The 54301-nt window shown below is 57.9% G+C and overlaps 1 protein-coding gene across 1 annotated transcript; it reads left to right on the top strand.

The window, feature by feature from the left end:
* The first annotated feature begins 10304 nt into the window (after window positions 1-10304).
* On the top strand, window positions 10305-25159 carry NGFR (nerve growth factor receptor). Its single transcript, XM_075443482.1, has 6 exons — window positions 10305-10426; window positions 14166-14307; window positions 18652-19011; window positions 20716-20959; window positions 21895-22055; window positions 22132-25159. Exons 1-6 carry the CDS (start codon window positions 10385-10387, stop codon window positions 22431-22433), a joined length of 1251 nt encoding a protein of 416 aa, XP_075299597.1. The 5' UTR covers window positions 10305-10384; the 3' UTR covers window positions 22434-25159.
* The last annotated feature ends 29142 nt before the right edge of the window (window positions 25160-54301 follow it).

Genomic DNA, 54301 nt, shown 5'->3' with positions numbered 1-54301 from the left:
GTGGATGCTCTGCGTGCGGCAGCGCTGGGTTGGCAGGAGTCAGCGCGGGCAGCCCAGCAGCTCCCACCCGAAATGGGGGAGCGGGGCAGCCCCCCACCCCGCTCTCAACCCGCTCCTGCAGATGCTCTGGGCTTTGTTGCGAGGGCCGGCGGCTGGCTGATTTGCATAGGGAATGAAGGCAGCAATTAGTTTACCTCATTATCTCAGCAGACTGGGAAATTAGCTCCCTTCTGATTCAATCACAGTTGCTGGGAAGAGGCTCCGGGGACACGGGGGGGAGCGGCCACCGTGCTGAGCACCCGCTCCAGAGCCACGCCGAGCTCAGCATAAGGGGGACAAGAGCCACCGTCCCAGTCCACCCAGCCTCACACCAGCACACCGCGCTCACCCGCTGCAGCTCAGCCTATGACACAGACCCTCCTCATCTCCAGACTCATTTTCTGCCAGATCGCTTATAGATGAAGGGCAGAAAGCCTCCAGCATCCGTTCTGCTTGTGAACAAAGCCAGACCTGGCCCCAGTTTGGCATTTCCCCAGGGATGACAGCTCCTGCTTCACACTCCTGCCCCAGGGGGGTTCCCCAGGAGAGAGCAGATGCATTTGCCCACATCTTTCACCCCCAGCCCACTCCCTCCCTCGGAATGGAGTAGTAGTTCTCCTTGAAGATTTATTCCCCACAGGAATATTAATGAGCCTGGAAGGAGCAGAGAAGCCCCTCTCCCCATTACACTCCCGCACGCTTCACCTTGATGAGCGCTTCACTGCCGGGTGCTGATCGGAGCCGCTCTCCTGCGAGGAGATGGATGGAAATGCATTTCTCCCGACCACATCGCTGCTGGTTAATGTGTCCAGCCGAGCCCCAGGAAGGACCCACCACAGCTCTGAGACTCCAACCTTCACCACTTTCAGAAGGGTAGAGCAGGGAGCTTGAGAGTTTTCTAGAAAGCTACAACAGGAACAACATCCTGCTAACACTGGGAAGTTTCGGGTTTATATCAGGTGCAATGCCTTTGCCCTCCCAGCATCATCTCCTGTCTCCAATCTGCCTTAAAGTCCTTAATTCGATCCATCTGGGCTCAAAGCCTGCAAGGCTTCCCATCTCCGGGCTTGCCTAACCATTGCTGGGGTCACCAGCTCTGGTTGTGCAGGTGCCCAGCATCCTCCACACTGGGGGATTTTGGAGAAATGGGAGATTTGGGGGAAAATGTAAGGGGAGGGGTCTCTATGTGGTGACACAAAATCTTAAACCCAAGGTCATCCCCAAACCAGCCTCCTGGGGATGTCGGGGGAGAAGTGGAAGGAGGGGTTTGGGGTCTGGCCATCCGACATCTCGTAGGCTGCTGTGGGGGGTCATGGCTCTGCTGGCCCCCCAAACTGGCTTCCCCATGGCTCTCCAGGCAGAACCACCCCTTGGTTTCCCACCTCTCCTCGCAGTCCTGTGATGGCACCCAATCTCCAGCCCCCCGCCATTCTCCCTGGGAGGTTTCCTGCCCCGCTTTTGTGCACAGATGCGCAGAGGAGGAGATGAAAAGGAGAGGATGCTGCAGCCGGGCGCTGGAAGCAGTTGCCATAGGGACAGTATCTCTGAGTGGCAGCCCGGGCTTCATTTGCAATCCCGGCCTCCTCTCCTTCCTTTTTCTCCCTTTCCGTATCTTTGCCAGGAGCCCGATTGGGGAGGTCTGCCAGGGCCAAACCCCCTCTTCACCAGGGGAGCATCGGGTGGGTGTGGGAGGAAAGTGCTGGATGCCGGAGAGCATCGTGCCCGCCGTGCTGGATGGCTGGGGTCTGCGGGGGCGAGCATGGACCCGAGCGGAGAGGAGGAAAATGCAGGCAGACGGCTCCCCAAAAGCCCTATCCCTTGATGAAAGTGAAGGTTTGGGCTGCATCGACCCCCCCTTGCCCCGCGGGGTGGGAGAACATCCCCTGACCCGGCCCAGGCAAGGGAATCCCAAAGCCAGCCTAGAACCCAGGGGAAAGGCGCGGGCAGGACCTTTTGCCCTCTCTAAAGGTGACGGGAAAGGGCCATCCATCAGGGAGACGGGACTGCAGGAACCACACGGAGATCTGCGGAATGGGGCCGTCGGGGGTCACTCGAGACCCCACCCCCACCCCCCCCGTTAGCTGACATCATCGGCAGCATCATTATCCCGGGAAAATGAAGGTGGCTCTCTGGATCTCTTTGTTTCCCCCTAAATGCTCTAAAATGTTTTGCATTTTAATCAAAAGCAGAGAAGATGGGAGCCCCTTGGTGCTGTGGGTACCTCGCTCTCTCCTTCCACTCTCACAGGCTCTGGGATTTTAGGTGTGTAAAAGGAGAAAATGGGATTATATTTGAGCTCCCTCTACTTAGGGTTGCCCCGAATCCAGGAGAGCAGGGCACCGTCTGACGCCGAAGGGCTTTAGCTGCCGGGATGGGCAGTCACTGCGAGGACAGGTCCGAGTGTGTTGGGAAACTGTAACGTGGTTGAGTTTATTACCCCGTTTATTACACGGCTTTGAGGAAATCTTGGAGAAGAGGCTTCATTCGGCCCTGGGGGCAGGGACTCACCATTTCCCTTTTCCAAGCAGGGAAGGGGGGCTGGGTTGGGCTGGGCTAGATGGTTTGGGGGGCACCGGGGTCTCCGTGGGGATGGCATGGAGGAAGGTGTGGGAAGGGCATTTCATTTCATTCACTCCGGCCCCACTCAGCAGCAGATGAAGATTTCACCAGTCACTTCAGCAAGAGCAAAACCAAACGGGGGACTGGGAGGATCCCTGGGGAGAAGAAAAATAAATGGGGCTGGAGCGTTGCAGCTGTTCTGCACATCCCCAGCGGATTACAGCCATCAGGCCGGCTCACCCTGACGCTGCCAGAGCTGCTCTTCCCTGGACCAGCCTTGCAGAAACCTCGTCACGCTCCAGGAAGGGGCTCAGACCCCCCTGCCCAGCCCCTGCCCCTTTCTTCCTGACCCAAACCAGCCACCCCCACCACCTTTTCTCGCTGCCAGAAAGGTCTGGAGGGGGGAAATGAAGGTGATTTACGGACCGGTGACCTTTAGGGCCAGTGCCCCAGGGAGGCAGGATGAGTGATGGGCAGCGGGGCAGTCACAGCGATGGATCTTGCTGTCGGAAGAGGGCTGGAACGGGGCCGAGCTGCAGGGAGCAGCCGGTGCAAACGTGCAGGTGGCCATGGCGAGACGGTGGCCAATGCGTGTGGGAATCTGCTAGCAGAGGTTTTGGGGAGCAAAGAGGGGAATCTCGTCCCTCAGCAGGAGCCTCGGCTGCTTCCTGGCAGGCAGGAGCAGGCAGCAGCAGGGGCAAAGCTTTGCTGCCTGGATGGGCTCTGGGTTTGCTGAGATTTGGCCGGGGAGCAGAGCGGACACCCTGTGGATGGTCATCTACCTCCGGAAAAGCTGAGCAACCTCCCAAGGCTGTGTTGGTCGCCGGGATGGCTGGATGTCCCCATCCTCATGGCAACCTGCCGCTGTGCCTGTACAGAGCCTGGAAACAGCCATGGGACCGGCAGGGCAGAAAACACCCAGCTCTGCAAACTGACATTTCCATTTTCACCAATTAATAGAAAGACCCCCAGTGTCTTTAAGCACTTGGCGAAGAAACAGGTTATCTTTCCAGGTAGCCGTGAGAGGCAGGGGTCAGCCTCCCTGCTTTACACACGGGGAAACTGAGGCACGGCAGAGTTAGCAGGTGAGATTTCTAACACAACCACTAATATCGTCCCTGCTTGGTATGGGCCAGACACTGGGAGAAGGGAAGAGGGAGGAAAAATCCCCCTGGACCTCATGTGGGCTATGCGCACTCTGAAAACCAGTTGGAAAAGCATCCCATAACAGACTAATCATTGAAGCAATTCAAAACAAAGTCTGCTTCCAAAATGAAAATAAAACTAGCAAAAAGCCCAGACATGAGTCGAGGGAAAAAAATACCCCCCCCCGCTAGTCCCTCTTCAGCCCGTATCGCCTGCCTTGCTCCGTCCTTATCGATGCCACAACAAATTTGACATTCATTTCCTCCTAACAGCAGAATTCTTGATCCATCAGCAACAAAACTGAATCAATCAGTTCCCAAAAGCCGGGCTGGTGAGAAGAAAGCCAGCCCTGCCCCTGGCATGTGGAATCAATCAATACCTTAAGCAGCAAAATATTGATAATGTAGCTGCCGCGGACATATTTATGTCCTTTATTATATAGGTCATGAGGAGCGATTTTCTCCCCCCTGCCTGGCCCTGCCAGTGTTATTTTAAATTGTACAAAATCTTGCTACTTTCTCAGGGAGGGAAACCACGGTCTATTTTTAATGTCTCAGGATTTTGCCGCGGCTCCATCCCGAGGAGGGATTGAGTTTCCCGGACATGGCTGGTCTCCGCTTGCCGGAGATTCCTTCGGTCAGTCCTTATAAGGAACCAGAGATTCATCTCAGCCGCTACCATGAATCCCCCCTGCTGCAGTCAGGGTGATGGATCACCCTGGAAAGACAGTTAAAGAAAGAAAAAAGGAAAGGGAGGGAGGCTGGGAGCCATCAGGCTGGGGATTAGCAAGAGAAAAAGGGAGGGGGGCATGGAGAGAGGCATTGGAAGAAATTACAGGCATGGAAATCACGGAGTGTAATCGAAACCAGATTGGGACACTTTGATAGTCATGGAAATGGGGTGATTTTTTGGTGAGTTTGGGGAAAGCTGGATTCTTCCTACCCCAGAGCTGTTCTTCTGGGGGGCTTTGAGTCTTCACCCCAGGCAGGTGCCCAGCAGTGATTTCAGGCCATGTCCATGCCTCGAGGGTATCTGGAGGCCAAACCCAAGCAAAATCTCTGCTTGGAAGCCCTTAAACAGCACTGGGGTTGCCCCATGGCCCCAATCCACGCAGCACCTGGCCACGTGCCCCACGTGTCCCTGAGCCCTTCAGCCAGCCCCACTGCCCTGCACATCCCCAGCACTGCGGATTCATCCTTCCCTGATCCACTGGCACCACTGACACCAGTGGGCTGTGTCCGTCCCGGTATGTACTGGGGCCGTGGTTTGGTACTGGCTCAGCCGGCACTGGAATGGTGTCATCTCCCTCCCCGAGCCAGGAGGTCAACGTCTGAACCGCCTGGTTTCGATGCCGTGGTCCAGCCGAGACCCATCCCCGTGGGAATAACTCCCTGCAGGGCATGGACGCCAAGCTTTCTGAGCACTCCCTGTATTTCACAGGCTGCATGCGAAGCAGAGCGCAAATAGGATGAGCAGGCACAAGGCTCGAGTGAGGGAAAAGGGGGAGGTATTAACGGCGATCCCTCCCTGACTCTCTAAATCAAGAGAGCAGTTTTCCCCTGAATGGTAAAACTCAGCCGTGGGCGTACGAGCCCAGAGCCGCCCGGTGTTTACTACGCTTCAGGCAGGGAAGGTGCTCGGCAGTTTTTAAATTGTAGTTCGAGATGGAGCTGATCTTCCCACCCCTCCATCACGGAGAACAAACGGGCGATTTCGGAGCTGGCAGAGGCACCGAGCGGAGAACGGGAGAGAAGAGCTTGCCCGTGCGCCTGCTGCATGAGAGCCAGCCTTGGCCTCCATCCTTAAAAGCTTTTAAGCACCTAAATCCCATCGATCGCGAGGAGAACCAGAGGCCCAAGGACCGCGGGGCCCTCGGCTTCCTGCTCTCCAGACGTGGGCTTGGCTCTTGCCAAGTGACCCAAGGCGCAACTTTCTCAGCAAAACTGGCTTAGAGAGTTCAAACAAAACGATTTTTTTCTCCTCTTCTATCTTTTTCCATTGAAAAAAATATAATGAGTTTTCTAAAAGGTGCCTTGCTGCCACAAATTCCTCTCTACCCAGCAGAGACTGTCAGTCGAGGAAAGCTTCAATGGCTCCTGGCGGAGTGAAGCCCCTCACTGAAATCAGCAGCTATAACCCCACAGCCTGATTTCCACCCCAAATTTTCTCCCTTTCCCCCTCCAAAGGGACTTTTCCCAGAACAGGGTGGGCACTGGAGGGTCCCTCTCACCTTGCCCCAGAGCAGCCGGGCTCTGCCGCGCGCCAGGACCCATCCCCTGCTCCGAGAATGGTCCCAGCCCACGGCTGCAGGGGCTCTTTCGCTCCTGCCGGGCTTTTCCTTGCAGCTCTTTATTAATGTTCTCAGCCCTGGCCGTGAACAGCCGGGATGATATTTTCCCAAGGTGTATTATTTATTCATCGTTATTTATAACTTACCATTACTGTGTTACTGTCTTTGTCGGGAAAGTAATTACCTATGCTTTTTAGTAAAATCAATAAAAAGTTTGAAGGCAGGAGCTCTCACCGAGTGTTTAACTTGCGCCGTTGCTGGGGGCTCTGATGAGTCCTGGCGGGTGGTAGGAGAGGGGGAAAGCGTCGCCCGCGTTTGCTCGGACACCTCCGGCCTTTGGAAGCAGCTGGGGGAAGACCTGGACGAGCCTGAAGAAAGATAACGATGGGGAGAAACGCTCGCTCCAAGGAGGCTGCGCGCTCTGGCCTTGAGAGAGACTTAATGCAGTATTTCACCAAGCTGTAATTGGGCTTTTGCTAATTAAACCTTCCCATTTCAGGGGAGAAGAGGCACGCGGGCACACAGCTGTCTCTCTCCCCGGCAGCAATGCTGCCCAGTGCCGGTGACCAAGCAGGCGGGAGCCCCACTCTGCCCCTCTGGCAGGGAACCCCCCCGTGCCTGACCCCCCCAGCCCGAAGGGATCTCGGGAGAAAACCAGAAGCCCTTTTTCTGATTACAACCAGGCAGCCTGCAGCCAAATCACCCCTCGACCTGCCCTCAGCGAGGCAAACCCAGCGCCGTGCCAGCCTCTGCGGCATTGTCACAGAATCACAGAATGGTAGGGGTTGGAAGGGACCTCTGTGGGTCACCCAGTCCAACCCTTCTGCTGAAGAAGGGTCACCCAGAGCAGGCTGCACAGGACCTTGTTCAGGTGGGTCTTGAATATCTCCAGAGAAGGAGACTCCACAGCCTCCTTGGGCAGCCTGGGCCAGGGCTCCGTCACCCTCAGAGGGAAGAAGCTCTTCCTCATCTTCAGCTGGAGCTTCCTCTGCTTCAGTTTGTGCCCGTTGCCCCTTGTCCTGTCGCTGGGCACCACTGAAAAGAGTCTGGCCCCATCCTCCTGACACCCACCCTGCAGATATTTATAAACATTTATTAGGTCCACTCGCAGCCTTCTCTTCTCCAGGCTGAACAAGCCCAGCTCCCTCAGCCTCTCCTCGTAGGAGTCCCCTCCTCATCCTCGTAGTCCTCCGCTGGACTCTCTCCAGCAGCTCCTCATCTTTCTTGAAATGGGGAGCCCAGAACTGGACATAGCACTGCAGATGGGGCCTCACTAGGGCAGTGTAGAGGGGGAGGAGAACTTCCCTCCACCTGCTGCCCACACTCCTCTTGATGCACCCCAGGATCCCACTGGTCTTCTTGGCAGCCAGGGCATGCTGCTGGCTCATGGTTGACCTGTTGTCCACCAGGACACCCAGGACACCCTGTCGTGACAGAGTGGGATCGGCAGCATCACTGAGACCAAATTTTGGGCACCCCTCCTGTAGCCACAAGCCACCCTGGGAGCGTGACCGGCCACACTCTGGCACGCGGAGCCGACTGCGGGTGGGTGTAGCTTTTGGTTGACCTTAGGGGTTGCGATACGGCAGAGCGCGCTGTCTTCCACCGGCAGCCTAAAGGATGCTCCACCAGCAAATAAACCCCTGGAGCCTTTGGTTTTAATTCTGAGAGGCGACAGCAGACTTTTAAGAGGCTCTTTGTCATCTCGTGGAGCCAGGAAAGGGCCGCAACCTTTTTGGGACAGCAAAAAAAAACAAAAGAAAAGCACGCGGGGGATTTAATGAAAAGTGAGTCCTTCCACCAAAGGAGCCGTGGAGGGTTGGGATGGGAGCAGAAGTTTTCACTTACCTTCGCTGGCTGCCGGCCCAGCCTCGCGCAGATGCAGCGCAGCTGAGCGGCCGTCTGTCCGCTGGGCTCGGCTTTACATCCCCGGTACCGGGTTTTTCCCGGGTGACTCCCGCATCCGGCTGTCGCGCAGTGCCCGTGCTGGGGTGGTGGCAGGGAGGGAGGCTCGGGGACCGCTTGCCCAGAGCCCTGTGTCCCCGGCAAGTGCATCCCGCGGTGGGAAGCCACAGTCCCAAACCCTGTGGGGTGGGAGGGTTTCTCAAAGGGGCCAAGGAAAGCAGCTGGGTTTGCCCCTCGCCGCGGCGGAGCGGCAAAGGCAAATTAATTGCGGGAGAGCCGGGCTGCTCCCCGCGCCGTGCCCAGCCCTGCCATCTGTCCGCAGGCGGCTCTGCCCCGTTCCTGTTCATCAGTGAGTTAAAAAGAGAGCGGGATGCTTGACTTTTCGCTCCCCTCCCTGCCCATCCGATCCACGGGTGGGCATCCCACGGCCCCAGAGCATCCCGCCCCGTCCCCACCTGGCCCCGGCACGGGTTTCTGGCCGGCAAACCCATCGCCATGTGGTTCGCACATGTGTTCCCTCATCTCCGTGCCGGAGAACAAACGGCAGCTTTGGCTTTGGTTTAATCTCATTGAAAGGCAAGACTGCGAATGAGGAGCTTTCCCTGAAGCCTTCCCGGCTGCCCGGCGGAGCAGCGTGAGCCGGCTGGGAGCAGCCGACCTCGTGTCCCTCGGGAGGTCAATAATTCCGTTTTTGAGAGGAAATCCAGCTGAGCTGGGGGAAGATGTGACCCAAGGGAGGAGCCCACGGGGCCGTCGGGAGCGGCGTGGCTCAAATGGCCACGGTGGTGGCAAAGCCTGGACCAAGCATCACTACAGGGAGCCCCAAAAGCACCTGCGGAGCCCGGAGGGGTGAGGAAACCCCTAGCATTGGCAGGACACGAGGCCAAATCCAGTGCGCGGGGGACAAAGACGGAGAGGGAAGGCTTCTCTCCTCCGTCCCAGCCACAGGAGCCATGCCAGGAGCCAGCGACAGCGTGTCTGGGCCCTTTCCAGCTACCCTCCCTTACCAACGCCACCAGAAAAGCGGCTTCTTTTTTCCAGTGAGTCCCACAAAGAGCATTTCTGGTGCTGACACACCAAGGCAGGGGCCTTGCCAGGCCGGGGGAAAGGCCGTGACATTTCCAGTCTCAATCACCGTGGGGTCTGGGCTGGGCAGCACGCCAGGCAGAGTCATCCTGCGAGAAGCTGGAAGCACCAGGGCGGAGGAGAGCGGCGCGCAGGGAGCTTTTTAGGAACTGAAGGACGTCAATAGTGAAGGAGCTACTGGAGAGAGCCCAGTGGAGGGCTACGAGAATGAGGAGGGGACCGGAACATCTCTCCTACGAGGAGAGGCTGAGGGAGCTGGACTTGTTCAGCCTGGAGAGGAGAAGGCTGAGAGGGGACCTTCGAAATGCCTCTAAATATCTGCAGGGTGGGGGTCAGGAGGATGGGGCCAGACTTTTTCCAGTGGTGCCCAGTGACAGGACAAGGGGCAACGGGCACAAACTGAAGCAGAGGAAGCTCCAGCTGAACCCGAGGAAGAACTTCTTCCCTCTGAGGGTGACAGAGCCCTGGCCCAGGCTGCCCAGGGAGGCTGTGGAGTCTCCTTCTCTGGAGATATTCCAGCCCCGCCTGGACGCAGTGCTGTGCAGCCTGCTCTGGGTGACCCTGCTTCGGCAGGGGGTTGGACCAGATGACCTACAGAGGTCCCTGCCAACCCCTGCCATGCTGGGATTCCGTAATATGGATTTGGGACTTTTTACTGCCAAGGGTGGATTTACTCAGAGGAGTGGGCAGCTTCGGACCCCGCAGCATCACCTGGGTGCTCCCCGCTGGGGGCTTCTCCGTGACACTCAGACGGCTGTGAGAGACCTTGGGGTCTGGGTCCTGGGGGCATCACCAACCCAGGCACCCACGGGATGTTGTCCCCTGGTCACCCCATCCCAGCCATGGCCGCTGTCCATCCCGGAGCCTCTCACCGGGGCTGCGATATCGCTAACAAACCCATCACGCGGACGGTGAGGGCTGGAGCGAGGTGTGCGGGGACAGACGGATGGGTGGACACGGGCGTTTGAGGGGATGGAGAGAGGTGGTGGATGGATGGATGGATGGATGGATGGATGGATAGATAGCAGAGGAGGGTGCACAGAGATGGATGGATGGGCGTGAATAATTGAGGGGCTGGAGAAAGCCGGCTGGACAGAGACCAAGCACACCCCAAAAGAACTTCGTGGGAGGGCGGGGGGGGGGGCCGGGGGGGCCTGGGCTTTGTGTGCCGGGGGAGGAGGGTGCTGGCTCGACCGCTCGCTGTGATGCTCCGGGGGCGGAGAGGAGGAGGAGGAGGAGGAGGAGGGACTTGCAGCCCTTTTCTGGCTGCCGCCGAGGCGGCGGGCGGCAGAGGGAGGGCAGCCCGGCCGCGCACCGGCTCTCGGGGGGGGGTCACCGGCCCCGCCGCCCCCGCGAACCATGGCCGGGCTCCTGCCGCTGCTGCTGCTCCTGCTGCCGGCGGTGAGTGCGGGGGGAGCGGGGCTGCGGCATCCCGGGGGGAGCGGGGGGGAAGCGTCGGGTGTCCCCGCGGCACCAGGCGGGGGTGGGATGGAGGGTCCCGGGATGGAGGGTCCCGGAGGCACCACACAGGGGTATCTGGGGGGTCCCGGGGGTACCAGGCTGGCAGACGCGGAGCATCCCACGTGTACCGGGATGGAGAGCCCTGAGGGTACGGGGCGGGGAGGTCCCCGGTGTACCAGTCAGGCAGACGCGGGGGTCCCCGGGGTGCGGGGCTGGAGGAGGGGAGCCGGGTGGGGGGCCCCGGCGGGGCCAGGCAGAGCACTTCTAGGGGCAAAGGGAGGGGGTCCGGGGAGGTGGGTGGTGAGAGGGGACCCACAGGGCTGGCTTGTGCAGCCCGGCTGATCCCGCTGCACCGAGCTGTCATCCCTTTTACCCGGGGTAAGAAGAATGACAGTGCCCTCACTCAGTAGGTGGGGGGGGGAGAAGCCACCCACACCCCAGTGCCCTCATCTCCTGCCCCCCCCATCCCCAGAACCTCCCTTAGACCTTCCCAGCTCCAAACTCGCTGTCCGGAGTGAAGGGCGAGACCCTCTTCCCGGCCGCGCGAGCCCCGGACGGGCACAGCCGCGGCGTGTGCCGGAGACAAAACTCCAGGGCATGGGCGGCCAGGAGCGAGCGAGATGCCCGGAGCAGGGCAGCCGGGTGGGCACACAGGGCTGGACCCACCTACCTGGGGCAGAAACGGGGCTTTTGCTGGGGGAGGATTTGACGGTGGTCCCCGAGGTTTCGTTAGGCAGCGGACACCTTCAGGGCAGGATATTAAAGCCGGTGCTTTAGCGGTTTCGTGCAGAGGTTGAGCAGGAGAGCGGTGTTTGTGGCTCGGTGCCGGAGGGTCTCCTTCCCCCCCTGTCCCCGTGGTGCCAGGCGTGGGATCAGGCTGACCAAGCTCCCCGGGGATGCTTGCAGTGGCAGGAAAGGCAAGAGCTGTCCCAGCCGTATGGATTCAAATGATTTCACTCCAGGGAATTATCCGCTTTTGGGCAGCCCCCCACCTGCTGCAGCGGGGCCAGGCTTCGGGGTCCCCCGAATCTCCGCAGCCGCCTGCCTGGGTCGGGGCTGAGCCCAGTCGGGGCACCCGCAGCCGTGGGGCTGGATCTGCCCCCCAGGATGGCACCTGCAGAGCTGGCAGGTCCAAAAGTGCACCCCAGCTGTGGCTGCAGCCCCGGGGCCACCCCAAACCCTGGGCACCCCGTGTTTGTTGCTCTTTACCTGTGCTGCGTGGCCGGTAGCTCCAGGTGGGAAGAGGCAGAGCCCTCCCGGTCCCGCTGTGCCTAGAGTTGGCCAGACTTGCAGACCTCAAACGTGGCTTTCTCTGCTGCCCAGAGTTTGGGGATCGCTTGGAGCCAGGGGTTTGGCTTTTCCCAGACAGGGTACTTCGCCAAGAAAGGCAGAGCCTGTCTGTCAGGCTCGCGGGAGGTTCGGATCCGGGCTTGCCACTGGGCCCGTCTCCAGCTGTAGCATCCCCTCCCTTCCCCGCGCCGGTGCAAGGCGACTGCCTGTGCCAGGGCTCGGGAGCTAATGGTGCCGTGCCGAACTCCCGCTTCACCCAGCTTCCTCCGAGGCTGTCTCCTCAGCTAGCAGAATCTGCTAAGACACAAAATCCCACTGACACGACTCAGAAAGCAATTAAAAGCTTACAGAGGTGTTGCTCGCACCTTCTGTCCGTGCCCCCCTCCTTGGTCCAGCTGTCAAGATGCTTTATAGTGTTAATACCTGTGGCTTTGTCGACAGGAGTTGTGTTAATAACGTGCACATTTCAGCGGGCTAATGCAGACCATGTGCCCCTCTTGTAAGTGTGTTAATCTTTATGGGGGTTTCAGTGCTCGAGACAGGGATCTGAAAGGGAAATGCAGGCAGAGCGGGGGGTGCAGCACCTGGGACTGGAAGTTGCATTTTCTACAGCATTTAGGAGCGCGGAGCGGGGAGACCTGGCAGGGGGAGGCATCGGCCACTCCCGGCAGCCCTATGGGGAGAGGACATGTGGCCAGAGGGGGTCCCCGGGGTCAGCTGCTGGGGATCTGGGGGTCACACGGAGGAAGTGGCACGGCGGGGTCCCTTCCCCATGGGCTCACAGAGCCGCTCGCAGCTGCCTGCGGCGTGGGAGAGCTGGCTGCTGCCGGCCCCAGCTGCGCTGCCCCAGCCTTCCCACTATTATTTATAGCCAGGCACGTTCGGCTGCTCCCCCAACCCCGCTCACAGCTGCCGCTGCCCCAGCCATGGGGAGGTGGAAGGGGGGCAACCCCCTGCCCAAACAGGGGAAACACACTGCAAGGGATGGGGGAGTGGGGTCAGTTCCAGCCAGGTTTGCTGCAAAGCCCCCTGAGCAGGATCAGTCCCCTAGCAGAGGCATGCAGCCAGCTCGCTGCAAAACAAGCCCCTTCCTCACCCCAAAACCCATTTCCCAGCTGTGATTTGGGGGTGCTGGGAAGCCCCCACCACCATCACGCCAAGCTCTGCTGCCCGTGCAGCTGGGACCCAGCGCCGGAGCGGGCTGCCAGCCCAGGCTGGCGAAGCAGCGCCAGGGAGGAGAGCACATGCTTTCAAGCGCAGGGTAATTGGAGCACTTTGTCATTCAGATGCCTATAATTGGCGCTCCATTGTCTCAGCCGGGCCGGATGCTGCCGGATGATGCACAGCGAGTTCATAACGCCGAGTTCATAACGCCGCATTGTGCGAGGAGGCGGCCAACGGGCTGACGAGGCATCCAGATGCACGGGGAGGGGGAGCTTCTCCAAGCCATAGCTGAGTTTCTTCCCCCCCCCAAAAAAAAAATCAGGCTTAGTCGGATGGCAAAGGGATGGTCCAGCCCTGGAACACGCCTGCGTGTGAGCAGAGGGAGCAAAAGGAGCCCTGGCAGAGCGCAGATCAGCGCCAGCACCTCACAGCCCTGCACCTGGGCAGAGATGCTCTCCTGCACCGCATGGCCCCGGCCAAGAGGTGTTTTGGGGAGCAGCCATCCCCGGCCAAGAGGTGTTTTGGGGAACAGCCGTCCCGCCAACGCACCCTGCTCCCCAGGCTGCGACGAGCACGTGGAGGGCAGCTCTGACCCCACCGCTCGTGGCACATTCATTGCTTCCATACGTGACAACATGTTTTCTAAGCATGTCTAAGCACTTACTTCCATCAGACTGTCATGTCGCTGAAGCTCTCGGTGCTCCCTTCAAAGCCTGCGTTCCCATCGTGGAGTCTCATTTCTGATCCTCACGTGCAGCAAGAGTGCTGTGCCAAGCTGCCACCCCAGCTCTCCAAACCCTCCATCGCAGCGGGCAGGTCTCCCCGTGCCAGCCTGTAAGCAGTGCCCTGCCTTCCCCCAGGGTGGGAAGGGCTGAGCCCTTCAGGATGGCAGATCATCCTCGGAGGAGACAACTTGGATGATAGTCAAGGGCAAACAATGCTGCAACCTTACAGAAAAGACCACACCGCCCCTCAGAAACACCCACCAGCCCGGACCGTGGAGTCGTGGGCTTTCCTGACCTCCCTCCAGCAGCAGCACTTGGCAGCGGCTTTCTTGGTGAGCAGGTTTTGCATAGGAAAGCCATTTCTCCCAAGACTTTTATTTAATAGGTGATGCCCACCCCACAGCAGGACCCGACCTGGATGCGATGCGTGTCTCCACCTGCCCTTACAGCGGGGGGGTCCCACAACAAGGGTCACCTCTGGTGTCTGTTTTCTCTCCCAGGGACCCGCCTGGGGCTCCAAGGACAAATGCTTCACCAAGATGTACACGACGAGCGGGGAGTGCTGCAAAGCCTGCAACCTGGGAGAGGGGGTGGTGCAGCCCTGCGGGGTCAACCAGACCGTCTGCGAGCCCTGCCTGGACAGTGAGTACCTGCTGCCCTCTGCGGAGCACCGCAAAGGGGCTGGCACGGGGTCCGGGGGGGCTTTGGGGACCGTGAGCATGAGCAGACACTCGGGTCTCCCCACGTGCATCCTCTTTCAGTCCTGGAAGTGTTGCCTGGGAGCAGTTCGTGCCGTTTGCTTTGCTCTTTCTACGCACAGCCCTTGCCCAGATCAGCTCCCTGCTGCACGCAGCCCTCCCAGGGCACCCATCCCTGCGCCGACACCGGGGTGACTTCCAGCATTTCCCCAACGTATCTGCCATGCAAATCCCAGCCACGGATGCAGCATCTCCCCCTGTTTTGGGACCCGCTGGTACCAGGCACCTTTGCAGATCCCCGTTCCAGCGCTGTTCCCCTCCTGATGGCTCCCGGCTCGTGGCCGGTTCTTGCCCCTGAAACCTTCCCCTCCCCACGCTCACTGCGTGTTGGTCTCGCATCCAGTCACGGGGATGTCTCCCAGTGACCCACCTGTATTGCATTTTTTCTTTTTCACCTTGTAAAGACTGCAAAATAAAAGCAAGTTTGAGACAGAAGAAAATCACGTCGGTCCCCAAGAGAGAGGGGAACCGTTTTTCTCCTGGCCAACTCCAGGCGCATTGCCTATGTCAAATGCTTCATAAATGTCAGCTGGAGATGTGAGCTGGAGACCTGCTTAAATGCTTACAGATGAAGTGGTCCAAAACTATTACTGTTTAAACAATGCCATGATAGGCATAAGCAATCTGCCCAGCAAATTTACTGCTGCGAACCCTTTGAAGGCCTGAGGACAAGTATTTTGCAGGAAAAGCTGTGCCAGCCAAGCCCGGATTGCTCTGGGGAGGGGGAAGGGACAACACGGCTGTGGGGGAGCAAAGAGGAGGGAAAGTCGAGACGAGGGGAGGAGAAGCAGTACAGGCAGAGCAGCGAGGGGACAGAGCAGTGTCAGGGCAGTGCTAAAAATATCTCTGCTTTCCTGCAAAATCGATGAACGGCGCTTACGCTCCCAGCGCCTGGCTGCAGGGGCTGAATCCCACCGGCTGCGTCCTCGGGGCTGCTGTGCAGGAGAACCCCGCAGCGGGCTCCGAGCCGTCCTGCTGCGAGGTGCTGGGGCATCCACCGTGCCATCCATCCTGCGAGCCCTTCCTGCAGGGAATGTGAGCGGGGTGTTGGGCTCCTGGGCATTCAGGGCTGTAAATCCAGAGGGATGCTTTACATTCCTGGGGATCCTGGGGTAGATCAGCCCATTTCCCGTTATCTGGACTTCCAGGCTGGCAGATGGCTTATCTCCCTGATTTCTTTCTGGGAAACTGAGACGGATAAGGGGAATTTCCATCCTTTCTGGAAGACATGGGATGTGAAGGTTATGAAGAGACCAGGAGCATGACTTGGGTGCAGAGCTGGAAGCCTGAGCATCAGCCATGGTGCGGGGCAAGTGTCACTGCTCTGGTTTGCATCCCAGCTCCTCCTGCCCAGCCCCACGCTGCCCCAGGCCAGGCATTTGCATTTTTGCAGGGGGTTTAACATCAGGCAGCAGCTCCGTTAGATCAGGGAGCCGAGCTGGAAAGTACCAGAGCAGAAGGGTCTGGTCCCTTCCTCCATCCCCTCAGGGGTGAGAGCAGCCAGGAGCAAGCACTGCAGCCCAGCATCACACCCAGGCTGAGACCAAAGCCCCAGAGCAGCGCTTTGTGCCCTGCTTGGCTCTGTTGCTAATGGACCAGCACGGCTGAGTGCTCTTGGCCTCCAGGCAGCTGCTTGGGGACTGCCAGTCCCCCTTTCCGTGCCTCAGTTTCCCCCACAGCCCTTCACCTGCCTCCCAGCCCTGCCACCCCTTTCTTGGGAATATCTGCTCTGTGCAATCCCAGTCACTTACCCAGCTGCACAGCGGTGTGGGTACACCCCAGGGCAGGATCAGGCAACCAGCATCAGAAACAGCACCAAGGGAGCAACCCAGCCCCCTCCCAGTGCCTCAAAGAGGGGCACAGCAGAAAACCTGGGAAGTTGCAGCCAAAGCAAAGTCCCTGCAAACCACCTTGCTTTATACCCCCAGCTGCAGCCTTTTATTTACTCATTAATGGCAGCACGGGCTAATCCCCAGAAGCTGTGAGCTGCTGGCTGGGAGTTACCGTGGAGCAAATGCTCCCCAGCTCTCCTCTGAGCCCAGAGAGGGATTTTGGGGTGGGGAAGACAGGAGATCCGCAAACCCCGTCATCAGCCCTTGCCGGGATGGGGAGAGGGTCTTTTTGGACCTGGGCTCACACCGGATCTCGCTGCTGCACGCGCTGGGCAGGTGCAGGCAGCCCCGGTCCCGGCAAAGCGTCGTGCCTGCCAAGCGTGAGCCGGCGGGGAGGAATGCGGGCACGGCCCTGGGCCGCCGAGATCCCCACCTCCACCTCGGGCTGCCTCCGAGCTCTCGCCTTGGATGTCTTCCCGATTCACCAGCCAAATGGGTTTGCAAAAAATTTGCTACGACCAAAGCACCACCTCTGCCAAAGCCTGCGGGGACCGGGGGGGCGGGGGAGACGGTCCCTGCATTAGCCCAAATGACCACTTGCGCTAGTTTTATTATCATTTTCCTTCTCCCCCCACTTGCCAGCCACCCCTGATTGCTGCCTTATGATTTATTTATCCCCCTTGCCAGCATCCCTTGCTGCGGGCGGGCGGGAGGGAGGGGGCCCTGTTGGAATCTCAGCTGTAATTGCTCGGCTCAGATACCTTGCTGCCACTGAAAATGTGCCCACTCAGCCGTATGCCTTTCCTGGCCACTTCCCCGCTCTAATGGTACCTATCAATAATTCAGAATAATGCAAAGGATGAGCCCAGGTTAATGGGAGCTGCGCAAGCCAACGGCCGACCCAGTGCTGCTCCAGCTCTGCTCGCTCGGCCGGGCATTGGGGCAGGCGGTGGGGCAGGGGCTGCTCGCCCACCCCGGGGCAGAGCAGCTCGGGGCCGGCAGCGGCGGAGAGGGGTCATCCCCAGGGTCCTGCAGGTCCAGGGAGGGCAGGGGCCGGCCCCGAGAGAGGATCAGGACACCCAGACACAGGCACGGGGAGATGTTGGGGGGTGGAAATGTCACGGCTGTCGCTGCTCAGGGTTCGCTGCAGCTGAGCCACGGTGGGAATGCAGCTGCCCAGGCTGCAGTGGCACCTCCATCCCTCCACCCCTGCCCATCACCAGGGTCTCGGGGCTCTTCGTTCCCCTCTATCTTGAAAACAGCCAAAAATTAAGCACCAGAACAGCTCTGCCCTGAGCCTGTCTGTGGCTCGCTCTCCGCTCGGCCACCCAGGGAAGCTGGAAACCACCGAGGGTGGGAATTTCTGTCTCCCACGATCATCCTCGGGAGACAGGCAGGTAATTAAAGATTAGCACATGGCTGGAATGCCTTCCTGAGGAACAGAGCTAGCAGAGGGATTGTCCTTGATCTCCCCAACACCTTCTCCCCCAGGGAGGCTGGACTCTCCCCGGTGTTTCGGACGAGGGAAGTCGGGGCGTTGCGGCAGCTCGGGCTCCGGGGGGATCGATGGGAGGCAGCCGCCGCAGGGACAGCAGCTGTGCCCTCCAGGACAGGAGCTGCCCCCTCTTCCCGGGCTAAAAATATCTTCAAACACCTTTGGGAGCGGGCAGGGGGAGGGAGGGAGCCGGGGGCGGCTTGCGGGGCTGCGGGAGGAGGATTGATTTCCCCGGCAGGGTCAGTCCTGTGGGATGAAACTGGAGAGCGAGAAGCCCCGGGGTCAGACGAGAGTCAGCAATGAGTGTTGTAACCTCCTGTTCGCTTCACGCCCCGCGTCGGGGACACGCGGCCGAGGAGGGGGCCACAGGGAGGTCACGTCCCGAGGGTCCCCCTGGGCGGGATGCGGAGGAGGAAGCGTTTGGGATGCCGGGGAGCAGCGACGGCTGTAGGATGCCCACGGGGACCATCCGGAGGTTGAAAATGGGGATGGTGATCCAATGCTCACCTGGGGACACGGGCACTGAGCACTGGGACGGGCACCTTGAGGGCAGCATCCAGCGCTGCCCGGGCTGCAGGAGCTCAACGGCTGGATCCCCGCTGAGCTGGGGAATTGCTGCAGAAAGGGTGTAGCTGTTAATGGGAAGCGGAGCCTGTGGGCTGGGGGATGCTCAATGGTGTTGGGGGGCTGCAGAGGGGGGACACCTCTCCCTCTGACCCAGAGGAGGGGGGAAAATGGTGAAAAGGGAGACGATCCCCGCCAGCAGCTGCTGTACAAGCCCAGCTCCCCGGCCCGGCACTGCTTGTTGATGGGACGAAGGCAGCGCTGGGGAGCAAAGCGGCCACGGGGATGGGGCCACCATGCTGGGACCCTGCTCACCTCATCCTCTGTCCCCTGCCAGGTGTCACCTACTCGGACACGGTGAGCGCCACGGAGCCGTGCAAGCCCTGCACGCAGTGCGTGGGGCTGCAGAGCATGTCCGCACCCTGCGTGGAGTCGGACGACGCCGTGTGCCGCTGCGCCTACGGCTACTACCAGGACGAGCCGAGCGGGAGCTGCAAGGAGTGCCGGGTCTGCGAGGTGGGCTTCGGGCTCATGTTCCCCTGCCAGGACTCGCAGGACACGGTCTGCGAGGAGTGTCCTGAGGGCACCTTCTCCAGCGAAGCCAACTTTGTGGACCCCTGCCTGCCCTGCACCACCTGCGAGGAGAATGAGGTGATGGTGAAGGAGTGCACGGCCGTTTCGGATGCCGAATGCAGAGGTAACGCTGCCTTTTCCAGGGAGAACCGTTGCAGAGGGGAGAGCTGGGTTTGCCGAGTCTCCTGTAGCACTCCCTGCCTCAGTTTCCCTTTGCACCACAGCAGTGGAGACGCAGGGGCATGTCCCTGGGCTCAGAGGAGAGGACCCTGGTGTCCAGCTGAGACCCCCAGCCCTTGGGTGTTTCGGTGCACAGCACCCTGCCGAGGCAGTGCTTGCCGCAAGCCCTCGTCTCCCTTGCAAATACCGCAGGGTCTGCCCAGTCCTTTCCAGGGGCCAAGCTCCCAGTAGGGTGCTGCCACAGGTGCAGGCACTAAGCCGGGTGCCTTTAGGTGTCCTGGAACAGCGAGCGGAGCTGAGAGGTTCACCAGTCTTGGATGCCATGCTCGCCGCTGCCCAAGCCTTCATCAGGAGCGAATTTGGCAGCCGATGGGTTTCTGATGGGAATGAGGTGCCCTGAAGAGCCAGGGAACAGCCAGCCAAGCAGCCCAGGAGAGTTCGGTGCCCGGGGGAAGGGGGAGAGCATCATTCACAGCAGCAGCCCCCCGCCACGCCATGCCAGCCCACACCCCGCTGCTGTGCAGACCCCCCGAGGAGTGGCAGGGCTGCTTCGACTGGGGACGCCCCGGTTGCTCCTTGGCAGTAGCAGCGCGGTTCCCTGTCCCGAGCCCGGCCGGGGAGAAAGGAGCTTTGTCCCGGCCACGGCTGATTCACAGCGTGGGGGCAGCCAGCGCAGCTCCCTTGAAAGGGTCGAGTAAATGGAGCCATAAGTCAAGGAGCACAGGGCCAGCTTTGTTAGCCGGCAGCGGGGCCCCGCCGGAAACATCCCTGACGGCCGCCAAAGCCCCTCTCCGAAAGGGCAGCGGGGTCCGGCCGGGGGCCGCGCCGGCAGGGCAAGATGCCAGCTCCCCGCCGTGGCACCCACTGCATCCTCGCCAGGCTGGCAGACGGGCCATGGCCCCCTGGGCTTGCTGCCGGCGGGTGCAGGACCAGCCCCGGGAGAGGGGTGCCGGGGGGGTTTGGGAGGGAGCCAGCACCCAGGGGAGGGGATGGGGCAGCCACAGGTAAGAGCGTTTCCCTGGGGCGAGATGAGACGTGTCCGCTTGCTCCATGGGACACGCCTGGGCGCGGCAGGATCGGGGTCACTCCCAAATGGGTCCAGCAGGCAGGGGCCGGGAGAGGGGCAAATCCAGGCTCTGGTGATGCTGGCAGCAGATGAGCTTGGCTCCATGCACGCTGCTGAGGCAGCTGGGTTGGCTGACACAGGTCCCGGTGCAGATGTGCGGTGGATGGGAGGCAGCAGGGGCCGCGTCCTTGGGCTTCGGGTACCAGCGATGGGAGCTGCAGGACTTGAGCAAACCCAGTGCTGGGGAAGAAGAACTTTCAAAGCCATGAGCAGGCTTTCAAAGCCATGTCCAGCCATGAGCAGGCACCATTGGCCATTTGAAGCAGGGGGTGGCTTCAGGTTTTCCTGGGGACCAGGGAGACCGGTGCTGTCTGGGGCCAGGGGATGAGGTGATTTGCAAGGACAAGCCTGGGGTCAAGGCGATGGAGCATAGCTGGCACCTCTGCAAGCCCCACAGCCTTTGGAAGAAGATCCCTGCAGAGATCATTGTCCCTTCACGAAGTCAGCTGCCACAGCCTGCTACAAGGCATGGCTGGCTGCGTAACTAATTATTCTCATTTCTTTTTCCCTCCTTCCTGGCAGACCTCCACCCTCGCTGGACAACACACACGCCATCCCTGAGTGGCTCCGACAGCCCCGAGCCCATCACCAGGGACCCCTTCAACACCGAAGTGATTCCCAGCACCCTGGCAGACACCGTCACCACCATCATGGGCAGCTCACAGCCCGTCGTGAGCCGCGGCACCGCCGACAACCTCATCCCTGTCTACTGCTCCATCCTGGCGGCTGTGGTGGTGGGGCTGGTGGCCTACATCGCTTTCAAAAGGTTGGGGACCAAGACTGCGGTGTGGGGTCATGGCAGAGGATTTAGGTAGTGGGGAACAAGCTAATGGCCTCAAGCTGAGCCAGGGGAGGTTTAGATTGGATATTAGGAAAAATATCTTTACTGAAAGAGTGGTCAAGCATTGGAACAGGCTGCCCAGGGCAGCGGTGGAGTCACCGTCCCTGGAGGTGCTCAAAAAACAAGAAGACATGGCAATTCAGGACAAGGTTTAGTAGGCATGGTGGCGATGGGTTGACAGCTGGACTTGATGGTCTTAGAGGTTTTTTCCAACCTTAATGATTCTCTGATTGTATAAGCTGTGTCCCCCCTCGGAGGTCCCGCAGCCGGAGCTGTCACCGGGTGGGAGGGAGGGGACCAGGTTGGGTGGGTAGAAGCAGGATTTCAAAAAATGCGTGAGAAATCAGGCTGAGGGGTGAAAGAGGGAGATGGCAGCAGGGTAGGGGTGCAGGGTGGGGGAGCCCTCATTACAACATCCCCCCCGCCTGGCCCCTGCTCTTCCTGGCACGCCCCGGGCGGCCGTCGCGGCCGATCACGCTCAGCGGCTCATCCCGGCTGTGCTGGGTTTGCACCTGGCCCTGGGCAGGCCAGGGCTGGCTCGGCAGCTCCCCGGGCACCCCGAGCGCGGGGGGGACCCACAGGCAGCCCCGGGACCCCTGCGAGCTCCGGGAGCGCAGCTGCATTTTTGCAGCAGATCCCTGCCCTGGTCCCTTGCAAAGCTCAGGAGCTTGGCACCCGCTCAGCACCCGCAAATGCTGATTTAAACCGATCCAGCCACCATCCTGGAGAGGCTGAGGCTGCAGAAGAAACGTTTCTCCCTGGGAAAAGCGGTCCCAAGCAAGGGGGACAAAGCAACAAACCTGCTCCCAGCCCGGGGGACGTCACCGCTGGCTGTCACCTCCCTGCTCCTCTCCCTGCAGGTGGAACAGCTGCAAACAGAACAAGCAAGGGGCCAACAACCGCCCGGTGAACCAGACGCCTTCGCCGGAGGGGGAGAAGCTGCACAGCGACAGCGGCATCTCGGTGGACAGCCAGAGCCTGCACGACCAGCAGCCGCCCAGCCAGAGCACCCAGGGACCAGGTAGGATGAACCGGGGGGCTGCTGGGTGGCCAAGGGCACCCCAGGGATGGGCTTAATGCTGCTTTGTCCTTCCCAGTGCCCAAGGGAGATGGGAACCTCTACGCCAACTTGCCGCCCAGCAAGCAGGAGGAGGTGGAGAAGCTGCTGGGCAGCTCCGCGGAGGAGACGTGGAGGCAGCTGGCCGGGGAGCTGGGCTACAAAGAGGACCTCATAGACTCCTTCACCCAGGAGGAATCGCCCGCCCGGGCTCTCCTGGCCGACTGGTCCTCCAAGGAGACGGCCACCCTCGACGCCCTGCTCGCTGCCCTGTGCAAGATCCAGCGCGGGGACATCGCCGAGAGCTTGTACAGCGAGTCCACGGCCACCTCTCCCGTCTGAAGGGTGGCCCGGGGCAGCCCCGCGGGGTCCCCTTCCCCCTTCGCCCCCTCGCCTCTCCCCTCCCTGGCACTGAGAGCCCCAAAGGGGAGGGTGGGAAGGAAGCGGGGGCTCCCCGGGCCCCCCCAATTTACAGTCCTGTATGCACTGAGCTCCTGTTTTCGGTATCGTCCCCTCCCAGCGCTGCCTCCCCCCAGCAGCCCGTGAGTGGGTTGGGTGAGGGGCTCCATCCTGCTCAACCTCCAAAGCCCATCTTCTGCTGGCGCATCCTCTGCAGCCCCATGAGGCTGGGCAGAGGGACACAGGAATCATTACCGTGCTCTCAGCCCTCTCCTTTCTCCCCTTCCAGCCCCTTCTGCTTCCTCCTTGGGGCTCCACTTTTCCTCCTGCCCTTTCTCCTTGGCCCACAGCTCTGCTATCTTCTGCTCCTCTCCCAACACTGTGGAATCCAGCAGCTTCCCCCAAAACTGCAGGCTAAGGGCAGGGCTGGGATGGGCACGGAGAGAACCAGAGCTGCTGTACCGGGATCTGGGGAAGGAGCTGGTCCCATGGCTGGGCTGCACCATGGGGGGTGGGCTGGGGGAAAGGACTTGGCTTCCAGCAGCCCAACCTACACTGTGAAATTCGATGGGGTGCAGCCCCTACGCGTGCTCCACAGGGCTGCCAGCATTTGGTCTTGGTGAGGAGTGGCCAGGACCAAGCGAACGTCGGGGACTGGGTGTCTGAGTGCCACCGTCTCCCCTGTGCTGGAGCTCCACGGGAGGACATCGAAGGTCTAAAGGGCTGAAAAAGTGCCTGCCCGCAGCAGGGACACGACGAAAGGGCTCTGCTCATCCTTCCCCTGGCACCAGCCTCGGCATCCCCGTGCTGCACCGACCCAGGAGCAAAGCCACCCTGCCACGATTGCACTGTCCCTGCTTGCCCGGAGACCCAGCCGGGGCTGGTGGTCCCGACCCCCTGCTTGTAAGGGCTCCTTCTCCTCCAGCACTGTGAAGGGTGGCTCAGAAAAGCTCCTGCCCGCTACCCTGGGGCCCTTCGCCTCCGTCTGGGCGCACAGCAGCTGCTGCCCACCCTCGGTGCACTGACTCTCTCCCTGGGGCATCCTCGGGTGGGCCCAGCACCTCTCTCTGCTGGGACCCCACCACAGCCCCGAGAGGGGACATCACCCACCGCCTCCACGTCCCCAGAGCTATAAATGCATTTTCTTGCCATATCAGCTCCCAGCTCACTCATGGGTGGGCGAGCACCTAGTTCCCCCGGCGGGCTGCCACCAAACACGGTCCTGGGGGACGTCCCCAACACAGTGACAGCTTTGACAGCTCTCTTGCGTGGAGCAGCGTGGGTTTTTTGCAGAAGAAGGACTGCAAGGTGAGCTGGTGCACAGCACTGTTGCCGGGAATGTCCGCGCCTATGGACTCCCCCTTCACCTCTGGATTCAGCCAGGAACGCTTTCCTGAAGTCAGAAGGTGATTTTCCTCCCCTCCTTAAGGAGATAAGCAAGACTTGTAAATAATACCTTGTTGTTTTACTAACTGCTCGATGTTTCTACGTGTGACGGGGTGACGGTGCCTGCCCCGGCCCCTCTGCTCTTCCTCACAGCCTTTCTGCCTGCAAGGCGAGCTTTCGTTTTGCAGCCCAAGCCTTCGGTCCCACCTCGTCTCTGGCCTTAAAGACTCAATGGAGAGGCAGGGAAACACACACACCTTAAAAAAATCGCTGCAGCAGGCCCATGAGAAACTTGGGAACTTGGAAGGATTTGGCTGTTCCCGGCGGAGACGCCGGGCATCGGAAGGGAGAGCTCGGGGCTTTCCAAGGATTTGGAGCCTGCGTCAATAAGATTCAAGCACTCAGGTCCTTCAAAAGGAATTTTGTCCCCCATGCTTTGGATGATAAAGCAGCACAGGCTGAATCTGGATCTCCAGGATGGGATGTTTGACACCTCCTGCCCTCGTGCAGCAAAAGAGCAAAGATCCCTTCAGAGGAACAACCCCTGCGACACTTTGGCTGCCGGCTGCCCATGCCAAACCTGTTGGTTAGAAACACTTGGCCCTAACAGGGCTGCGAGTCCCACGTCCGAGTCCTGAACCTCTCCCATCACTAAAATCCAAGGAAACTGCCCCAAATTTACAACCCCAGTTGCAACAGGCAAATCCGGCTTGCAAACCCTGGCTGGGGCGCCGGCTCCTTGCAGACCTAGCCATCCGCAGGGATGCTTTGGGATTGATTTAAACATTGAGGATCATCAGGTTGTTTCCATCGGTCCCTGTTTTTGGTGAAGTGACTCAAATACGAGCTAAGGGCGACTGGAACAAAGTGCCCGGCTCAAAAGCAAAATGAACTGCCCGATTCAGCCTGACAAGCCAACCTGGCCATACCTTGCCAGCTGGAAATTGCTTTTCTTCAGGACAATATTGCCATGGTCTCAGGTTTCAATTGCCATAGTAAAGGGATTTCCTCAGAGCTGAGGAAACGGAGACAAACTCAGCATCCAAAGAAAAGCCGTGGGATGCCTCAAATCCCTGGTTGCAGGAAATAAATAAAAATAAAATTAAAAAAAAAAAAACAAGGAGGGAAAACCAAGCCAAAGTTAGTGCTCATCGGTACGTTTTGTGTCCTTTTCTAATGTTTCTGTTGTACAAAGAACGTGTGTTTCTCCACTCACCCCTCTGGAATACCAGTGCGGATTTATTAGGAAGTTTTACGGTGAAGAAGTAGCCGTCGTAGCAGGAGTTGGGGGGGTTTGCGGGTGGGGAGTGAGCAGCATGAGGTGGGGGGGTGATGCACGGGGGGTGGCGGGCCGCCGCGCCGGCCGGGTGGGCAGCTGTCCTTCTGTATCCGTCGGATGCCAATAAAGAGCATCACTACGTTGGCGTGCCGCTTGGTTTTTCCCCTCCCCTCCAAACACTGAGGTTTGTGAGCCCACGATAGGCAAAAAGGCCTCAAAGCCTTCAAGGGTGGGGTTTGGGTTTTTTTTTTTCCTTCTTTCTTCTCCATCGTCCTATTTTAACCTTATAAATGGCAGGAATGTGAAGTCCGATGTTATCTGGTGGAGGAGGGTTTCTTGGGAGCGCCTGGCAGAGACTCAAACCTCAGGCGTCGGGAGCTTCGCGTGACTTATCCGGCTTTGTCCAACAGCTTAATGCCGTGCCGGGCAGCATCCCGAGCATCCCCCCACCGCTGCCCACCATGCTCCCGCCCCGCTCCCCGGGACAACACAGCCAGTGCAATCCAGGAGAGATCTTCGATGCTGGGGAAAAACCCCAAGAAAAAGAGGGCAGCTTCCTCCTCCTGCCCCTCCGAGTTACTTCAACTGCTCGAAAAGAGCATTAAAAGGCTCAAGTCTACTTATTTTGAAGCATTTTCTGCTTTGGGCACAAGGTGCCTATTTCTGCACCCCAGTGCTGTTAGCAATGCTGTCCTTGGCACCCCAAGGCGCAGGATCAGCCTCCCAGGCTCCTACACAGAACCTCCAGGTCCGGGGAGACTTACTGAGGTGGGGGAAAGTTTTTGCAACGCGTCCAGGAAGGGCTTGGAGGGCTCAGCTCCAGGTAGACGAAGCAATCCAGGGTGCATTTCTGATGCTAAATACTCACACAGTCCTTGGGCAGGGGAAATAACGCCAGGCACAGCAACAGGTAAAGCTTCCCCCAAACAAGAGGTTGGCTCTTGCCCCAGGGAGCTCCTGCTGGCTCCTAGGAGGGTGCATGTCCCCAGCAACCATGGGAAGACGTGGCAGAGGGCAGCTGGGACCTCGCAGGGCTGGTGTTGGAGTTACTTCGTGCAGGATTGCGTGTGGGTTTGCACACAGAAGTATTTGCACATCGCAGTTTAGAAGAGCTTGAAATAGGATGCTCAGATGTAGCTGGTTTTATTTTCAGCTGGGCTGGGTCGCTCTGTAGCAGGAAACATAATGAGGACCAGGGCTGCACACACATCGAGAGCATTCCCTTTCCTTCTTTCAGGCTCCCATACGGTACTGCAAATAAACAAGGGAAAAATAATTGCAATCAATCCATTAGGTTTAATCTGCTTCCTCTTAATCCTCACCTTCCCCTGGGAAAGAGGCTGGAATGGAGAAGAGGAGCCTGGAGCCGGGCTGAGAGCGTGAGCCGAAGGGTTTCTGCCTGCAACGCCCGGGAAAGGAGCCTGGAGCCGCAGGCAGGACCCGGCGGTGGGGGGGTAAGGAGCATCCTCTCCCCCCATTGCCCTCCCTGCATCCCAGGCTAAAGCCATACTGGGGGGAGAGCGAGGGAGGGAGCTGTGCGAGGTGGTCTTCATGTGTGGGATCAGCTGCATTAGATGGTCCCTGGGGAGAGCAACCTGATTTATGGTTAGTGCAGGAGGAGAGGGGGGAAGAAGAGAAAAAGAACAGTAAGATCTGGAAAGGAACCTGATGTTTGCATCGGCTGGCGAGCAGGGCTGGGGAAAGGGCCCTGGAAAACTTCCTTCCCCTTCTTTATAGGTGCCTGGGGAGGGAGGGAGCAGCCCCCTGCTTAATCTCGCAGCTGCTGTAAGGAGCTCTGGAGGGGCTCCCCCGGGCTGGGGGCTGACGTGGGAGCACGGGGACAGACCCATGGTGGACCCACACACCCACTCCGGCCACCGTCACCTCCAGCGAAGAACCACCGCTTTGCTAAACCCCTTGTCATCCCCAGCAAGAGGTCTTGGATAACCTCACCAGTCACCAAGAAAAAGGAAAAAATAAAACCACATTAAAACCCTAGGATGCATGGAGAAGCTTTTCATTCACCTCCTGGCTCCTGCAGGGAGCCGGGACCTTCCCTTCGTGGAGGGACAAAGATGGGAAAAGAAAGCTGAGCTTCCAGAATAGCAGCAGGGCTTTGCAAGTGAAACAACAGCTCACGGCGCGCAGCTGCAGCTGACAAACGCTAATCTCACCTATATTTCTTCCCTGTCCATCTGTCTGCCTCCAGAAGTGAGCAGAGCAAGTGTTCTTGCAGGTTCCCCCAGCAATTTAGCCTGGATTTGGGGGTGCAGCCGGCACAAGGAGGGGCGATGTGGAGATGCTTCATTTCTAGACCCCCATGGAGACAGCCCCAAGCTGTAAACAGCCCCCCAGTACCTGCCCTGAGTGGGGCATGAGGGTCAGTGCCGGCATCAGCAGCCCCATCTCCCCCCTTCGCACCCCCAGGCAAAATCTGCCTCCCATGTGCCGGCGAAAGCCACATTCCCAAATAATGGGAAGCAGGTCGGCGGCAAAGCCGGGAGCGCCGGGGCGATGGCCACGTGCCAGCGCTGGGCACAGCCCATCCCCACGGCTGCCTCGTGCCATGTTGGGTCCAGGGGCTGCTCAGAGGCCGATGGGGTCAAGGTGGGAGACAGCAGCCCCAGGAGAGCTGTGTAGCAGCCCTCCTCTTTTAACCTGCTCTTAGCTCCTCACCTGAGGCTTTTCCAGCCCTGATGAGGAGAGGTGGGGCTGAGCCGGCATCACGAGGTGCTGGTTTAACCCATCACATCTCTGCCAACCAGGCCTGGGGAAACATGTGTGTGGTGCAAGCCTCGAGGAATCGTGGATGCTGTTGCAGCATCCAGAAGCTCCAGCAGAAACCAAGGTTGTGCCTGGAGCAGGATAACCCTGGCCCAGGATAAACCTGGCCCAAAGGGCAAGGGGAGAAGACAGCGGGTGAAGAAGGGGCAAAAGCAACTCGGCCAGGTGCCTGGCAAGGCAGGGCAGAGGCAGGGAAAGTCCCTGTGTCTCAGGGTGTCCCCACAACCTCACACAGGGCAGGGGACACAGGGGAGTGGGACCCGGGTGTCCTGGCCCAGGTTATCACGGGACAAGGGTATCTGAGCAGTGGCAGAGCCAAAACCAACCCCTGCAGCCGCCTCGCTCGAAGCCACCCCTAATTCAACGCATGTAAGAGATGTCACAGAATCCCAGCATGGCAGGGTTTGGCAGGGACCTCTGTGGGTCACCCAGTCCAACCCCCTGCCCAAGCAGGGTCACCCAGAGCAGGCTGCACAGCACCACGTCCAGGCGGGACTGGAATATCTCCAGAGAAGGAGACTCCACAGCCTCCCTGGGCAGCCTATTCCAGGGCTCCATCACCCTCAGAGGGAAGAAGTTCTTCCTCATGTTCAGCTGGAGCTTCCTCTGCTTCAGTTTGTGCCCGTTGCCCCTTGTCCTGTCACTGGGCACCACTGAAAAGAGTCTGGCCCCATCCTCCTGACCCCCACCCTGCAGATATTTAGAGGCATTTCTAAGGTCCCCTCTCAGCCTTCTCTTCTCCAGGCTGAACAAGCCCAGCTCCCTCAGCCTCTCCTCATAGGAGAGATGCTCCAGTCCCCTCATCATCCTCGTAGCCCTCCTCTGGACTCTCTCCAGTAGCTCCTCATCTTTCTTGAAGTGCGGAGCCCAGAACTGGACACAGCACTGCAGATGGGGCCTCACCAGGGCAGAGTAGAGGGGAGACGGGACACATCAGAGAAGGGAAGGGAAGGGAAAATGGAAGGGAAAACCCTGCCCTTCTGCTTCTGCTTCTTCTGCTTCTTCTTCCCCAAATTTCCCCCAGGTGATTCTGCTTTGCTGCAGCTGGGCACAAACCAAGAGAGGTGGTGATGGGGCTTTACTTTAATGGATGTGGCCTTCCTGGAGGGAGCAGGGAGAGGTTAAACAGACCCAGATGGATGCGTCTGGGGGGAGTTAGCAAGGGACACAACATGAGAGGGGATACAGCAGTCAGAGCAAGGCGGTGGTTCCCCCCCAAGCACATGCAATTCCTCTTGCTGCTGTTAAATAATCTCAGCAAGACCCAGCACAGAGGGTCTGGTGCAGGGGGTGTGAGATGTTGCCCAAAATATGCTGAGAAAACCCAGCTCCAGCCCAGCAACATGAAAGTGAGGGTACTACGGAGCCATCTGGGGAACCCCAAAGTAACCCCCAGCCAGGCGAGCTGTGGGATAAATGGGGGAAAACACTCTGGTTTCCCTCAAAGCATCACTCTGAGATGCAAATTGCTGTTGGCTGGTAACTCCAGTGATGTCCTGGGCTCCTGTGCAAAGGCTGGCTTCATCTGAAGCTGAAAAGAAGCCACCTGGGTATCGAGCAGTGCTTTTGTTCTGGCAAAGAGACAGCAAACTGCCATTTCGGAGCACGGGGAAGGGAGAAGAGCGCTGCAGAAGTGGCCAAATCCTTCTGACAGAGGCTTCACAGCAGCTCCCTGGAAGTCTACCCTGCTCCTGCAAAAGCCTTCAAGCTCTGGACAGCACCCTAGCGCTGAGCAATTTAGTAGGAAACTTGCCAACAGCTCATTTTCCTGGTCTTTTAATTATTTCCTTTATTTGAGTATGAAAGGGGAAGGGGTAGGGGGATGATTTACAGAGACGGGGAGAAAGTGGTTGGGTTGGTTTCCTTCCAAACGCGGCTGAAGACAAAATCACCAAGAGCAGGAAAATGCCTCCGAGGGGTCTGGAAGAATTGACTTTCTCGTGTTTCCAAGGGAGGATGGGGCAGATGAAGGAGTTTTTAATTCCCAGGCTAACTGAAGATGAGCTTCAGCTGGAACATTGCTGCTTCAGAGGAGGCTTCCAGGATCCCTTGCTTCTGGGGTGAACATGTAAGCCCTGTCCTGGGAAAACTGCACTACTTGGGTGCAAAACCAGGCTGAGACCCAGACTGGAAGGATGGTAAAGAGGTTTCAAATCCCTCAAAAGGTGAAAAACCCCATGCAATTCATTCCAGTTCATCAGCTCCCCTTGGCCGTTAGATGGTGACTCATTTTCCCCATCCGAAAAACAGAATGAATATAAATCCTCCTCAGATACAAGCTCCCAGGTTAGATTATTACTCATTTTAAAATAAATATTTTATTCTTTTTTTATCCCCGGCTGCTGGGTGTCGGAAATGTGTCTTTGTTTTAGAAACAAAACAAAAAAAATCAGAATAAAATTTTCATTAGATGCAAAATGAGACTCTTCCAAACAAAGTGAGGGGAGCGCAGCCTCCGGTCCTGGCTGACGGTCGACCGTCAGCCGGGACCGGAGGCTGCACTCCGCTTTGCAAAGCTGCCAGATTAAGTCCTTAGAAATACAGATTTCTGGTTTTCCAACTAGGGAGGCCGGGCTGGGCGCCAGGCAAGCCATGGGAAGGCAGCAAAGAGCGGCCAGCTCCAGTGCACCGGCACTGACCCTCGCGCATGATCTCCCTTCACATCCCCCGGGGAACATCCTCATCCCCACCTCGGTGGACAGATGCTGGGGAAGGACCCGTTTTTTGGCAGACTGTCCTCCAAAACCAAGGAAAATCTTGGTGCAGCCACATCTTCCCAGCTCTTTGCATCACTTCGTGTCCCCGTGCTGCCAGGGATGGGTCATCACCACGGCAGCCTCCTGACAAAAACCAATTCTTGCTAATATTCGTCAAGCTTGAAAAGTGAAAAGGAGTAACTGATGTGAGGCTGGCGAGGATTTCGCTCGGCTCCTGAGCAGGAGGAAAGCCTCTGTCCCTGCAGGTCCAGCCTGTCTTTAAGCTCAAATCCATCCCACACAAATTCTCCTCCCCGTTTCCCTTGCACGGCTCCCTAGCTGGAAGGGTTTTGTTCCATCTCTAATTGCCTCAGACCCTGCTTTTCAGCCTGGAATAATCAGGGCTTTCTGGAGAGATGCTTCGGCTCAAGCCTGGAAAATACCCAAGGCAAGGCACACACAACTGCAAGGTCAAAAAACCAGCGGCGTAAGCCAGTTGCAGATCTGCGGGCGGATAACCACCACCACGAGCCCGAGTCGAAGCCCAAACTGGGATTTTCCAAAACAGCTCTCGGGAAGCAGCATCCCACCCACACGCTGGGGCCATGCAGGGCACGTGCATCCTTGCTGCCCCTCGCCCATTCCGGTGACTGGAGGCCAGAAGCACCAAAATGGCATTTTTGGGCTAAAACCTGGTGCAGACCTCAAACACGCAGGTGCTTGGGCCAGGTGCTGGATGCAGGGGAACGTGGGTCCCGGTCTGGTGTGGGGCAACCTGGGCTGGGGGGGTTTAAGCAGCATCAGTGGAAAGAGGCTGTGGGAAGATGAGTGAGGAGGGGAATAAAGTCACTGGACCCTGGCAATGCCCATCTGAGCAGGGCACAGGACCCTGGCACCCATAGCCACCCCCAGCCGGGCTCTGGGCTCAGGAGGTCCTTCCAGATGTTGCCTTACCTTCCCCCCCATCCGAGTCTGCCGCTCCTGCAAGGTGCTCCCAGTCCCCCAGCACTGCTGGAAGTGGAAGAGAGGTGAGGTCGATGGGTGCCATTGTCCCATACCATGCCCAGAAAGGTGGCTGGGGATGGTGGGGGGGGTGATGTGCTGCCACCCCCAGCCCCATGCCCCAAAGGGAGCCCAGGCTAAGGGCACCCAGGGGGATGCAGGCTGGGCAAACAGCGCAATCCTGCTCTCCAGGGCAGGGTAAGAAGCAGATTTAGTCCCTGCGGACTCTACCCAGGGGGGACTGCTCACAGCCAAATGCCTCCAGGCCCCCTCCCGGGCAGGGCTGCCTGCACAGCCCCAGGAAAGAGCCACCAACCAACCCATTGCCTGCCAAAGAGCCTCAATTTTACACTTGAAGTGAAAGGATTGAAACATTTATGATGGAGCCCAGGCTTAAAGTTCCTGGGAATTGCCCTTGCAACCATATGGATTTGTTCCTTGGCTTAAAAAACACAAACACAAAACCCCAAAGACCCCCAACCCCCCAGCCCCAGCTTCCCACCCCCTTCCTTCCTCCCCTCGGCTCAGAAAAAGCCGCTCGCTCCCCAGCCATGGCCGCTGGTTTCAATTATCTCCGTGATTAACTTTCTCCGTTTTACAGGCGGTTCCTGCCAGGCGCCCCATTTCCACCCCGCTGCGGTGTGGGGGGCAGCGTGGCCGGGGGGGGGGGGTGGCAGAGCCGCAGGGCACCCCAGGGTGCTGGGGTGGGGGGATGGCGATGCTCCAGCCCCGCTCGGTGATGGGGAGGACGAGTCCCTGGGCAGGCTGGTGGGAGGATGAGCTGAAAGGTTGCAGGCAGGAAAAACTAAAGGGAAGGAGAGAGGGAGGAGGAAGAGGATGGACGCTGGGAGAAGCAATGAATGGGGTGAGGAAAGGTTTGGAAATGGGGGATTTGGGGATGGAGGGGGCAGGAAGAGGGGGGACGTGGTGCTGGGCTTGCTCAGCTGCCTGCTTGGTGAGAGCCAAGGTGCAAATGTCAGGGAAGAGACAAGAAGGGAGCACCAGGTGACGTGTTTCATCTTGTGGCTCCCGCAGTCGCTTAGCCCCTGCGATTCAGCCCTGAGCACCCACCAGCGGCACCCATGGGTGCTGTCCCAGGGCATCCCTGTCTCCCGTGGCCATGGGAACCCAGCTCCCGCAGGATGCGGTGGGCTGCAGATGGCCGTATCCAGCACAGCTCAGCACTGACCCCCTTCTCCCTCTCTCCCTCGCTGCCTCCTGCCCGTTCCACCAGCTCCAGGAGGACATTTTGGTCCATCTGTGCCAAAGAAACCAGAGACTGCAAGGAGCCCATGGGTCTCCATAGCAGGGGGATCACCTCCAGCCTGGGCCCTTCCTTGGTCTCTCCACCGTCCGCAGCGGTGGGAGAGCAGCAAGGAGGGCCCACGACCCCCTTCATCACCTGCCAGGACCCTCGGGGGAAGCTGCAGGATGCCCTGACCCACCTCACCCCGGCCATAAATCCTGCTCCGATTTCCAGCAGGCGCTAGAAGCTGATTTGATTCTAATTTCCTTCTCTTGACTCAAGATTGAGCCTTTAATCCCCACCAGCAAGCAGTCCTTGACCATACCACCTCCTCCCTCTCCCCTTTTCCCTCCCGTCCCCCCACCGGCCTCCTGCCCTGCAGAAGCAGGGCCAGCTGGGCTCCCGGGGGTCTCCCCCCCCACCCCCATGGTTATATGACCCTTCCCTTCTGCTCAGCCGCAGGGGAGGCGATTGCGGCTCAGATTGCTGCAAAACCTGAGACGGGTCCTGGGGTCCCCCCTTGTGCTGGAGAAGGGCTGGATGGAGAAGCCAGGGGGCAAATCTCCACCTTCAAAGGAGGTGGAGGTCTCTGAGAAGGTCTCAGAGCTGTTTAAACCAGGAGTGAGTGATATGCAGAGCTGTGGAGCGCCCTGCAGTATGGAAATCTGCTGCAGGATCACCAACTCCATGCCTTTTGGGCCAAAACAAGTAGCGAGAGGTTAAATCACAGCCAGGGAAATGCATGGCCATCACCTTGGCTTTGCTAAGACCAGCCCAGCTGCTGGGAAATGCAGTGGGGCAGATGCCTGTGGTGTCCCCATGCAAGGTTTGCTTTGCTCAGCATCCCCCTACTCCCCGGCGAACACGATGGGATCCCCCCACCCATCTGGGTGTCCGGGTGAGTGAAGCACGAGCTGGAAGCTGGCGCTCAGCCGGGGTTGCATGCAGACAATTAGCAGATTGGAGCATCGTTAAGGGTGCCAGAAACCCTTAATAAGGGTCCGTGGGCTTCTGCCAAGATTTCCTACCCATCCCCATCTCCCCCCCAAGCCCCCCCCATTCCCTGACGGCCCGTCATCCCCAGGCTGCTGCCCTCAGCCTCTGCTGTAGAGTGAACGCAAAGCTCTGGTGCCGGGGAGGGAGGGGAGATGCTGATGTGGGAGAAAAATGGATGTTAGGAAAATACAGGGCGTTTGGCTCTGAAATCTGGGGATGGAGACCAAACTCTGGAGGTGGGGGAGCAGCAATGGCTGAATCCAGGGACTGGGAGTTTTGGCTTAGAGGAACTGGTGGGAGGCTGTTTTTCCTTCACCCCCCACCACTGGCAAGGGTTGCAGACCTTGCTGGGCTCTGCGGAGGGAGCAGAGGCATTCTGGACCCGAGGTGAGGGGTGCCAGGGGAAGGGGAGGCGAGGTGGGTCACCGGCCTTTCCACTCCTCCCTGCTGTCATCGCAGCCTGGACAGCTGTAATCACCCCCTTTGTCCGGATGACAAGAGGGGAGGTTGGGTTACCAAATCACACCCATCTCGCCCTCTCCTTCCCTCTCTGTCCCTCACCGGCTGCTCCCGCCACCGGCTACGGTTACCCTGCGGACAAAGGTGCTGGCGGCAGCGGGCTGGGGGTCCCCAAATGGGGACACAGCCCAGCCCACGGTGCTTTCATCTCCTCCGCAGCGGCATGGGGAGCAGAGATAACCCCTGCCCCGAGCAGACTGCCTGGCGAGATAAGATCAGAGCCAGCAGGTAGACAAAGCTCAGCCCTTCGGCACCCGAAACCAGAGGGTTTCTCCAGTGCCTGCTGCCTCTTTGCAACACAACTCGCTCCCTCTGATCACTGTGTGGGGTAGCACAGCCCTGGGGGCTCTGCTCCAGCAAAACCACAGCTGTTCCCCTTCGTTTGGTCCTGGCAGAGCTTTTCTCCCACTTCCCCAAGCCCTGCTGCCCCTTTGGATGCAGGGGCTGAGGTGGGATGTTCGAGCCTGCGATGGGCTCAGCGGCTTTTCCAAGCAATCCCGGCACTGGGAGCGTCCTGGGAAACCAGGCTGCATCTCAGAGCACTTGCTGTGGTGGTGAGATACAGGTTAATTCCTCCTCACCATCCCGTGCCCTCAAACCCCGAGCTCGTCCTGCCCCTCGCAGTCTCGCAGCACAGGGAAGCATCTCCTGATCGCAAGAAATGAGCCCAAAAGTGCTGCTTGGCCCTTGCACAAGCAGCCCAGGGCCAGTGCTCTGCCAGGGCGGGGTGAAAAGCATCCCCCAGCCACAACAGCATTCCTTGGCTTTTGGGAAAAGATATTTCTTAACACGGAGGCTCAGAACAGGGGCTGGGGAGGAAAAATATCATTGATCCAACCAAGCGCTGCTCACTCTGACATCCCAAGCCTCGGCCAAAGTCGGCTCTGGTAACGCTGCTGTTTCCTCCGAAGAAGCAATGTTTGTCTGGGACGAGGGAGCTGGAAAGCCCAGGCATTTCCGTGCTTTCCCCACCGGCCCCTTCGATGGCAGAGGACTGGGAGACGTGGCAGATCCCTGCGTGGCTGTGGGCATCTCCATCGCTCCTTGCAAGGTGGGTATGGGTGCTCCTGGTCTCAGCCTGGCTGGGGGCGGGGTTGTGCAATGTGGGGTTAGTGCACAGAAAGCATCTTCCTCCAGGGACGCGTGCTTTGAACGAAACCAGGGGGACGGGGACAGAGCAGAGGTCCAACACTCAGCAGCGAGCGTTAGACAGAGCTTTTCATGAGAGACCTGACAACGCACTGCAACGCGAGAGAAACCTGCCCCTTCTTTGAAGTTACTGGAAGTCCCCTAAAATAAGGAGGCTTTTATGGAAAGGCTAATTGCTCTGCATTGCACCGAGAAGCAGTGGGGAGAGGGAATCAAAGGCGAACGGCCTCCAGAGCATCTCTCCTGCGGGCAGGAGAAATATTGTATCTGGCTGCCCCCGCTGCTCCTGCCCGCCCTGCTGATGCTGCGGTCACCTCTTGGGTTTCATTCATGAGGTTCTCAAAATAACTTTTCCTTTCTCATCAGGACAGGAAGCCGTAAGCAACAAATCAAAGTCCAAGCCTGCTCCAAACGCCAATTCCTCCAGCGTGTCGGGCCAGCTGAGGCTGTGACAGTTTGGATAAGCAAGAACAGGAGAAAGAGCTTTTTAATTTCCTTGAAGGGCAGCAAGTTGCCCAGGTTTTGGCATCGATGCTTGCTCTGCTCTGTGTTCACACACTGCCTCCAGCTCCTGGCAGTTTGGATGTTAGTGAATCTGACCCCTCATCTGAAGTTCTGCATCGTAGGGACAGCTTCAGCAGCCACCGCCCAAGGTGCTGCCGTGACCTCCGAGCCTCCCTCGCTCGCAGCCATGCCTCTGAAACTTTAACACGTATATTTGCATCACCCCAACGTGTGGGACTGGCTCCCACATGTCCTGGAGGAGCAAAAGTCAAGGCAGGGCATCCAAATCCCTCCCCGGCCCCTGGCTCCTCTGTCCTGGCAAAGCTGCTGAACTGGGAACTGCAGACAAACCGCTGAGTTTTGGCTCTGAATTTCTGGCCGGGAGGACGATGCAGTCGAGGACCCAATGTCCCCGAGGAACCCTGCCAGCTACCCTGGGTCTCAGCCATCCCTGCTCACACCCACGACTCTGCCAGGGCTCTCCCTGTATCGCGGGGACCGCCGGGACGGCAGCCGGGCAGCGGTGGAGAGATGCTCAGCCTGCTCCCGCGCTCCGTCCGGGCTGCCAAGGGGGGATTTTGGCCAGGCTGGAACCGTACGATGCTGCAGGCGTTGCGGTGCGGGGGCTGGCAGCAGCTGTAGGTGTATCCTCACGCCAAGGTGTGGAGCAAACCCTCGTCCTCAGCCACTGCCTGGCTCCGGGGCACTGGCAACTGCGGAAAGAACCAAAAAAAGGGCAAAATGCCCCATTTCTGCTGCCAAGAGCTGGCAGTGGGCTTGGACCGCTGCTCCCTGAGGATGGGAAGGGACCATGGCAAAGCGGTCCCTTTCCATCAGAGACCCCTCAGCGCGCTGAAAGGGTGACTCCGTTCCCCAGAGATGCTGGGGATGTTCCCGAGAAACGCTCCGGAAAAGCCTCGGAGCCGGGGAGCGAAGGCGAGAGCTTCGTGCGGCACATCTGGATCCGGACGAAGACATCTGCCCGCAGCCCGCCGGCTGCCAAACAGCGAGCGTGCACGGAGGGAACCGCAAGCTCCCCTGCTCGTGGGACAGCGTCTGATCCAGCGCGGAATTAAAAACAAATATTTTCGCAAGATTCCCAGGAAGCACAAGGAGGGTGGGGAGGAGGGGATCCCCACGGCCACCAGCATGTCGGAAACGTTCACTTTTCCCTTCCCTCTTGCGTCTCTTTTATATGCCTGTAGTCAGTGGTTTTAATACACTGCTGACCCGCCCTGTCGTATTGTAAGACTCAATACTTGGCGCTGTGGGAGTTGTTTAGTGCATTTAGTTGGGCGAGGGCACGGGGAGCGCCTGAACCCCATCTGCAGGCGTGGAAAAGCGCCGTTGCTGTAAAAACACATGGGAGCATTTTGTTCCTTCATTGGACGACAAAAATGCATTAACGGATTATTATTATTAAGCTGGGGAATGACAAATAATCCACCTCTGAAGAATGCCCTAGTGAAAAACAGCTGTGTAATGTTCAGTTAAAGCAAATATTTCCGTGAGGACCAGCAACTGGCTGGGACAGACCGGTCTTGGGAGCCCTGGGGAGCAAAACAAAGGCAAGAAAGTGTCTTATCAAGAAAATATTTCATCCATCAGGTGACTCGGTTTGCTCTTTCGCTCAATGAAAGGCACCAAAAATAGCAGGCATTCAAGTAGTTTGCAGTGACTAAATAGAAAAGGGAAAAAATTGGGTCTAATTCTGGCTTCCAGGCTGCGGGGAGGGTGGCGAGCGCAGCGACAGCCCCTGAAGAAATCTGGTCCGAGTTTCATGCTCATAACAAAGCTGAAACCTCAACGAGTTTCACATGGTTTTGTGTTTCTCCCGCAGCATTTTTCTATGGCCACAAAAGCGAGGACTTGAAAAATGACCTCACAATTTTTATCTGAATTGAGAAATCTCTGCCTGGCCCCTCTGACTCATCCCATCGATGAATGGCTGGAGCATAAAGCAGGAGCGAGGGTGACACATGTGCACCGAACACGCGTGACACAGCCTGACTCCAGACGTAAATCCTTTCCAGCCAGGGCCTGAGCTTTGCTCCGATTTCCCCATGCCCACTGCCACGCTTCTCTTTCCTTAAAAAAAGGCTCAGGTGACACAAACCCCTGTCCCCAGGCCCTGTTTGAATGCCCACGGGGCCACGGCAGCACAATGCTGCTGGGGAGAGAGGTGGGATGTGATGGCGACCACGGGGACCACGATCCGGACCTGCTCATGCATTGCGGCGGTGGGGAGGCGGTGTCTGGTTCCCAGCACTGCCTCTTCTACTCAGCGCTGAGATGCAATTCTGTAATTATTGTCACAGACCAGTTAATTAAGACATCTCCGGCTGCTTGATGTGCCTGGGGACGTGGCGGCACCGTGTCCCCGCGGGGTCTTGCCATCGCGTGCGAAAAAGGGACGATGCTGGGGCTGGGAAATCATCGGCGCTACGTGAGCTGTGAGATGCGTCTTGATAGCCATTAACGCCGGCTGTCTCCGGGACCAGCGGGCATCTGCGGTTCAGGCTGTCACTTCGGGTCCGAGTCCCCAAACGGCCGGTGCCTCGAAGGAGCTGGCAGGGCACGCGCTGCCGGCAGCATCCTCCCGTCTGCGGCAGGATCGGGCCCCCCGCTTGCGAGGAGGGGAAGCAGGTGGGAACGGTTCGGCCCCAGCCGCGGAGCTGCTCCGGGGCACGGGGGACAGCCCGGCTGGGAAGGGAATCGCGCTGCTCCGGGGCCGCAGCGAAGCGTCGGCCGGCAGTTTGGCTCTCCCCGACAGGCTTTCGGCACTGATCAAACACCAGATCGCTCTCCGTGCTTTCCCCACCGGGCTGGCTTTGCAGCTGAGCAAAAGCCGCCTTCTGCCAAGTCCTGCTTTTTCTCCGGAGCAGGGAAGAGCCTGGGAACATCCCCCTGCCTGACACCTTTGTGGCACCCCAAAACACACCGCTCCCCCCATATCTGCCTGCAGACCCCGAGGGGATGGACCTTGGCATCCCCAACCCTCCCCAAAGCAGCACCTCCAAGACCCTGAGCAGGTTAAGTGGCAAAAGTCCCCAGCAGCCAGGTCTTATCCCAGGAAAATCCAACACCGAGACCTCATCCCAAAGCCATCACTGCGCTTGCAGAGCTCATGGGGGATTTTGCACAGGAGTTTATGGGTTTTTTTGAGTTTCCACCCCTCTGCTAGCAGAAGCACCATGGGACATGAATAAGCAGCACCCTGTGGCCCTGCACTGTACCTGCCTGCATCTCCAGCCGTTCCCCAGGTCCTTCTCTGGCTGCTCCTGCCACCACCGACCCTGAGAGAAAGCTATTTGTGTTGTCTGAGGTGGGAGGATATTTGGGGTGGGAGAAGGTTCACCTCAACAATCAGCAGGTTAAACCCATTACTGCCTCAATGCCCCACTTCCCTAGGACCAAGGGGAAAGCAAAACAGCTTTATTACCCTTAATTGAAGTGAACTCACAGACCTCTCCCCCCCCCCACCCCGAAGATGGAGTGAGAGCTTCCTGAAGAAACTAAGGTCATTTTTCCCAGAAAATATTCCCTTCACCTTCCAGCCTCCCCCACACCTCCCACGTTAATTTAAAATAAATTAAACTCTGGTTACACCTGGCTCCCTCCTGGCTGCCCTGCCTGGATGGAGGGCTGCGGGGGGACCCGGGGGGGATGCAGGTGAGCGGGGTTGGGGCAGGGGGAGCGGATGAGGAGCCGTTAACCGTCACCTGGGTGCTGCAAGGAGGGGGCCAGAGAACCCGATCCCCAGCATGAGATCCCTGGGGATCTGTGAATGGGCAGTGAGTTTTGGCAACACAGTCCTAGCTGGGTCCATGAGGGGTGTCAGATGGTGGGAAATGGGGTTTGGGATGGTATTTTGTGGGGAAGAAGAAGCTCTAAGGAGCTTGGAGGGCTTTTCTGCTCTGCTGGGATTTTTACCGGAAGGAAGATAACGTCTACAAACTTTTCTGGGGTAAAAAAACACCCAGTCGGTGATGAAGACAAGACTGTTCACTTTTACTGCTCCATAAATCAGCCCTCGGGCCCCCGGCCTGGGGATCACCCCGGGTAAATCATCACCTCCTCTCAAACAAAGTCCAGCACCCGCACAAGTGGGAATGGGAGGAAACATTATCCCGCTTTCCATCCCTGCTCCCCCTGCTTTCCCCTCGGGAGGAGGTTTTAGGTTTTCAGTGAAAGTCACTGCACATACATGTAATTCCAGTTTGTAGCAGCTGACACTTCCCCTGCTTTCCGTCAGCTGCAAACTCCCTGGTTCCCAACGAAAGGAAGAAACAAATAAATAAAAGCTGCTAGCAAAACAGCCACATTCTGCGAAGATTTGGGGTGAAATGGAAACCCAGCTTCCTGTTTACCAAAAAAATAAAGGGAAGCGGGAACATTTCTTACGACCTTTAAGCCAGTCCATCCTCTAACGCTGCCTTTGCACCAGCGCCCTCGGGGTTTATCTTCCCACCCCCTCTGCCCCCCCAAAGAGAGAAAGTCTGGAGCAAGGGGGGAAAAACTGAGCTGGGGACAAGTGGTGCTGCCCGTTGGGGGCTTGGTGCGTGCAATCCCGTGGGAGATTTGGGCTCCCTTCACGGATGTTTTCCTGTGTGGATGCTCTTTGGAGGTGGTCGTGCTCCCTCCAGCCCCCTCCTTCTGCTCCTGGGGACCCCTCACCACAGCCTGGGGGCTACAGGGATGGGGCAGAGCTGCCGTGACTCCCTCCCCACCTCAGCCCCTCTGGGAAATGGCCTCATAGACACCCGCGGGGCGGCTGCCTGTCCCATCTCCGCTGGAGCATCACTTTGCTTCCCTGACACCTCCGAGTGCTGCTGGGTTTCGGCATCCTATTTATTTTAGATGGATTATTGTACGGTTTTTGGATCCGCAGCCCGCTTGCTCTCCGCATTCCCCGCCGGCTCCCTGCAGCACGGAGGCTTGGTCGGCGCTGAGGCCGTGGGAGCCTCGGGAAGGGGCTGAGGCAGCTCGGCAAAGGAGCCAGGAGGTTTCCCCGGCTGTGGTGAGCTGTGGGAAGGGTTGTGGGGGCTGCAGCCCAGCTGTGCGGTCTGGGCAGACACGGGGGAGGGATGGAGGGGACCCAGAGGCAAAAATCTGCTGGAAGGAGCCTGTCCTGGTCCCCTCCACCTGCCCCTTGAGGAGCCCAGATATGAAATCACTCCCATGACCCTACAGAAATGCCTTTTCCCCGTGACATCAGCAAGGCACGGCAGGCAACAGCTGGGACATCTCAGCTTTTACCTCTTACCTCCCGTTGTTCCCAATTTCAGGTCCGAGATTAGCACGGCCCCTTTCCCCAGGCTGTGGTTTACGGTTGCAGATGTTTCTTGCTCGGCAGCAACAGCACAGCATGCACCGATGCCTTGCTGGATGTGTTGCCTTCACCGTGCATCAGCATTTCTGACCCAAAATCAGCTATAAAATCTACCCAAGGAATAAGAAAAACTACTCCAGGGGATCCTCAGTGAACACTGAGGTTCCAGGAAAACCTTGGAGAAACCAGCTCCACGGATGCATTTTCCCAAGTATTTCTGCCTGGGGAATGAGGGGATGGCGCAGCATCACGTGAGCAAAGGGGCCCGTGCGATGCAGCTGGACTAACACAGCTTCCCGAAGGACTTGCTGGCACCAGGCGCAGCTCTGGGCTGCCACAGGATCAGAAGTTTTTCTGTGGATAAATGCCCCTGCCACGGCCCGCCGGACACCGCAGAGCCACGGTGGAAACCAAGCACCCAGCTCGTCTCCCGGATTTCTGCCGCCAGCACCACCCCCAATAGCAACACTGCCATTCTCTGTATTTTCAGGCTTGTGGACCCATTTCCTAGCATGGACGGGGTGCAGGAATCAGTCGTCTTCTCCACGTTGAGCCCTGCCACAGGCTCGTCCCCAGCCGCCACCATCCCCTTTCCCCAGCCCAGCACAGCTGCAGCTCCCCATCCCCTGCGCAGCCTTTCCCGGGATCTATAGCGGATCAATACGCGTCTAGTCAGGAGGTGAAAGGTGAATACATTAAAATACATTTAGTAAACACCATCCGCAGAGCTGGTGAGAAGGTGAAGGCAAGAAATCATTGTAAAATAGCCCCTGGAAGACACATAACAGGAGAGAGCCGCATCCAAGAGCCGATAAATCTCCAGCCATGGGTCTGAGCCCTGGACGGAGCAGCTTTGGATCGAGCAGGGCAGGATCTGAAAGCAGTGAACGTAATGGGATTCATTTGCTTTCCAGGAGGGATATTTCCCCAGATCCTCTCCCTGACCCAGTTAATTCGGAAAAGGCTTGTGTTTCACATCAGCCAGGCACAGGAACAGAGCAGCAGGGATGCGCTTGGGAGCCCTGGGAGATTTTTTGCACCCAAAAGCATCTCTGGTTTAAAAGTGATTTAAACTGGGACCATGGATGTGGCAGGAAACATCCCTGGGAAACCTCAGCACTGGTTTGCAGCCCTTCAGACCCTGGTACCCTGGTCAGGGGGAACAAACTTCCCAAACCTGCCTGTGGGACTGTGCAAAAAAGCAGCAAGCAAAGCCGAAAGGAGAGGGGATCTCAGGGGAAGGTCTGGGAGGTGTTTTGGAGAGTGTAGTAGGACACGTGGAAGTGCCTCAAAGGTACCAAAAAATGCTTCGTTGCACATGGAGCTGGATCTGGGCTCGACAGATGCTTTGCATAAAGGAGGTTTTGATGGATTTCACCTTCAACGGGAGAGGCAGGAGGCAGGATGGACAAGTTCCTGGTGCTCAGATGGTGTGCCACTCCTTCTGCCTGCCCAAAAACCAGCCCCGTTTTGCCACCAGCCACCCCGTGCTGGGGACGCAGAGGGTACGGCAGTGCCTGCACCCGCTGGGTTCCCAAATCTCGGTTCAATCCTACTCACCAGATCATGGGAATCCAAGCCCAGAGCATCAGCTCCCAGGAAAAATGGGGTCCTCACTGGAACCAGGATTAACTGGGACAAGTGGGAAGCATTGCAGATTCATTAAAATGCTCCTCCTAGCCCTGCTTAGGGCAGCAGAATTTCCAGCCATTGCTAGTGGCATCCATTGATCTGGGAAATTTATTCCCTAGAGACTTACAGGAAATGGTTCGAATCAATTTAGACGCAATTATCACACCAGTCACCTAAGAGCAGGGTAAAGAGAAAGCTTTCCTCTCTCTGCCGCAGCAGAAGGAGAAACTCGGGAAAAATGAGTGTATTACCCCAGGCAGGACTCACAGGGATCTTTAAAGATGCCCTGATATTTCCAGCAAAGAGCTTAAGTCTTCAAAACCGATAAAACAACATCAGTGGGGAGCAGCCCAGGGTTTCCATTTGGAACCTTTGGCTTTGCTAGCAGGCAGACGAGCTTCCCAAACCCACGGAAACCCCTTCGTGGCTGCACAAGTAGCATCAAATACAATCTGTCTAACCGAGAGGTCCCGAAGGAGCTGCCGACACGGCGTTTGGTCCCGGGAGCTACATCAGCTCGCGGGGAGCAAACCGGAGCTGATCTGTTCCATCCATCCGCGCTCTCGTAGCGGCGACCGTGGCTTGCTAACACGAATATCGCCTTTCTTCTTGGCAGAAGCCCCAGCCTGGGGGGTGGCAAGTAAATACGGGGACAGGATGGATGGGACAACAACGTGGGAAAGGCTGATATATAAAGCACAATATATGTGCTGCACATCCTCGGAAGAGGAGCACATCCCTCCTGCCCAGTGACACGGACATCCCACCCAGACTTGCAATACGGCAAAACGCTCAGCGCTGTCATCCGCTCCCCTCCGAGCTCGGCCCAGAAGCGTTTGCCCGGGCTGAAGCTCTGCAGACCCGGCTCGGGGCCAGCCACGCTGTTCCCGATGGCCGAGGGAAGAGTTAACACAGATGTTAGGAGGCAAAACCAGAATACAGGATCAGCCATAAATCTGCCTGCCCCCGGCGGGGAGCAGAGCAGTAAGAAAGATTAAAGGAAACAACCCAGACCTCTGCTTCCATCGATAAACAAGGAAACAACAGCAAAACAGCTCCGGGATGAACCCGGCACAAGGAGAGCTGCCCGCCCGGCTGCCGGGGGCGTGAGGCCACCAAGCCACGCTTGCACACGTGTTTGGGACGTGCTCCTTCGCTTCAGCCTTCTGGAGAGATGCAATAACCAGAAGCAACCATGGAGCCCACGCAGTGATGGCAACCCTTGGAAAAACGAGAGTCCCTTTGGGATCGTTTGCTACCACCGACCAACCGAAGATCCCTAGAAGATGCAAGAAAGAAATCTGTGTTCTCCCAGCACAGCCTTCTCCCCGTCTCTTCCCTCTTTGCCCTCTGGGCTTTGGTTTCCTCCATTATTTTGTTTGTTTGTTTTGCAGCGTTCGATAAGGGCCTCTGTGCAGAGAAGGCTGTGGCTGGGGTGTGGGAACCCAACCCCTCCGTAGATCCAGCGTCTGCTCCCGCTCCGGCACCTGGAACACACGAGGTTTATTCTAACGGGGGATAAAAGGGGATAAAAAGGGATAAAAGAAAACTAGGAATAGTTCAATGAGTGATAAGTTATTAACAAAAAAAGACAGCCATGACCTGTGTCAGGGTGGGATCTTTCACATCATATCCTAGGAAAATGTAATTATGTTAAAGTTTTTTGGTGCTCAGATCCCAAAAGCTTGCACGGAGAAGTGGCTTTCTTAAAGCTCTTTAGAAAGTGTTAAACAAGCCAGTGACTGCACATCAGCAGGGTCGTGTCTGTGCTCGGATTACAGGATTACAAGCATTTAACACCTTTTGGCTGTCTTTGCAAAGCAAATCAAACAGCAGAGCTCCGCTCCAGATCCCTGCTCCGGACCCCATGAAACGAAGGGTAACCTGCAGGGAGAAAGCAGCTCATGGGAGCTGTTTTCCCTCTGTTTAATTCCCTGGTGGAAAGCAGCCCTGGGCCGGAGCTTGCCATGGAGAGGATGAGGAGATGCTGCCCTTCCTGAGAAGGCGTGGAGCTGAATCGATTCTGTCCCGGTATCGCGTTTGCGGTTCCCCCATCACCGGGACAGCTGGACTGGGCTTTGACGTCCGAGCCAGTTCCGCTGGCTCCTCTGCCCTCGAGCTGCTCCCACCTGCCTGCGTGGCATCGCAATTAGCTGCGGCGGTAACGGCTGTGATGTCAGAGTGGGAGGATTATGACTTCAAAAGGGAGAATAAGCAAGAGGAACAAGTGACATCCTTCTCCCGACACAAGGGATGCCCAAATGTGCAAGTAATGCTGCTAATTAAGGAACGGAGCAGGCACTGGCAGCGCTCCCGATGCTGCAGTCTGCCGGGGGCTGAGGTCACCTCACCAACAGCCCCAGCTTTGGGCAAGGACCACCCAGTGCCGGGACCTCCAAGCATCCCTCGGGATGCCCGGCCAGTCTCTGGGCACGGCTTCACGCTGGATCTGACCACCAGCAGCTCTCGCAGGGTCTCTGGAAGCGGAGAGCACCCAGAGACACCCAATTAACAGGGCAAAGTCATCAGCCAAACAGCCCCTCTTGTCCCGAGTCTGCTCTCTGTCAGCAACCAGCCCCATGTATGTCAAAGGGAAACATCGCAGCCCCCTAGCCGAGGGCAGTGCCAGGCCTCCCAAATCACAGCCCACTCTTAATTAACTCGAGCTCAGCCTCAGCCTCTCCTCCAGGACCTTTTCCACAAGCATGAAGCACGGCCAAGCCTCCAAGCACTCATGTAAACACTCAGTTCCTCCAGAAACAGACAGTAACTCACGTGACCCACACTATTTATTTTTGTAAGACCATTTCTCCTACCCCGGCACTGCAGATTCTGCTTCCGACACCAGCTTTGTCTTGGAGACCAAAAGGCACGAACCCTTGGTGTTTACCCTGGCCGTGCCCTGCATCCCTGGCTGGGGACAGGTGAGATGCAGAACACGGAGGGATGAGAACCTTATAAATACCCTTGATTATTCCCTACCCGCTTGCTGCATCTTTCCAGCAGCCCTGCCTCCTGCATGCCTTCCCCAGCCCTGTTATTCCCTTCTCCCTCCTGGTCTCAACCTCCTGAAGGCGTTGGGGCTCCCATCCTCCCGCAGCCCATCAAGAGTCAGGCCACTTGAGGAGGGTTTTGGAAGAGACCCGGGCGTTTCGCCGCCAACGCGTTTTATTCTTGGCCCCATCGGTGAAGGCGGGAGGGGAATCTGCCGCCCATGTAGAGCGAGGCTTGGGGGCCAGGCTGATGGCAGGAGCAGACGCTGGGAACCAAGTGGCCTGAAGTTACGGAACATCTGGCCGGGAGCAGCCGCAGCCACCCGGGCACAGTGGCCAAGCGCCAGCCCAGCTTGCTGGAGTGCTCCCACAACACGCGCTGCTTCGGCAGGACCAGGGCAGGACCCCCGCTCCTTCCTCTGCGCTGAAACTAAAACCCCTCTCCCATCTCGGTGGGTTTCCTCCCCACGTCCTCACCACCCCATGGAGCAGCTCAGCAACGGCTCCAGGGTGCAGGCACAGCCCTTGCCTTTGCTCCCTTCCATCGCTCTCTGAATGGGCCAGGAGACCGAAGCGGTTGCTGCCCGGCTGCCAGGAACAAGCTGGGCTCTGTTAGCAAAGCCCAGGGATGAGCGTGGTCTCCATCCCTCCATCCGCCCATGTCCTGGCAAACACTCAGCTCCCATCAGGAACCGTTCAGCAAAAAGGCAGGGCTCTCCCTGGACACTTTTCTTGTAAATGATTTCAAGAGGAACCTCTTGTCCGTTATCCCGGGGTGGTGGCATGTTCAACCCTGTAAACAAGAAGAGATCCCACTCTGCAGACCTTCCTTCTCCCAACCCCCCGTCCCCTGGGGGGGTCCCTGAAGCTGCAACCCAGGGAGCTGGGCTCATTCAGCCTGGAGAAGAGAAGACTGAGAGGGGAACTTAGAAATGCCAATAAATATCTGCAGGGTGGGTGTCAGGAGGATGGGGCCAGACTCTGTTCAGTGGTGCCCAGTGACAGGACAAGGGGCAACGGGCACAGACTGAAGCCTGGGAAGTTCCAGCTGAACCCAAGGAAGAACTTCTTCCCTCTGAGGGTGCCGGAGCCCTGGCCCAGGCTGCCCAGGGACGCTGTGGAGTCTCCTTCTCTGGAGATATTCCAGACCCTCCTGGACGCGGTGCTGTGCAGCCTGCTCTGGGTGACCCTGCTTGGGCAGGGGGTTGGACTGGGTGACCCACAGAGGTCCCTTCCAAGCCCCAACATTCTCTGTGATTATCTGTGATTCTCTGAGGAGGGACCCGTCCCCACGTGGTCAGCATCACCCAGCTGCACCCAAGCGGACGGTGTGGGGGCACTCACATTGGGGGGTATTTCCAGACCCACCTATTCCCAAATGCTCCGGGGAAGGGAAGAGTGGAAAGCTCCTCTCTCTCCCCCTCATTCCCAGAAAGGCTTTTTCGCCTGGGAAGGAAACGGTTGCATGCGCTGAGCCACAGCGAGAGCCAAGCCCTGATATTTGGCTCGGCAAGAAGGTCACAAAAGGCGACCCGCTCGCCTTGCTCCAGCCAGGAGAGGCTGCAAACCCCGGCTCCAGCCAGACACACGCGGGGGGACGTGCCGCACAAGACCCCCCGCAGCTGAGCCGAGAAGCCCACCGAGCCCCACGCCGCACACGGGGGTACACGGGGCTCCGGGGGAGCTGCCGGCAGCGGCCACGATCCTGAGCAACGAGGGCCGGCCAGAACACCAAGCATCTGGCTTCGCTTCCCGAGCAGCTCCAGACTGCGCAAAGACAGAAAATAAAGGATAAAGCCATCAATTGAGGCGGACAGCTCGCCCCGGCCCTCGCCCCTCGGCGCAGGGGCACGGCCAGCCCTTGACTCACATCTCCAAACACTTCAAAGGGCTCTTTGTCTCCCACCAGCACCAGCCCGGCCGTGGGGATGCTGCGAGCCCCCGGGGACGGCGGCGAAGGAGCCGCGTGCACCCCGGGATGCTCTGCAGTTCCCCTGCAGCACGTCTCCGACCGGGTGATGAAGACTCCAGGCAGCTCTGCTCACCCACCCCAGCCTTAAACCCCCTCGGGGGGGGGCTTGAGCCCGGGGCTCATTGCTCTAGTACGGGAAACACGTGTGTTCCCTGGCTTTAAGCTAATATTGGAGCCTTTTCACCCCCCTGTGCAGCCCAGACGCCCCCGAGCCAGCCTGCTCCAGCCACGGACTTGGGAGCTGATCCCTCCAAAGGAACCTGCTGCTCTCACAGTTCCAGCCTGTGATTTATTTAATCGATCTTTGGATGAAGTCCTACATGTATTTCCAGTTTCCCTGGGAGGTTTGGATTTTTTTTTCTGTTCCCCCCCCCTCCTTGGCATCAGCTGTGCTCTCCCTGCAGGGACAGAGAGGAGGGGGAGCGGGGAACGCAGCCGGAATCGGATTGCAACCTTCACACGTTTCCAGGCTTTTGGAGCCGTGTTTCCCACCAAGCAAGCTGGAAACCTCAATCTGTCAGGCCACCTAAACAGAAACACATGGTTAGAGCTCAGCTCGCCAGCCAGTGATGGAAAGCCAGGAATCGGAGCGAGGGAGAAATGAAAGGGCTGACCCACGGGAGCGGGTTCGGCAGAGCCAGTGCGGGACACGGGCAATTTGGGGGCTCTCCCAAAGAGGAGGAGATGAAAGATGTTCAGAGCTGGAAAAGAGCAGGGGAATTGGAAACCTCAGGGCAGAGGGGGCAGAGATGCCGGACAAGCCTGGGGAGCCCTGCCCGAGGGGATGGGGAAGAGCACAGCTGAGTTACACCCGCCGCCACCAGACAGAAATTCATTGAAATTTCCATCGAAACAGGAGCTCCTACTCGCATGTGGGCTGTGCAGCTAAACACGCCATTCCAGGGAAGAAAAAAATCCCACAGAAGCACTTAAAATATTTGCATTAAATACCCAACAAGCCTATCAGGATTAATAGCATTACAGTAAATTCCAGACAAATTAATAACCATTAGGCCATCACGTAAAAGCACTCCTGGAGCTGGCTGGCCTAAGCCTCACTGTAAATCACTTTGCTATCAGTAGCCGATCCTCTCTTCACAAACTGAGTGCTCCTTTTGCCAGCAGTGCCTCATGGTACAAACAAAACCACCCAGAGAGCATCGTGTGTTGGCACCCCAGGTCCCCGCTGCCTGACGAGGAGGTGCATCTTCACCTTATCACAAATAAAAACCACCAAGACTCCCCCCAAAACATTGCACATTGCTTTTTTTGACTTCTAGTATTTTTTGCCATCCAAAAGCACCAGGATAAAAGGTGTTTGGGAGCTCAGCTCTTACCTAGTTGCTGCTAGGTATAGGGTGAAGCTCTCAGAGAGGTGCCCAGGGAGGAAGAGGGATGCTTTGGGGTTAATGGAGCACTGGGGAGGATGCATCTGATTTCCAGCTGTCATAAATTCGCTGCCATGATCTTACCCAATTAATCCACCACCCTGGCTCAGTTCCCTCCCCTTTCCCACCCAGCAAAGCCATTTTGCATCCAGGGATTTGCAGCCGGGTTGTCCCATCAGCTGCACACAGCTGGCCCCAGTCCCCGTCTCACGCGACCGCCCCAACCCTGTCGGGCATGGAATGGAAAGGAGGGTTTGTCTCTGCTGCTGCTGTCACTGGTACAAACCCCTTCAGCCTCAGCTCCTGGAAAGTAAAAAAGATGAGAAAAATCTCCCAAAACCATAAGCGATGAGCAGAAGCGGGTGTGGGGGGCGGATGGAGAGAATTAACATCTCCAAAGCGATTACATCACCACATCTCCCAACCAGCTTTGAAAACGTTGACCTCTACCATATTCAGTCCTTGACATTAATTACCCGGGTTAATCAGAGCTGTAATAACTGGCTTAGTCAGCATTACGACAGCCTCTCATCCTGTGGGTCTGCTTCTTACCTGGACAAACGATCCCTGGCTTTTCCCTGCTCCTGCAACAGGACTGGGGTGGAAGAAGCTCCCGCCTTCCCACAAGGCTTTTTTCCAGCCAGGATTTACCTACTTTTGTCACGTAATCACAGCTCTTACCCTGCCCTCCTGCCGCTGTTGGGTGCAAGGAGGCACCCATGGGTAGCTCATCACCCATGAAGCCTGCTGCTGCTCTCCCAGAAGGACCTAGCAGGGCCACCACTATTTCTTTTGGCACAGCTGGTGTTTCGCCCCGGCTGTGTAGAGCAAAGAAATCACCAAGCCCCAATTTCCCACCTAAGGGCTGGACGACGCTCAGGCAGATGTTTTCTATAAATAACAAAATAAGGAGCACACAAGCTGCAGAAATAGGGAAAGCAAATCCAATTAGGTTGGAAAAATTCTTTGCCAGGCTTGCAAAAGGTCTGCAGTTAATCATCTTGCAGGGTGCATCTCAATTAAAATAATGGAGATTTGAGGCCCTCGTTCAGCCTCTCCTTCAGGGTAAAACCTGGCCATGGAGGCAGGGAAACGCATCCCCATGCCTATCTCTTTGTCCACTTTAGAAACAATAATGAGAAAATCTGAGCCAAAAAAAAAAAAAAGGGATTTGCCAAGATAAGCAGGGAAAGAGAGCTTTGGAGTTTGCTTGATTTCCTATAATCATGATTGATTTTTTTCCCTGCTGCTTTCTCAGATTTTGGCTTGGGATGTGGGGCTCCCCCGGGAACCGGACTGCAGTGTAGGTTTCACTTAAATGGACAATTTGTTGCTTTAACTTGCTTAAACCTCAAAAGCCACAACAGAGCTCGGCTGTACAAGCTGTTTCTTTCCTGTCTCAGGTCAAGCAACAGCCGGCAGCGCAGACCCTGCCAGGTTAGCCGGGAAGCCGCCAGGCCGGCGGGGGTTTACGCTTTCAAAGAGTCCCCCCCACGATTTTCGGTGTTTGAGGTGGGCCAGCTCAAGACCCCTTGAAAGCAGCCCCAATTCCCTGGTGCAAAAGCTTTTAATCTAGTAGCAAAAGCCTAGCTGAGACACGGCAGCGGGATGCTGAAGTGAAGCAAATTCAGCCTCCAGACACAGGTTCTGTTCCTAAACCAGAGAAAAACATTAACAAGCAACTGGTTGGAACTAAATAAAACAAAACGAAAAAAAGAGACAGAGAAATCTTCTCATGAAGTCATTCAACTGAAGCTGGAAATTGTCCTAAAGGGTCAGCTCCGCAGATGAGGACGGCAAAGCCGAACCGTGGGTTTCTGTCCTCGCTCCAAGGGCTCCTTATGCATTTTGCATTAAGCAGTAATTGGATAAAATGCATAAACAGGCACTGGCAAAGGAAGGAAACCCGGGGCTCCCTCTCCCCGGGGTGCGCAGCTCCGCCGGCCGAAGGGCACAGTCTCTGACCACAGCTTTCGGTAAGAGGTGGTCCCCAGTGGGGAGCTGTACCCTGACCCCTGGCCACTCACCGAGGGGTGAAGGACACGCGGTCTCCCCCAGCCTGGAGAAGGACCATGAGCCACCCCACAGAGGCACCGAGAGTGTCCACAACCTCTACATGCTCCAGTTTTGGGTGCTTCTCTCAAAGCTCTTGCTAGTCTGGGTTGTCACCCTTAAGCAAGCATCCCCCAACACCCACTGAGGCTCATCTTCGGCTTCGGTTAGTTGGGAGGAAAAAAAACAATCTTGCATTCACTGGGAGGCTTTCTGATCTAATAAATCCTCCTTCCTCCCTCGCTCCCATGAATCGCTCCCTTTGCTGCTAGAGCTCGAGGCGATCGGACAGGGGCCGCTCGCTGCTTCATCCCGGGAATTAGAGCATCAATGGACCCACAGCCTCAGCTGCTTCAAACTGGCCCTGATCCATGAGCTGCTCTATGCTGTCTGGGATCCGGCCATTGGAGTAATTAGGAAAGCTGCATCGTTATCCGAAGCACGGTTTTCCAAGAGCAAATCCATCTGGGTTATTCCCTGGGGAGTCTGAGCTTGTCAACACAAGCTTGCACAACGCGCCGCACTCTGCCTCCTCCCACGGCAGCAAGCACCAGGTCTGGCCACGGGAAAGGGGTTTGGAGAGAGCAAATGGGTCGGTTTGGGGGTGAAATGGGCTCTCTCACACCAAAAAAGCAAAGCTGAGAACAGCGTTGCAGCCTCTCTGCTCGTTAAAAGCCGCTTTTCCCCCCGCTGACCTTCCAGCCTTCTCAAGCAGAGCGGGAAGGCTTAAAACCCAGTGAACTGAAAAGCAGAGCCTTAAGAAAGGCAGAAATTCCCCCAAAGCCCTTGACCAAGCAAAGCTGCGATGCCGCAGCCCCGGAGGGCAGGGAAGTCGCTCATTAATCACGGCCGCCCCGTCCAGCCCCACGTACCCCCCGGAGCCGGGACCTGCTGCCCGTGCGACCCCGTCCCCTCCTTGGGGACAAGGCTGGGCTGAAAGTGCAGGTGTCGAGGGGGAGATTCGCAGCTTTTTGGCTGGATTTGTTGCTTTTCGGCGGGGATAAGGCAAGCTGGTGGGTCAGGGGGTGAGCAGAGCTGGAGGGCGGTGGGGCACACGCGATTGCTGCAGTATTTTCACTCGGGGTTCCAGATGGTGCCTTATTTTGGGACCAAAACCAAGTGCAAAGCTGGGCTACGGTTCAGCGTGTGGGTACGGGTTGCACGTGTGCATCCAAACCCATCTGGCTGCTCTCAGCCCGCACCTCGCAGGAGGACAAGGCTGCAGGACCCTGCGTTTGGAACAAAAACACTTCAGGCTCTGAGCTGAGCCCCCCCCAGTGCCAGGTCACAGCTGATGGCTCAGCGATGGCAAAGGGGACTGGGCTGGAAAAGCTCAGGTCAGGCTTTCTGTCACCGCTGAGATGGATGGGGCATTAAGATCAGTGCCACGATGGAAAGGAGGGACTGAGAATGCAAAGCCCCCCAGAAAGCGCAGAGTCTTAGCCCCACGGGGACCCCCCAAGCACAGAGATGAGGGCAGGATGGCAGCTGAAGCTGCCCTGGTCCCACAGCACACAGAGAGCAACGCAGAGATGCCGCTTAAAAACGCACACGCAACGCAATGCGGGGTCACCTCCTTTTTTTAAAGCACTGAGCACCTGCTCTGTTTGCTCCCCCCCCCAACATGTCCCCCCAGCCCACCTGCCGCTCGGCCCAACGGCCACATCCCCCCACCTCCATCCCAAAACAAGCCCAGGACACCTGGCCCAGGCGTATTTCTATGGGCAATCTGATCCCCGGGACGGAAAGCAGCTCCGCTCCGAGCCCGCCGGGACGGGAGGGCTGCGCTCGGCCAGCACCGGCCGCCCCCGCCTTGGACCCGACCCAGGCTGCTGATGGAGTGCGAGCGCTGGAAACGCACCACCGAGTACCTGCCCCCCGCCTCGCCTGCTGGCCCTTCACACCCTCCCCTCCACATCAGCTCCTAAAAAAAACCACAACATTTTTAATGATTACGAGGAAATTTAGGGGCGTGGGGTGTCGTTAGCCAAGCCTGCGAGAGTGCCCAGCCACCCCTCAGGACCATCAGCCTCTACCACATGTCACAAAAATGCATTTCCATATAATCAGGTTAGCAAAGTCATCTGAAGTCTCGCCGAGCACCCGAGCGGAGTGCGATCGATGCTGAACAGCAGCGGGGAGCCCCGGGAGGGAGCAGGGTGGGGGGCCCCGCCACGTGCAGCACCGTGCACCCCACTGATGCTGGCAGAGCGTAGAGCCCCGGGTGGGATGTCCCCCCACGGCAGCGACAGCAGGGTCAGATTCAGGGATTCAGAGGCAGGTATTTCTTCTTAGATCAGCTGATGCAGCTGAAAAAATTAACCAAATCAGGTTTAGGGTGTGACAGTCCTTTACAGGAGCTGCCTCTGCCAGTCTCCTAGAAGAAATCACCTTTCCGAGAAACCCTGCCACGCTCCGAGCGCTCAGGCAGATGTAAAAGGTTAGCTAAAGGGCCCCTCGCCTTGAGATTTTTCCTGCTCCAACATGAGGTGAAGCTGCAGCCCCGGAGCCAGTGGGCAGGAAAGAAGGCGGCAAAAAAAAAGCAGGAAACTGGAAAAAGTGGGAAAAAGGGGAAAAAAGGAAAAAAGGGGAAAAGAAAACAAAAGAAGAGTTCTCCCCTTTTACCCAATTTTTCAGCAAAAAAAAAAAAAATTACACTTTTCCACCCCTTGTCACCAGTTCTCATCCCAACGTACCCACCCCACTTGCTTATCCCTTTGTTTGTGACAATAAGGCAAAATTTTCCATGGGCAAAATCCCCAGCACTTGTCCATGCCCTCTAGCATGGAGAAATGTTAATCCTCAGTATTCTCACTCGGCTCCCAGGCAGGGTTTATCTCCCTGCTGCAGCCAGCCCAGGGGCACGGCCGCCTGACACGGG

This window comes from Opisthocomus hoazin, chromosome 26 (genome assembly GCF_030867145.1).
Source record: "Opisthocomus hoazin isolate bOpiHoa1 chromosome 26, bOpiHoa1.hap1, whole genome shotgun sequence".
NCBI lineage: Eukaryota > Metazoa > Chordata > Aves > Opisthocomiformes > Opisthocomidae > Opisthocomus > Opisthocomus hoazin.
This window is presented reverse-complemented; position numbering and strand designations above follow the sequence as displayed.

What these genes read in the sequence shown, in the direction of transcription:
- NGFR (XM_075443482.1), top strand. Translation starts at nt 10,385, where the DNA reads ATGGCCGGGCTCCTGCCGCTGCTGCTGCTCCTGCTGCCGGCG. An exon ending in TTCGGATGCCGAATGCAGAG is followed by an intron (nt 19,012 to 20,715) that starts GTAACGCTGCCT and finishes CCTTCCTGGCAG; the next exon opens with ACCTCCACCCTCGCTGGACA. An exon ending in GCCTACATCGCTTTCAAAAG is followed by an intron (nt 20,960 to 21,894) that starts GTTGGGGACCAA and finishes CTCTCCCTGCAG; the next exon opens with GTGGAACAGCTGCAAACAGA.